The sequence below is a fragment of the Notechis scutatus genome, chromosome Z (genome assembly GCF_049901735.1).
Source record: "Notechis scutatus isolate UNSWTSFEM ecotype Mainland chromosome Z, rNotScu1.2, whole genome shotgun sequence".
NCBI lineage: Eukaryota > Metazoa > Chordata > Lepidosauria > Squamata > Elapidae > Notechis > Notechis scutatus.
Window position 1 is genome coordinate 99,225,965 of NC_142025.1, and position 60,948 is coordinate 99,286,912.

Genomic DNA, 60,948 nt, shown 5'->3' on the forward strand with positions numbered 1-60,948 from the left:
GGCTTAGGCTTATAATTCAGAGCATCAGTTCCATGGAATTTTTTGGATTTCCACAGTTTATGAACCTCTGAAGTTAACAGATCACAACTAATCAGCAAAAAAAGTTTCAGAACTTCTGCATTCAATGCCAAAGAAGAGTTTCCATATTGCCTTCCAAAGTCTCCGCGTGTCTATTTCTGAATCCAAGTTCAAAGATATTTCCAAGTAGAATTGTTGTCCAAAGTTTTATTGGAATATATTTATGACTCAAACACCATTTTTATTATAGAAACACAGCCAAATACATTGCTATGAAGGCAATTATAAACTGCTTAGTAACTTACCCCTGCATTGCTTCAACTAGTTTTTTCTTTGTGAGTGAATTTGTGCTTCTGTCTCTCTCTGTGTGTGTATGAGCTGTAAACACCAGTTCTTCAGACATCTTATTTACAAAAATTTACCTGGAATTGCATTTTTAGAAAAAAAAAAAACGAGTTATAACTGCAGCATTTCATTTAAAAATATGTAATATGCTGAAAAATACAAGACAAGGCGGTGTTCCCAAGGCGGTGGAGCGGCGGTCAGTAATGGCCGCCACAAAGAAGCCTGCAGCTGGACAAGATCGCACAGGAGGAAGAAGGTGAAAGTTTTTTTTTCTGGCTGAACCGGGACAAAGAGGAGCCTTTAAAACCTGGAAATTTGCCTTTTCTATTGCTACATTGTTTCCCAGAAAGACTGTGCAAGCGGCGAGAAAGTTGTGAAAGGAAAAGTTATTTTTTCTCACTCTCCTTCCCTACGGAATAGCAGACGGAAATCTGGAAAACCTGCTTGGGCAAAGAAGGTAAATAAACCTAAAAATTAAAGCCAAGGGGATAAAAAAGATTTTGGAACATTGGAACTAAAAATTAAAAGTTTATTGCTATAAGTGGGAAGGAAGAGGTAAAAAATGTATTCTAAGACTCTATTGAAGAAGACTGCTTGAAGTTTTTAAGATTAGAAATTAATGACAATAAGGCTTCTAAAAAATCGTTTTGAAACTGTCTAATTGAATCTCACCCCAGGAGGAGGGGGAAAAAAAGAAGAAGAAGAAGAAGAAGAAGAAGAAGAAAGTGTTAACGGAACAGTTTGTTCTGATTTGGATTGCTTTGTGACTTTCTGACTTTGGGATTTTTGGGGGACTATTCCTTGAAGGACTAAAAACATTTGGGTTGCTCTTTTAAAAATAAAAAATAATTTTTTTAAAAAAAAAAATGGCATTATCTGTGCAAGAATTACAAATGGAATTTCAAAAGCTACAACAAGAGAAACAAGAAGGTAAGGGCTCTCTTGGATCTATCTTTTGTTTTTTGGAAATGGCGATTTTTACATACCAAGAAATACAAGAAGAAAGAGGACCGGGATGAAGAAGGAGAAGCCATCTTTAATGGACAAAAAATCATAGCTCAAAAGAACAAGGGGGGGAAGAAAATGGAGAATTTAGAACTTAAAAAAGCAACCAAGAAAGGGAAAAATAAGATGAAAAATCGATACAATGCCAGAAAGCAACAGCAAAGAGAAACACAACAGAGAGGGAAGATTCAAAAAGTGGAATTTGAGAGATGGGGGGGCAAAAAGATCAGAATTGATAAGAAAGGAAGGGAAAAAGGAAAGAAAAGCCATAAAGGTTTAAAACAAGATGAAAAAAAAAAGGCTTTTTCAGAGACAAAGGGTAAAATTTAAATTAAAAATATATGATTCTGCAAAATACATAAGATTGTATTGTAGATATTAGTATTTGAAATTGAGTTAGAAAATTGAAATATTATATGAGTTAATAATGTATTAAAGGGAATATATAAAATGTTTAAGAGTAAATAATAGAGTCTAATTTTCTGTGGAATGTTGTTCTGATCATAGTATAAACTCAAGGCCTTTTTTATTTTTGTTTTATTATTTTACTTTGTGTTAAGCAGAATCAGTATGGAAAGTTTGTATTATTTCAAGTATTAAATCTAGGGGAAAGATAAAAGTTTTCATGCTTCAACCAGTGATTACAGGAGAAATATTGTATTGGAAAGAAAAGATAAATAGATAATTGAAGAAAACAGACAAAAGATACAAGTATAATTATTTAAAATGAGATGAAATAAATATAATAGAATTATGAGAGTGAATAGAGGAGAGAAAATATATAGAAAATACAGAATGTTAATTAAGATATGAGGTAATATATTGAGTGAGTATGAACTTGATTTATGTCTGTATAAAAAGAGGTAACCCGGGGTAAGCCGCTTTCCAAAAAGAAGTTTTAGGTATTTATGTTTTGTGTTTTGTATGTCCATGTTTGAATTAATAAAATCTTAGAAGAATGTAAGAAGAATGTTGGAAGAGAATAATGAAATTGTAAATAAGACAGATGGATATAAAGAATGTATACAATCTAAAGTAAAAGAAATATAATTTCAATAATAGAAGGAAAGGGAGAAACAAAGAGAAGCTGGGATAAGATATGAAGCTGAACAGATAAGGTAAATATATATATTAAATTGTGCTTGTATGGAAATGTGATAATTTGGAACTATTCTGTCTTTAAATAAGATGTTTTATTGATCTCTTCAGAAAAGATCTCTTATGTTATTACATTCTATGCTTTGTTTGTTTGTGTATTGTTTTGTAAAAATTAATAAAATTTGTTTAAAAAAAATGCAAGACATAAATAGGGAGCATTGGCTGGAGAACAACCTTACCAGTTTGCCTTCTGGTAAATGTGCACTTACATCCATTCTTGCAAGCCATTTTGTGATAACATCCACATGTTTATTCCAAGCTTGTCCCTACCTGCATCATAAGACTGACTATTCTTGCAGAACATAAACATCACAGATACACTCCATTTCCTCCTTTAGTTCAGAACAATCCAATAGGAGTTATTAGAAACAACTACATAATAGGAATAAAGGCTGGTTTACAGGCAAGCAGAGCCATTGGTCGTATAAAAGTAAATGTTGAAAGCCTTTAGGCCAGAAAACTTTTAAAATTCACAGATCAAAGACAAATGGATGACAGTTGTTTTGGTTATCACAGCATGAAGTCTTAGAAAACGAAAAGATCCAAGACACTAATGTCAGATTTTCCCCGCTACTTAAAAAATTGAAAATGGAGCAACTTTGGCTTTTGATAATTCCTCCATTTTGTGGCGATGTGGCACCAGGGGAAGATCAGAATTTTCTATCCTTTAAAAATGTAACAGCAGCCTTCATTTCTTGAATATTTTATTTCTTTATTTCTTCCTTGGTGTGTTTCCTCCCCAACTGTATTGATTTAAGATTTGATAACGCTTATTTAGATAGGAAGTCCCATTTGATGATTTGATGTTTAAGCATTAAGAAGGAGAGTCAATTCTTTTAGAAAATAATATAATTCTTTATTGACCAAGTGCGATTGGACACACAAGGAATTTGTCTCTGATGCATAAGGTCAGTGTACATACAAGCAACAAGTAAGGAATCATGATCATAATCATAAAATACAATCATCATAAATAATAAGATACAACAGTCAGTGATTGTCATAGGATACTAAATAAGCAATCAACACAAATCATACTAGAATACTAAATAAAAACAATATAAATCATAAGATACAAGCAATATAGTTATAGTAAAAGAAGATAAGGAAATAGGTAATAGGAAAGATGAGAAGGATAATGGTAATATAGCCCTATTGGGTAGTTTGACAGTGCTGTGGGAGTGAGTTGTTTAGCAGAGTGATGGCATGGGGGTGGGTGGGGGGGGTGGAACTGTCTTTGTGTCTAAGTGTTTTGGCATGCAATGCCCTGTAGCATTGTCTTGAGGATAGAAGTTGAAATAGTTTATGTCCAGGATATGAGGGGTCTGTAGATATTTGTACAGCCCACTTTCTGACTCATGCGGTATACAGGTCCTCAATGGAAGGCAAACTGGTTGTAGTTGTTTTTTTCTGCAGTTCTAACTATCTGTTGAAATCTGTGTCTGTCTTGTTTGGTTGCAGTGCCAAACCAGACAGTTATAGAGATGCAAATGACAGACTCAATAATTCCTTTGTAGAATCGTATCAGCAGCTCCTTGGGCAATTTGAGCTTTCTGAGTGGGCACAGGAAGAACATTCTTTGTTGTGCTTTTTAATATAGAAATTTCACCACTTTTATTAATGTATCTAGTGATTTTTTAAAAATAAAATTTTATTTGAGTTTTCACAAAACAAAAAACACATAAATCATCTTTTCTTAGCAAATAGCATGGTTCTAGGTTTTCACATCTCCATACAGATATAATCTCAGTTACATATTCATCTTTTATATTTAATTTCATATATTATCACTACTTTGTATATTTTCTATTAATTTGTCTCAAATACTTTCCCTCATGTTTATTTTATACCTTTCCCATTCATTTCTTAATCTATTTCCTTTTCCTTTCAAGATTTTCATATCTTCGTAATAATTATACTTATACTTTTATCTGTCCTGTTTACAATATCATCACATATTTTTATTTCCTCATTTCCCCCCAAAAAAATATTCCTCATTTCAAATATTACAAAACAAGGTTTCCCCTATAGTTGCCAATTAGAGTGTGCCACTGTCATATCTTATAATTAGTTCCCTTTCAAATCCCATTAAACATTCAATTTTAAATTTTCCCCTTAAGCATTTATAACATTCAAATCCTAATAGCTATATTATAACATATATCACTTTTTTCCCCAAAGTTTTTATTTTTTACAACAAACATACGAACAAAACATAAAAACATAAAGCCCTCTTTCAATTATATACATACAGTGTGTCAGTTGGTTACAATCTTTTGTGCTATCCTTTTTTTACCATTACTCACAAGTTATATAAATTCTCACCTTATCAGTCTAGTTTGTGCTTATATAGTATCAATTATTAAACATTCATTTGACTATTTTTCCATCATTTTATACGAGATATTCTAATTTCCATTAGGATTTAATCTTATACATTCATCCAATGGTTATATATTTTATATTGTATTCTTTATCAGTCTATTAACTTTTATTGTAAGGCTTACTAATCTATTTCTTTACCATGTCTTTTTATCTAACCATTGATAAAATCAATCCCATATCATATAAAATTGTTTATCCTCTTGTTCTCTAATTTCAAATGTCAATTTACTCATTTCGGCACAGTCCATGATTTTCTTAATAATTTCCTCCTGCATAGGTATTTTTTCATTTTTCCAATTCTTAGCAAATACAATTCTAGCCACTGTTAAAACATTTACAATCAAATATTTCAATTCTTTACAATATATTTCTGGTATAATTCCCAATAAAAATATCTCAGGTTTAGTCTATGTGTTGTTTTGTCATTTTTTCCAACCATGTGCGGATTATAGTCCAATATCTTTTTGCATCCGAGCATGTCCACCACATGTGGTAATATGAACCAGGTATCTGATGAGATTTCCAACATTTATCCGATTTATTCTTGAACATCTTCGCAATTCTCGCCGGGGGTAAGTGCCACCTGTAAAACATCTTATACAAATGTTCTTTATATGCAGTTGACATTGTCATTTTATAATAATTTTGAGACCACAATTTTTGCCATTTATCTAAATCAATCCCATATCCAAAATTTTTCCCCCACGCAATCATTGTTTCTTTTACTTGTTCTTCCTCTAATTTAATATCTAGCAAATGTCCATGAATTTTTTTATTACTTTTTCATCAGTACCTGTCAAAATTTTATCTAAATCAGTCAACTTATCATAGATACCGTCTGTTTTAACATCTTTATCAAATCTAGATTGTAAACATATCATTTTTCGGTCAGATTCCACATGGTACTTTCTCCTTAAATTACCTCTGATACACTTTACGTTTCAAAAAATTTTTTAAAAAATAATCTATTCAAATTCATCCTAGAAACTGATATTGATTTCATTACAACCATTCTCATATTTCATTTCAACTATATTTTATAGGTCCTTGAATATATTTTCATGCCTCTCTTTTCCCCTTGTAACCTTTTTATAATAATCTTCATAATTCATTTCAGATCAAATTCCATATATTAACTAATAGGTTTCTCATATTTTTTCTTTCTTTCACCTTTATTCTATTTATCTCTATATTTAACTGTTAACAAATATTCCATTATTAAGCAATACCAGTTTCAGTATTCCACTTTAACAACATATTTTCCTATTTTCTACATAGTTTATTATTTCTACTATATTTATACTATCCCCTGTCACCCTTGCAGAATCCTCTCTCTTAGCTTCCCCCCTTTTTCCCCTTTTAAATAGACAATTTCTTTTATTCTTGTTCGGTTACCATGTTTCTTTATTTTCTGATTCTGTTTCTTGTAATTTCTTTTCCCCTTTCTTTTCCCCTCCTTTTCTCACTCCAATTTTTGTCCCCCTCCCTCTTAAAAGCTTCCTTCTGTACTCCTCTTTTCTGCTTTTTCCTTATATTTTGTTTATTTTTCGAACTGTTTTCTTTTCTAACTACCTCCTCTAATCTCCAATTCTTATTTCCCTTTTTTCCCCCTTTTCACTTCATCCCTTGTTGCCCCATTTGTTTGTTAAAGATAGCCTCTTCTTTATTCAGCTTTTCTTCTTCTGGTACTCTTTGTTGTTCTTCATGTTCTAGAACTGCCATTTCTAAAAATTGTAGAGCAAACGATTTCCCTTTCTCTTGCAGCTTTTCTTTCATATTTTTAAATTCCATTTTCATTTCCTGAAAAAGTTCTGCCATCTTTAAAAACTTCTAGTCAATACTTTAAAGCAACCACAGTCTGAAAATTATTTCCCTCAGTTAATTTAATTAGTTCATCTAGCAAACCGATATCCAAAGTCTCCAAAGTCACCAAATAATCCCAGAACAGTTTCTTCTTACTTTATTTCAAAGTTCAATGCTACACTTTCACTTTCCGGGGGCTCTATCTTATTGTAGCAAGATTTCACTTACTTTGTATCCTTTAAAAATCCTCTAAATGTTCACGATTAAATCCTTTTACCACCGGATGGCACTTTCTACTATGTCCAAGTTTCACCCTTTTTCTTCCACTTTTTTCTCTTTGATGGCTTTAAGTTTTTTATTTTTTGACACATTCAAGTTCAACTTAGGTTTGCATATTTAGTGTCAAATTTAGTGTCTTTTTAAGCAAATATCTTCTTCAGGCTTCTCTTTCAAAGTTCAAAGCCACTTTCAAGTTCTTAATTATTTTAATTTCGGTACCTTGTATTTAGATGTTACTGCTGCTTAGCCCGGTGACTTCTTCTCCACTCCAGCACATTCTTCTCCGATCAGATCTTCCTCTTCAGGATGGCCATTTTTGACCACGCTATAGCTGTCTTTGGAAAGGAGTAAATGCCAAGCCAAGGATGGGAGATGCGGCTCCCTTCAACCCATCTGGCTGTCTCCCCCTTCTTTGCCACCTCTACAGGGTGGCTTCGGCCCCAGATCAAGTAGATCAGGGCCCTCCAATGGAGAGCACAAACCAAAACCGTGACAATCACGGATTTCGGTCCATCACCAAGGAAGTCTAACCGGAAGTTCCTCTTTGTTGTGCTTTTTTGTTGACATTGTTGATGTTAGGTGCAGATTTTGAGTCTTGAGATATTATAGAACCTAGAAACTTGAAGGTCACTAGTGTTGATACTATGTTGTCTAATATTGTAAGAGATGGTAGAATAGGAGGACTTCTCTTAAATCTACTATCATCTCTACAGTTTTGAGTGTATTCAGTTCAAGATTGTTCTGGCCATACCACAAGATTAGTTCAACTTTCCATCTGTATGCAGATTGGTTGTCGTCCAATGAGACCAATCACTGTTGTATCATCTGCAAACCTCAGTAGTTTAACAAAGTGATCCTTTGAGATGCAGTTGTTGGTATATAGAGAGAAGAGAAATGGAGAGAGCACACTGCCCTGTGTGTGTGTGTGCTAACTGTACAGGTATCTGATGGTTCACCTGTTGCTTCCTATCTGTTAGAAAGCTTATGATCCACTTACAAGTGTGGTCTGGCACAACTAGCCAAATCAGTTTAGTGAGAAGAATATCTGGAATGATGGTGTTAAATGCTGAGCTGAAGTCTACAATAAGCACCCTTGCATAGTTCCTTGGAGATCCAAGATGTTGTATGATGTAGTGGAGAGCCACATTAAAGCCTCATCTGCTGATCTATTTGCTTGGTAGGCAAATTGCAAGGGAACTAACAGCAAATCCGTGATGGTTTTCATGTGGGCCAGCACTAACCTTTCAAAGGTTTCTTAACTCTCAGAGTAACCAGTCTAGTCGTTCAGCTCCTTGATGGAGGGTTTCGTCTTTTATCCAACTTTAGTACTGTACTATAAACCTATGATACAATCAGCCCTTCAATGACTATATTGTTACTGCATTAGGTGCTATACTATCAAGTTGGAATCCAGTGATCACATGGCAATATCGTATTATGTTCCTTTGGGTGAGATAATGAGACAGCCCATCAAATCACAGTCGCTAAGTATTTTTATGTTGAGCCTATTTGTGCAATTCATCATGAGTTTCGGTTCAAATCTTTGAACGGAAACTTACATAATATTTTGCCATTGTCATTGCTGGTTGGAGGTCATGAGAATCAATTCAAAACATCTGGAGCATTAGTAATGCTTAGTAATGTGCTGTCAAATCTGGTGATTTATACACAAAGTCTTGCCCTTTTTACTTGTTCTCAGTATTTACTGTAGCTCGTCCAGACACTGCTTTCCTCTTACAATTGATCTCTTAATGTCCAACACACTATATATCCTTACAAAATTATATACCTCTTTCATAGGTTAATCAAATAATAACATTATTGCAGTTGTTCATTCCTGCCCTATTCTAGTTACTCTTGTACATAATTTGATTGAGATGCATTACGAATAATTCAGCATTTTGCTAAGCGAGTCAATATTTTCTTCTTCGTCTTCCTGGGGTTAGTAACATTATCTGTATTAATGGTTACATATTTAATACATAAGTCATAATTCTCTAACATATTATGACTTGTGACTGCACTTAAATGCAGTTATGCAGTCCTTCCCAAATCTGGTATCTTTCCAATAAAAACATGTTACTTGATCAAAGGAAATATGGAAATTAAAACTGAACACATTTAGAAGACACCAGATTGATAGGACCTGAGCTATATGTTGAAGATAATTTTCTTTTCTGGTTCTTTTGTAGCTCCAGGCTGGGAGGCAACAGAAACAAATCTCTTCCAGAATCTACTGTACCATATCAATGTGGCCTGCTTGAATACTTATTTGGAGGTCCTCTTCTAAATTTCACCTTAGTTGAGCCAACTGAGCCATATTCTAAAGTCCTTGTATCATCTTTGTTGCCCACCTCCTTCCAATCTGTCAATATTCAATATCCTTTTAGAAATATTAACAGATAACTATCTACCCTATAATTCCAATTGCATTGAAAATACATTGGCAAATAATTCTAGACTTCTTAGGGATGGAAGGCAATTTTTGTAATCTGAATATTTCAAGTTCTACAACCAGAATATATTTTCTTTCAATGAAGTCAAACTTGCATTTGTTCTGGGGCAGAATTTGTTTTTGGTTTAACAGAATAACAGAGTTGGAAGGAACCTTGGAAGTCATCTGGTTCAATTCTCTACTCAAGCAAGAGACGCTATACCATTCCAGACAAGTGGCTCTCTAGTCTCTTCTTAAAAACTTCTAGTGATGGAGCATCCACAACTTCTTAAGGCAAGCCATTCCACTGGTTAATTGTTCTCACTATTAGGAAATTTCTCTTTAGTTCTAGGTTGCTTGTCTCCTTAATTAGTTTCCATCGTTTCTTGTTTTGCCTTCTGGTGCTTTGGAAAATAGATTGACCTCCTTTTATTTGTGGCATCCCCTCAAGCACTGGAATACTGCTATCATGTTACCCCTAGCTCTTCTTTTCACAAGACTAGACATACCCAAATCCTGCAAGCATTTTTCATATATTTTAAGTTCCAGCACTCTAATCATGTTTCTTGCTCTTTCTACATTCTTTCCAGAGTCTGGAAGTCTTTTTTATAATATGGTGACCAAACTGGATGCAGTATTCCAAGTGTGGTCTTATTAAGGCTTTATGAAGCAGTACTAGTACTTCAGATGATCTTGATTCTATCCCTCTATTAATGCAGCCTAGGATTCCATTAGCTGTTTTGGCTGCTGCCAGAGATAGTTACATATAGCTCATATTTAAGTGATTGTCCACTAGGACTCCAAGATCCCTCAGTGGAAAAAGCAAAATGATCAGATTTCTGGTTGATAGTCATCTCTCCTTGCATCAGAACAGCATTATAGTGAAGTTGGCAACTGAATGCAGAATTCAGCCTGCTAAAATTATCTTCGAATTAAGGAGAGATCTTGGAGATTACCATGTGAACTCTGTATAGCTGCTCCTTATGAGTGGACCACAGAATCTAAATTTTTGTGATCAGCTTATGTCGCGCAGTTGCAAGTTTTTGGAAGAACCATCTTTGTTCACTGTCATTAAAACTTTTTTAAGGACATGAGAATCTCATTTTTTTTAATCATTTGAATTATGTTATTGTTGCTTTGAAAAATTAGGATCATTCAGAATGGCAAGTTATAGTGCATTCTTAAGGCAACATGAATTGCCTTAAGAGAAAAAAATTAAACATGATTTTAAAGTTTTTGAAAAATATTAGCCTTTCAAGTAAACAGCTAAAGTGTGTTTGGAATACTGATTTTAGAAAGTTAACAATGGATTAAGGATTTAGGTGGACTTGGAATTCCAAAATAGTTTACTCCCCTGGGAAACTATCATTATTTAGATTTTCTTCAATCAAAATAAGAAAATGGGATTTTGAAAGTTGAACACTAGAGGAAGCTAGAGGATAACAAGAAGTATAATTAAATAAATGAAATAAAATATTGTAACAGTGAGCTCTCTGGGTGAAATTTATGAAACATGGTCTTTGAAACTTTTAGAAATGATGGGTAGATGGACTGTTATGGAATAAAGAACAAGTTCTCAGAATAAGTTTGAAATCAATCTTAATATGAATATAAATTTGGTGAGAAAGACACAAAAAAGGATGTACTAGACTTGCAAATGAAATAGGATGATGTTTCATTATCTAAAGGGGATATCTAACTACTACATCAGAAAAGAGATATTAATAATTTTCATAGGATATACAAAAGGTATCTATTAAAGTCTTGAAATATAAACTTTGTCCCCTGGGCATACAAAGAATGCCGATTCTAGAAGCTTCTTTAGAAAGGACAAAAAAGATGATAAGAAACCTAGCTCTGGGACTCTATTTGAAGGGATTAAGAATTAAGATAGTTAAATGTATAGAGCAGGAATATAGGGTTGAATTATTTGATCAAGGTTAAGATAATTAATCATAGCTGATATCCTTTATTGGACTTTTGCTGATAAGAAACAAATGATGAGTATTTTAGATTTTGTTTTTAGTTAAAAAGATAAGATTTGGGGTGAAGAGAGTATATGGTGTAATTTAAGAGATAGCAATAAATTACATTATTTAAATTGTCATTGTTGAAATAAAGAGGGAAGGTACTTTTTTTTTCTTTTTTACACTATTTTCTTTTTCCTTTTCTAATTCTTATATTTTTGTAGTTAGTGTAGTTTTTATTCCTTTTAATTGTAAACTTTAATAAAATTGTTTTAAAGGTAAATGTATTATATTTCTATTATATTTAGTATTAATAAATTTGAAAAAAAGACACAAGGACCATAGCAAATGATGCAAAATCATACAGATTTCAAGGTTTATTTCATTGAGAAATACAAAATCCCTTTGCATATGAATCTTTGCCATTTTAAAAACTCTATTTAGATCTATGAATTGTCACATAGTTCTTTCCTCTGATTTTTTTAAAATGAAAAGCAGCTTTGAAAGCTGCAACAGAAAACAGAAGGTGGAATAGCAGCTACTGTTGAGTCCTGTATGTTTTCCACAATAGGTAAAATAATAGAATGGGGAAAATGTTTAAATGAATAGATAACTGGAGGGGAATAATTAAGCAACACTTAAGTTTTCTACCGAAACCTCCAAGACTTATTTTTTTATTTAAAAAACAAAATCAGGAAAAAAAAACCACTATATATTGGGTCATGTTCATTCCTTAGGAGCCAGTCTACAGTACACAGAGCAAGACAGAGGTACAGAAATACACGACTGGGAGTAGTACAAAAGATCACATCTCTATATTTGAAACTCATTTAATGCAGCATTCATTAAAAATGTACAGGAGAGGACTTCTCATTTAGGAAATTATAGATAGTTGCATATTTCTTCAAGAAGTAGAAAAATCAGGACATTCTGCTATCTTAAGATCCACTTAATCTAAAAAATGCCCTATCACTTCATAGCTCAAATTTAATTAGCTGCGTGGAAGCTCCTTTCAATAGGATTATGCTTGAAAAATGTATAGTTCAATTGTTCAAATAGTTCTCGGTTCTCTTTAATAGAAAGCTGTTTCTTCTGGGCTTCAGTGCCGTCCAGTGCTTGCAGATAATTCATTTAGACCCTGGGGGGGGGGAATAAATTATGTATTTAACTATTTTAAAATATCCTATTTATTTACTAAATTTACAGTATACTCTGTTTTGAAATTTGCACCATTAAAGCTGACATCGGCCAGAGCATAGAAAAACTCAAAGAAGTAGTTCAAGAAGGAAGATGTGGAAAGACCTGGCCCATAGAATTGCCAAGAGTTGGAGATGACTGAATGGATAACATCATCATCCTAAAGTTTGACAAACTTACAAAATTAATCTCAGCCTTTGTGATAACTATGGTAATTTGCACTGGTACTCTTGGGAAAGTTTCTGACTATGCAGTGGCTGGTTGGATTTGCTTATGTAGTTCTAATCTGATTTCAGGTCGACTTGCCATAATTATTAAAACCTGAGAACAGCCTCAATTCTAGCATTATAAAAGAATTCTTCCAAAACTCAATCCAGGGCATAGGTACATGCATCGTCCTAATGATCTCAATTTAATACAGACAACCCTTGACGGTTATTATGGTCATAAGTCATTATGATTGTAAAATGGGTTAGTGACATGATTGACCTGATTTTACGACTTTTTTGTGGCGGTTGTTAAGCAACCCACCCTTTCTTAAGGGTGCTGGTTTTTGCAAAACCGTTGTAAAACACAGGTCTGCGATATGCTGCAAATGGAAATGAATGTGACTATTTTGCCAAGTGCCTGAAGTGTACTCACATCACTGGGGTTATGGGGGAAGCCTGCCTGTCTGAACTTTGGATCCACATCATAAGTCTCCTTTCTCAAGTAAGTTTCAATAGATGCTAAATGGATTGTTGTAAGTCAAGGATTATCTGTATTCAAAAAGTTTCAGTTCTTTAGTACCCGAAAATGTTGAAATATATGTTATAGGGTTGTTGAAATTAGTGACAATGAAGTCAGAACTGAACAAAATGTTTACTGTCTAGGACAATAAGCTCTGCTTCTGGACTAGAATTTATTGCTGTGTTAATAATTAAATGCTGGAAGATGTAGCTTAATAATCCCTGGAAGGGCCTTTCGTCTTCCCCATGGGGGAATAGAAGAAACAAATAAACATTACTAAGTAGATGAAGGAATGTTAATTCCAATCTGCTTGCCCTAGTACACACTTTTTAAAATTAATGCATCAGGGACAGAACCTAATGAGATCCTCTTTTCTTAAACCTCCAGTCCCTCCCAATATGTAGAATGTTAAATCTCCACCACAGATTCCCAGGCAGTCACCCTTGTTACGTGCTCTTCCTTTACCTTAAAAATAAGGACTACTTTTCACTCTAGGGTTACGAGCTTTTGTTGACTGGCTGTTCATCTGTGAGATCACCAGCAAATCTTGCAAGCCGTGTTGCTGAACCGTTGGCTTCTGCAGGCTGAAGTGAATATTATAGTATTTTGCTGGCTTCCTGTCAAAAGTGCTTCTGGTCCCTACGACTTCTCTGGAGAGGTAAGCACTTTCTGTGTAACATTATGGAAAAAGGGGAAAAAAGCATAGGTTATGAGAGATTATATCCAGCAGGATACCAACCCCACTTTTCTTGGATTCAAGCAATTGTCAAGAAGAATGAACTGGCAAGGAGGTAAGTGGGGCTACTATTGCAAGGCCTGTAGAAGCACATGAGCTCTCTGTTCTTCACGCTTCATCATTCATCTGCTAGGGCAAGAATCAATACATCATACTGTGTTATTATTAATAGTCTGTCTACTTCTCTTTCCTTCCTACTATCAGCTAAAAGATTGGCACCGGATATTTCGTGTGCGTCCTCATTCTCAGCACTGTTTAAAAGAAAAAGAGAATACATATCACTGCAAACATAAACAAACAAACAAAAAACCACAAGCCTACGAGCCAAGCTCCTCCTTCTCCCGGCAAACACCGCTGTGATTAGAAAGATTTTATCTATCTGTTTATTTATTAAATTTATATGCTGCCTGTCACTGAGCAAGTGAGTGAGTGAGTCCATCCCTCCCTCACCCACCTCTTTTCTTCCCTCCCTCCTGCTACTATCAGAACTATGCAAATTGAAAAGCGATGGAAGCTATCATCCATTTCAGAACATCTGAATTGCCCAGTTAAGAAAGGCTGTTTCAGAAACAATCTTTTCAGGTAGCAAGCATCATCTTGTGATTTTGTGTGTGGTGATGAAAGCCCCAACAATAAAATAAATTACAAATGGCTGAATCTCAAGACTTTGGCAGAATTTCAGGTTTCTCATCCCCAAATCTCAGGAAATGTCATTTTTGCCTGAAAGCTTGCAAGATTTTAGCATGCTCCCCTAAAATCTTTTTTGATATTTTTGTGTGCCCAAAATCTCATGCAATTCACATGGAGTAATCATAAATAGTATAAGCAAAAAATTTGGCTCACACATTCTCCTTCAATCTTCTCCTCCTGTAGACATTCTGTATTAGATTTTCAGAAATCAAATGTACCTTTAAACTTCAAAAATCTTAATTGTCTTTTGATTTTAGCTTATTCAGGCAATTCACTAAATAGTGTGCCAGCAATTGGAAAAACTGTACTTGGCTTTTAAAAATAATGTAACATTTGTTTTTCTGATAAAGAACAGGAAACCTGCAAATCTAGGCCTCAATATGCTTTACATTTTATCTGAGCAATCCTTAATAAGGAATTAATTAATGGTCATATTAAGAGACCAAAACTCTATTGCTCAACTGATAACTATTTCTAGGGCCTTGAAACCAGGGAAAGTAAAGTTTGTTCTCTTGGAAGACTTCTGCAGACAAAAAACTCACAGTATGAATTCATCTTATGCCATATCCTTTCTTGTGGATTAGAAGAGGTAATACTGTTGAACAATTTAACATATCTTGATGGTAGTTACAATTTGATCGGAAGTATTATTCTCAAAGCCCAAGAAAAAGCTTCTATTTCAGGATTAGCATGCATACAAATGGTGAAATCAACCCCTCCCCCCCTTTTTTTTACAGATCCAAAATTGATTAATACAATAGCCAAGAAAATGGCTCTCACTTGCTCGATTGGTGGGGTGTTGAGACTGGACTTGACAGAGATGTTGTAATTGCTTCTCAGATGATGTAAATTGTTTGCTGAAAAATTCTGAAATAAAGAAAGATGTTTTTTCCCTGCCATTCTCAGAAAATTTCTTTCTCATTGCCTTGACTGCTGACTGTGATGAAATTGCTTTTCTTCCAACATATTGGAAAGACAATTCACCAAATGGGTGGAAATTTTTAACAGTTGGAGTTTCACAGGCACCTTTGTTTTTCGCAGTTTTGCTCCTCAGATGATGTTTGATCATTGCTGGAAAATGTTTGTCAGGATGGTATGAGTTTTGTTTACTGCATGCTTTTGTAGATCCATTTGATGGTTGATGCTGGTAAGAAAGAGAAAGATGCTCAGGGATACATTTGCTTCATAATCTCATTCATTACCCAGCTGTTAAAGAGATCCAGAGAATGTGTTAAATAAGTATAGGCAACTTCATTTCAGAATGGAGCTACGCTTTTGGGGAGGTGGATTCTCCAAAATATTTGGACATAACATCACAGTAAAGCAAAGGCACAACATCACAGAATCAGCCCCAAATTTTTGGCACTTCCTTCATCCCTTGGGATGCATGTTGGATTTAAATAAAATATGTCAAATGGAATGAAGCATTGGTACATTATGTTATTATTATTTCTTAGATCTAATCTTATGTCCCTCAACTTTGGTGGCACAATCATGGATGGAGAGATGCAAAACAACTGCATGCCATCCTTTTTTTGAAAGTAACATGTGGTCCATAAGTTGCCCATTTTTATCTTAAACATATAATATATAAACATATATAAAGATATAAGCTTTTATCCCACTGATTAAATCAAATTAACCTTACCATTCTACTAAATATTAGTATTCATTCATTCCAGTAGGTTAGAATTAATGAAAAATGGACAGCCTAGAACCAAAGTGAAATGTGTATAGTCCCCTTATCTTTGATTTGATAAAGCAACTTTTATTGCTTTCACAACATGAAGCCAAAACAAGAAAAAGTGAACAATTTTTGGTTTAAAAGCTTGCTCTGTGTTTGTTGCATGGTGTGGTATTGTGATCTCAGAAACAGTGCAGCAATAATGCTGCAAAGCCTGTGGCTTTGTTACTTACCTTTGTTCTAATGCTCATATTAGTTGCAGAATGGTGAATATTAGTGGTACTCCTCAGTTCTGGCCTGGAATTAGATTGTTCTGGAATGCTGGATGAATTCTGACAGGTCAAATCAGGCACAGAGCTGTAAGGCCTCACTGGATGCTTTGCCGAATAATCTGGGTTATCTGTTTCAGCGCTGTTATGTGGGGAAATATTTGAAGATTCACAGAACACTTCTTTCTTGGGCTCTTGTTCATCCAAAATATGTTCAAGCAGGAGAACAGTCCCCAGTCCTGATTCTGAACAAATCTGAGTCTGTGTAAGAAAGGAAAAAGCAGCTCCAAATAATATTAAACTATGATAACAATGGTTAGATTGAAGTTCATTGACATCAACAATATGCACAATGTATACATTAAAATTACATCAAAAACATTAAAAAATGACTTTAAGTGCTGAATAAATTGCAAAGGTACAATGGTTATACTTTATTCTCATTATTGTAAAAAACAAACAAGCTTGAAGATTAATTTTTTTAAAGCTTGGTATAAAACTTTAATTGGATCTGGAAGCTGGAAAATCTTTTTTTAGATGTTTGTCACATAAATTTAAGCAATTTCTTCATTGCTGAAAAAAATCTATCTTGAATTCCAAGAAAGATATACTCACCAGATCAGTATAAGAATCAAAGGTTAAGGCAAACCCTAATTTTATATGTTGAAACTTCACTCTACCTCAGGGGTGTCAAACTTGATTTCATTGAGGGCCACATCAGGGTTGTGTTTGACTTCGGGAGGCCGGGTGGGCATGGCCAGCTCAACATCATTCATGTTGGGGGTGCCTGTGGCGGCCCGACTGCTCTGCCAGCGGAAACAGGTTTCTGCCACCCTTTGCCAGCAAAAACAGAGCTTGGGAGGGCTGCCCGAGGCCCTCACATGCTCTGTTTTTGGCTGTGACAGCCTCCTGCAACTCTCTGCCAGGGAAAATGGAGCTCAGGAAGGCCACCCATGGCCCTCCTGAGCTCTGTTTTCGCTGGCAGAAGCACTGCAGGCCAGTCCTTTGCTGTTTCCAGGGCAGCCCCATGGGCCAGTTCCAAGCACCCCGTGGACCGGATCCGGACTGGCCCTTGAGTTTGACACCCCTGCTCTCGCAAATCTGGTCAATGGTACAGATAGAGCTCAAGCACATCCAGAGGGCCACTTTTGCTCATTCCTGCAGGATGAAAACCAAGAGATCTTCAGGAGATTTGTCCGTCTGTCTGTCTCCCTCTCTCATCTCCTTTCCAATATCTCAAGCTACTTCCCAAGCAGCTTTCCTACACAGCTTTCCCTTCTTATTAAAATATCTCAGAGAATCACATTGTTTCTGATTATCTTAACCTTTTAGACATATAATGAAGTTCAGCCCTATTATGAATTGGCTAGATTGCATTCAAACGAAAGAGGTCAAGTAGAGAATAGGTTAAAATAGAATAAGCATACTCGAAACCCCTAATATACCACAGATTGAACATTTACCACATCTAACTTTAATGCTATTATTATTTTATTAATGCTATTATAATTTATTATTTATTTTATGTCCAGAAGGCACTATAAAAGTTTAAGGTGTGATAACCATGGAAATCATATACTTTTTGATTACATATTGTATAATTTATGTTCAAAACCAGAAGTCTTCCTCAAAATCTATGTTCTTATGAAACTCTTCTGCAAGCCCATAGGGTGATCTTTTAGTCCTCATACCGTGGCCTCATCTCTTGCCCCTGGGATATAGCTCAGTATTTTTAACAATACCACTTATCTTCTAATATGTGATATCTCATCTGGAATCATTCCCTTAGCATCAGTGTACGCCAAAGAGATTAAGGTTCTCATACCCAGCTACTTTTTGGGGGTAAAAAGATAAAAATAAATTAGAATAACTCAGTAATCCATATTTTCCGGTGCTGATTGCTTGCATTTTACTGGGTAAATTTAAAAGGTGCTTTGCTCTGATTTTCCAATTGAGTTCTTAATCATTAAACCTGTTTATTTTGTTTATTTCCTGCGAGATTGGTTTATCTCCTAAGCTGAACAAAGGCTGATACTACTAATCATACACCTTGATATTCTATCATGAAACAGCTATTTTGAGCATTCTTAACTTGAAATAAATTATAGTGGCTTGTTTAAAAAAAAAAGATGATTTGCATTACAACAGTTGTTGCTGAACCACTTTGTAGCTCGTGATTGTAACATATCTGTCTATCTGATAAAATATTGCTAAAGGAAGGAAGAGTTTATATGGATAAGTTGCATGTATTTTTGCTTTGTTTTATTTTGCAGGCAGGTAGGAAAGCAATAAAATAGTATGTGTATTTAAATGCAATATTGTATTTTACATCTGGGAGTTGGGAGTTATATAACTGAAAAAGTACAAGCACCAAAATTGATTTACTGCTTTGTTGAACTTTGATGTATGTATTGGTATTATATCCTTTTGATGCTAAACATCATTCATTTGAAAATGTAAAAAAGCTATGTTGTATCTTGATGATCTATCAGTGAACTACATATAACTCCTAGCTGGTGTGATAGGGCAATACTTTTACAAAGTAGTCTCTAATTTGAAAATCCTAGTTTCCACAAAGTAGCATATAAACCCAATGGCAAAATGTTCAAAATATTATCTGATAAATGTCCTTTTATATAGAGATGCTGTATGTTGATTGCCATGACTTTTCTCCATTTTGCCAAAATACACAGTACCAGATAAAAACCATAACAATCCAAAGTTATGACTGATGGCAGAGATCCCTATTTCTAGACAATACTGGTGAGAGTCATAATGCATGGCTAATTGTAACTTTGGAGAAGTAAATGTAAAGAACAGAAATGAAATATGAAACAAATATACTACATTTTGCAAAATTAAAAGAAAGGGGAAGGATGTGTTAAAGATGAGAATGAATTAGGTCTGATATTTTGGAGTGAAATAATGCATACATGCATAGAGGAGAAAACAAAAGGTTAATCATCAATGTGTCTGTAGGTATTAGCTAATGTCATTTAGATTCCTGTGGATGCATATGAAAATAAGAACTCATATACTAATGAGAATTGCATGCTATTCCAGTGAATGTTCCTAATTAAGAACCTGCATGCAGTAAGGCAAACCAAGTATGGGGACAGCTACCTCCACTCTTACAACCTAAGGCAATACCGATCAGTAGAAAGAAGCATCTTATACATATTCATCTCCTATGTTACCAGTGCCAAATATGAGCATTTACAATAGAACAAAAATGAATATCAGTTGTCATGGAAATGAGATGTTCGAAGAAAGCTGCTAAAGCAAACAGAAGAGATAAAATCAGAAATGAGATCATAAGAGAAAGAACTGGCATAGAACCAATCTTAAACTACAACAAAAACAGCAAATAAAGTGGTTTGTTCACTTGGAGAGGATTTTCTGGGATTCCATACCATACCCAGGCATATACAAAAAGAGGAGGTCAAAGAACATGAGGCAGACCAGAAGAACTTAAAGAAACATCAAAGACATTATAATAGCATCAAATTACAATGGTTGAGGTCACCAGAACAGCAAGAACGAGAACTTTGTATTTCCCTCACCATCCAAAGTGGTAAAAGAGGAAGTAAAGAATAAGAAATATGATCCTAGCAAAAACCCCAAGTTATGCTTGTCTTCAGCTGAAATTGGGGGAGCAGATACAGATAATCAGAGTTGGAAGGGACCTTGTAGGTCATCTAGTCCAACCCCCCGCCCAAGCAGGAGACACTATACCATTTTTGACAAATGGCAGTCCAATCTCTTCTTGAAAGTCTCAAGTGATGGCGCTCCCACAACTTCCGAGGGCAAACTGTTCCATTGGTTGATTGTTCTCACTGTTAGAAAGTTTCTCCTTATTTCCAGGTTAAATCTCTCCTTGTTCAGTTTCCATCCATTATTCCTTGTCTAGCCTACAGGCGCTTTAGAAAATAGCCTGACCCCTTCCTCTCTGTGGCAGCCCCTTAAATATTGGAAGACTGCTATCATGTCTCCCCTGGTCCTTCTCTTTACTAGACTAGCCAAGCCCAGTTCCTGTAACCGTTCTTCGTATGTTTTAGTCTCCAGTCCCCTAACCATCCTGGTTGCTCTTCTCTGTACTTTTTCTAGAGTCTCAACATCTTTTTTATAATGTGGTGAACAAAACTGGATGCAGTACTCTCGGTGTGGTCTTACTAAGGCTTTATAGAGTGATATTAGTACCTCCCTTGATTTTGATTGTATCCCTCTGTTAATACAATTTAGGATTGCATTAGCTTTTTTGAGTGCTGCTGCACACTGCTGGCTCATATTTAGCTGGTTGTCCACTAAGACTCCAAGAATCCCTCTCATAGTTACTGCTATTGAGCTTAAATGTGCTTTCTATAATATGTACAAAATGTGACGGGGCCATTCAGGGATGCCAAAATGAAGGAGAATAGAGATGTTTTACAAGTATCTGCTATACTTCAAAATGCAGTATGTAGCTTAAAAGTAAGCATTTATCTTAACTATTATTTTATGGAGTACCACAAAAGCTGTGTGGAGAAATGCTAATTGGAAGGAGGGGAAAAACAGATGGAATAACTATCAGCTGAAAGAGATCTTGGATGAGAGGAAAAAAGATAACATTAAAAAGATTGCTGCAAAAAGAGGAAGGTGAAAAAATACATTTTACGAAGTTTATAGATAGAATAAAACTATTTTTAAATCTTTAATATACAATTGTAGATTGTCAACCCTAAATTTGAAAATTACTGTTATCAAACTCCAAGATAGTTATGTTTCCCAGAGAAAAGTGAATGATTGCAAATAATACTGTATATACTCGAGTATAAGCCTAGTTTTTCAGCCCATTTTTTGTGCTGAAAAAATCCCCCTCGGCTTATACTCGAGTCAGATTCCCTCTGAAAAAAAAATGGTGTGGAGTCGCGGCCTCCGGCGGCAGCGACTCCCAACAGCCCCAGCCGGGAAGGGAAAGGCAAAAGCGCTTTGCCTTTCCCTTCCCGAGGCGGCAGGACTGGGGCCGCGCCGACGGTAGTGACTCCTGACTCAGGGGGCCTCCGAGGAAGGGGAAGAGAGTGACTCCTGCCTCCCGCTGTCATCATCATCTTCTTCTTTTGGGTTAGTGAATCAATTAAACCTTTCATGATAGTGAGATCGTTTCCCAAATTAATTATTTTTATTTTTGAAATTTACCAGTAGCTGCTGCATTTCCCACCCTCGGCTTATACTCGAGTCAATAAGTTTTCCCAGTTTTTTTGTGTAAAATTAGGTGCCTCGGCTTATATTCGGGTCGACTTATACTTGAGTATATACGGTAAATAAATTCAAAAAAATTAGAGCAAGCAGATGAATCTGTATATTTTGGTAGAATGTTTGGCAAAATAGATGGAGAATTTCTAAGATGTAAAAATACTTATGGCATGTAGCAAAAATGAGTACTGAAACAGACAAAATATCTTTGTACTGTATAAAATGTAATTATAATAAAGTACTCTGTGTGATAAAACAGGCGGAAATAATTTATATAATGATTAGATTATGAATGTATGTGGATTGAATATAAAAATGAATTACCAGAATGAAAGGAATAACACTGAGGTAGTTTGACCAAATAAGACAAGAAAAATAAGTCACAAAACAAATATATGAAGGAAAAGTGAATGGGTCAAGAGAAAGGGGAATATTGATCAGGCAGAACTGATGAAATCCTGAAAAATATAGGTGAAATGTTTACAGGGTGGTATATAAATCAGTATATAGTGGAAGCGAAGACTGTTGCAATCATAGAAAATTATGGAGAAATACAATGAAAGGTAATGGTATAAACTAGATTGACCTCCTCTTATCTCTGTTTCTTTTAATTAATATTTCTTACCTCTTTTCTGCACTTTGTATAATACTGCTTACTCTGAAATATGATGGATATGTAAGTATGAAAAATATGTTTCTAACTGAGGGCCATTTTACAAAATTTGATAAAGTATAAAAATTAGGGCATGTCAAATTTTTCAACTTTCAATTTCCAAACATTAAGGGTGCTCAAAAGTTGTGACATGTCTTGAGAATGTGAAATTTATATAAACTGTGAGTAATGACTATGAAAAAATAGCACAAAAGATTTGTAACCAACTGACACACTGTATGTATATAAAATAGAAGGTGGTTTTATGTTTTTATGTATTGTTTGTATATGTTTGTCTTAAAAAATAAAAACTTTTTTTTTAAAAAAAGTTGTGACATGTCTTAGGGATTGTAAAGATATTTTGGTTACTTTAATATAATTTAGATGTGCTTGGTAAATAACTGCATCAATAATATAACTTTTTAACATTTTGTTTCTTTCATTTCACAGGTACAGCTGTCTTTCTGTTTTTGTTAAACATTATTTTGTCTGAGAGTGTTAATACCAGAAGTGTATTTTATTTATTTATTTATTTATTTATTTATTTGATTTGCCAATTGTTTACAAGATAGTAAGTATAAATGTATACATAGTTGTGAATACATGAAATGGGTACATATAAGAAAAATAAAAGAAGAATAAGAGAAACAATAGGACAGGGACGGTAGGCACATTGGTGCGCTTATGCACGCCCCCTACATTATTCAGTATTCAGCAGGTTCTGACCAGTTCTGGAAAACCGGTAGCGGAAATTTTGAATAGTTTGGAGAATCGGCAAATACCACCTCTGACTGGAGATTTTATAGTATGCTTCCCCTGCCATGCCCACCAAGCCACACCCACAGAACCCATAGTAAAAAAATTGAATTCTACCACTGGTTAATACTGCTGGTCTTGTTTCCTGTGAGTGTGATAACTGATCTGTAATGTCTTCTAAAAACATTCACTCATATAAGCAACCTAATTGGGACTGGCTGAGACTTGTTGCTGTCTAAACTCCCAACACTGCAAGACATTCTCAGATATGGCCTACTATTAAGAGAACAAAGTCTTGATGATGCTAGAAATTACCCAGCAGCCAATCTTGCAAGAAACATATATCCAAAAGTGCTTAAAAAGTGGGAATGAGTGAACAGTTCTTTTGTGACCTCTCTTGTAAATTAAGGGATGACAATTTTGAACAAGATCCAAGAGAGCTGGGACTTCCGGTTTGAGCCTCTTCGCAGACAGACCAGAACCATGATCATGCACAGTTTCGATCCGTGCTCGCCACTGGAGCGCCCCGAGCCGGCTGGTTTCGGGGCTAAGCCACCCTGTAGAGATGGTGAAGAGGGGGGAGACTGCCAGCAGGGTTGAGGAGAACCGCATCTCTCCTCCTCAGCTGGCTATTACTCCCTTTCCCGAAGGCAGTAGCAGTGGTGGTCAGAAATGGCCACCTCAAAGAAGAACTTGACTGGAAAAGAATGTGCAGGAGGAAGATAAGAAGATAAAGTTTTGGTTGACCGGGTTAAACTGCAAAAGCAACAACTAAGGTACCCTGGAATTTAAACTAAAAAAAAAGTAACATTGTTCCCAAAGAAGATTTTGAAGCAGTGAAGGAGAGAGAAAAGGGAAAGGATTTGGGTTTTTTCTTCTTCTCTCCTTTTCCCTATACTGACAGTTAAGAGATCTAAATAAGAAATTGGAAAAAAAATCCACTTTGACATCAATAGGCATTTAAGCTGAAAATAAAATGTCAAAGGGATAATAAAGATTTCTGGGTACTTAAAACCTTTTAAAAGCAGGAAAGGAGAGAAAAAGAATAAAAGGGCAGGATCTGGAAAAAAGGGAGGAGATTGCCTGGAATTAAAAGGAATTTACAGTAAAACCTCAACAAGACTTCTAAAAGATACATTTTAACTAAAACTTGGCTACAAAATAGTAGAACCCCAGGAAGAGAAAGTGGAAAAAAGAAGCATGAAGAAACAGCTCGGGAGTATTTGGATTATTTGGTGATCTCTGGATTTTTGGTTATTGCATTTGAATGACTAAAATCAATCTGGTGGTTGTTTTAAAGTGTTTTAAAATGGCACTACTTTTAGATGAACTGAAAATGGAACTTAAAAAGTACAAAGAAGATGCACAAGAAGGGAGAGTTTCTTTTGGCTTCGTATTTCAATTCTTAGAAATGGAGATCTCGAACTATGAGAAACAACAAGAAATGCCTGCAGAACAAGAAGACTGGGACAAAGAAGAAGACATCTTTAATGAACAAGTAATTTTATGTGGGGGGGGGGAAAGGAAAGGGGGGGAAAGAGAATTAAAAGTTTAAGATTGGAAAAAACAACCAAGAAAAGGAATAATAACTTGAAAAATAAGTATAATTTTAGAAAGCAACAGAAGAGGGGAATACAGAAGAGAGAATTAGATCTAGGGAGACAAGGGGGTAAAAAGGGGAGGGAGAAGAAGAGAGAGAAGAAAGAAAGGAAAAGAAGTTATAAAGGACAGAAACAAGATATGGAGAAACAGGGCCTATTTAGAGATAATGGGTGAAAATTTAATTGAAAAAGGGATTCTGCAAAGGTACATAAGATAGTATTGTTATATTAGAAATAGAAATAATTTTAGAAAATATGAAACAATGTATGATTAAAATGATGGATAAAATAGTTATTGTAATCTAGTGAAATGTTTGTTAATAAATAAATGAAATAAAATGAATGAGATAATTGAATTAGGAAAGGATGGGAACACTTTAATTACTTAATGTTTTATATAATATAAGGGAAGAGAAATAGGGGGGGAAATTAATTACGGAAAGCTTATAAGTGTTCCCAAGGAAGTATGATATTTAATTGAAAAGTAATGTTAAAGATGTTAAGACTTTAATTAATATTAATGATAGAATTGAATTGGAATGGAATGAGTGTTTTAATTACATATATTTATAATCACTTTTTAAGATTATAGTGTGTATTTTAAGAATGTACCAAGCAGAATTCGATTGGAAGTTATGTATTATATTGAATGTTATAACCTCAAGGTATATATTGAAGCTGAAATAAGAGTTTGAATGGATAAAATTAAAAGATACAAAGGTGTCATACTCCAATTAGTAACTACAGGAGAAAATTTGTTTAATAAGAAAAGAAAATATGAAATTGAAACAGGACAGACAAAAGTATAAATATAATGATTTGAATTGATATGAGATAATTAAAATAAAATTGAGAAAATTAAGAGAGGAGAAAAACTATGTAGAAAATGTAAAACAGTAATAAGATATGGAACAGAACATAAAAGTGAGCATGAAATTGAGTTTGTGTCTGTATGAAGAAGTGTAACCCGGGACCATACTATTTTTTAAAAAAGATGTTTTATTTGTATTATGGTTTTTTTTGTGAAAACCCAAATAAAATTTCAAAAAAAAAAAAAAAGATCCAAGAGAGCTGGGATCAAACCAAAAACATATCTCTTGGTAGAGGAAACCTAGATGTCAAAGAGACTTTCACTGTGAAACTTGACAAACTGTTTGACATCCACAATTGCAAGTGTCAAATTGTTTTATTTTTATTTATTTATTTATTTTTATTTGTCAATTGCTTACAAGATAATAGGTATAAGTAAAAACATAGTTATGAGTACATGGATACATATAAGAAAAATAAAAAATATATAAAAGAAACAATAGGACAGGGACGGTAGGCACGTTGGTGCGCTTATGCATGCCCCCTACAGACCTCTTAGGAAAGGGGTGAGGTCAATAGTAGACAGTCTATGTTTAAAACTTTTGGGGTTTGGGGAAAAAAACCAGAGTCAGGTAGAGTATTCCAGACATTGACCACTCTGTTGCTGAAGTCGTATTTCCTGCAATCAAGTTTGGTGCGATTAACCTTGAGTTTGTATCTATTGTTTGCTCTTGTGTTGTTATGGTTGAAGCTGAAGTATTCATTGACAGGTAGGGCATTGCAATGTATGATTTTATATCCTATACTTAGATCGGACCAAAGGCGGCATAGTTCTAGGTTTTCTAGGTCTAGAATTTCGAGTCTGGTGGCATAAGGTATTCTGCAACGAGTAGAGGAGTGGAGAACTCTTCTTGTGAAATATTTCTGGACTTTCTCAACTGTGTTAATATCAGATATGTAATGTGGGTTCCAGACTGATGAGCTGTATTCAAGTATTGGTCTAGCAAATGTTTTGTATGCTCTAGTTATTAGTGTAATATAACCAGAGAAAAAGCTACGTAAGATTAGGTTAACAACTCTTAATGCCTTTTTGGCTATGTAGTTACACTGGGCTCTAGCACTTAGGTCATTTGAGATGAGTACTCCAAGATCCTTGACAGAGTTTGGATCATCAACAAGGTCTTGACTATTCAGCCTGTATTTTATTTTCTGATTTTTTTTGCCAATATATAGGATAGAGCATTTATTTGTTGAGATTTGAACTTGCCATTTGTTTGACCATTCTGATGCATAGTCAAGGTCTTTTTGAAGGGTAGCAGTATTGTCTGTGGTGTTGAATAGCTTTATATCATCAGCGAAGAGAATACAGTTGCTCTTGATATGATAACAGAGGTCATTTATGTAGAGTATGAAAAGAGTTGGCCCTAGAACACTGCCTTGGGGGACACCACTGTTGACAGGTGCAGAATTTGATAGGACACTCCCAATTTTGACCATTTGTTGTCTGTTTGACAGGAATGCTTCTATCCAGTTATGCAGGTGTCCAGAGATACCGTAAGATTTTAGCTTTAGGAGTAGTTTGTCGTGTACCACTGAATCAATAGACAGAAGTCTACGTAGATTGTGTCTATTGCTTTGCCCTGATCAAGTTATGTAGTCCATATGTTTTTGCAGTGTAAGAGTTGCAGATTACATGATAGTTTTTTCCTAAAACCAAATTGTTTATTAGAGAGTAGGTTGTTTCTTAGTGGAGGATGATGGATTGGTTAATAATTGATTCCATGACTTTACAGTTGATGCAGCATAAAGAGATTGGTCTGTAACTTTCAACTAGGCTGGGGTCTCCCTTTTTGAAGATGGGGATGACCATAGCTTGTGACCATAGTTTTGGCAAGGAGCTGGTCCTGAAAGATTTTTCGAAGATTATGCTTAGAGGTTCAGCTATGGCAGTGGGTAGCTTTTTTAAGAAGTAGGCATATATTTCGTCTGGTCCAATAGATAGAGATGGTTTTAGATTGCGTAGTGCTTTTTCAACATTGTCTTCTGTAAAATCGATATGTATTAGATCATTGTAGTTGTCTGTGGTTTGACTAGGAAATACTGGGCATGATCCCTTGCTGTTTACAAATACTGAGCCAAAGAATGTGTTAAAGAGGTTGGTTTTAATAGTGTCGTTGTTGCAGTCTTTACCATTAGGTCCTTTCAGGGGTGGGATGGACCTTGAGTCTTTTAGTTTGTTGCTTACAACATTGTAGAAAGAGCAGGAGGAATTGGTGCATAGAAGGTTTTCTTCTTGTTTATTGTGATAATTGGTGCATTCAGTTTTTATCTGGTGGCATAAATTTTTGTATCGGCTTTTGAAGTTGGCAACGTGACCAGATTTGTTTTTCCACCAAAGTGATTTCTTTTTGGATTGAAGCTTCCTTATTGTTTTGGGTAATTTGTTTTTTCTGGTTTTGGGAGTTGTTAATGGTACATATAGTTTGATAACTCTTTTGACTTCAAGTAAAAATATGTTGTAATGGTCTTCAACAGTATTGCATCCAGAGAATAGAAATTGCTAATCAAGGGATGAGAGATCATTGTTTATAAGATCACAGTTGCCTTTCTTGAAGTTATAACTGGGGATTCCGTCGTTGTGATGATTTTTGTGTGGACTTATGTTGAGACAAAAGTCAATCATGTTGTGGTCACTGTTGGAAAAGGGTTCTTTAATTTGTATTCCGTAAATTGAATTCAAACTATTGCAGAAGATGAGATCGAGGCAGTTGTTAAGACTACTGTTGTCGGTTACTAGTTGTTCTCATCCCAGATTTGTTATAAGGTTGCATGTGTGGGTTCAGTTGTACATTCGTTAAGGGTCCAGTTAATATGAGGTAGATTGAAGTCACCAAGAAAGATAAAAGCGTGTGGACAGGATGCTGCCCATGTTAGTAGTGTATTTAGCTTGTTTGCGTGTTCGATGTCATAATCAGGGGCTCTGTAACATAGTAAGAACCGAAATGTGATATTTAAGGACAGTTCACAGACGATGGTCTCAGGAATAGTAAGCTCCTGGGTAACTTGGATGTTTTTTAGATGTAGAGACTTTTTATAGAAGATAGCAACACCACCTCCTCTACAGATTTCATGATCTGATCGGTAAACATGATAGTCTCTTACTGTGGTAATGGAGTCAGGGAGAGATGCATTGAGCCATGTTTCACAGATAAATATAATGTTGAATTTAGCTGTATTTAGTAAGAGGAGAAATTCAGGTATTTTATTTACAAGGCTTCTTGCATTGAGTAGCTTGCATTTAAGGCCAGTTGTGGTTGGAATAGAGGTTTAGTTAGGGGCGTGCATGCCTAGTTTTGAGTGATGTTGGATTAGATGGGGTGGGGTTGGATGCGGAGTTGTGGGTTGTGTGACTTTTTTTTGATGCAATCAGTTCTGTAGTCAATGTATAGGTCCTTTTCTCCATTGTCTAGACGGTTTTTGAGTTCTGTGTGGAGTTCATGGGAGCAGATTCTTTGCAGTATGGATAAGTCTGGTCTTGAGTGAAGTTTTTTGTAGTTGGGATTGGTTTTTGCAATGGCATTTATTGTATGAATGAATATGCGTTTGCTGGACTCATTTTTGCATACTTTTTATCATTTTGTTCTGTGTGCCGAGTTTGGCTACAAAAAAGCTCACATTAATTGTACCTGTCCTAAGGAGAGGAAGATACTATTGAAGGAACTTGTTTTTGCTAAAAGTCAGAGAGGTAAAATTGGTTCTTTTGGATTGTACCAGATTGATTTGCCAAATATTCCCAAGCAAAAATAACTAGGCAAAAGGCAAAAGCAGCAAGACGATAAGAGACAAAGGCTCGCTAAACATAAGCAGAGTATTCAAGACATTTCAATACTGACAAATGAAGTAATTATCTCTTATGATGAAAATGAAGAACAGATGGCTCATGGTGAAGATGAAGAGGAATGTCATGGAAGTTATGAAGAGGCCTTAGACCAAACACATGTACCCTCTACTTCCAAAGAAAAGACAGAATACAATAGATAAGAAATAATAAATGTCACTATGCAGAGCATAAGATATAGTATTGGTCTATATGCCACTGCTGCCATTACCATAGCCACCTTCATAGATACTGGCTTGATCACTGAAGAAGAAAATTGGTTTATTAAAAATTAAATCACAGAATTAAAGCCTTTTCACTTTCTCACTTACCAGAGGTTCCTGTGCTAAATAAATAAATAAATAATCAATCAGCTAAAATGTTTCTCTATTATTCATACCTGGACAGAGACTGGCAATATAGTTGATCTATTTACCATCTTTGGCTTAGGAATCTTTGTTTTTTCTCCACTGGACTCTCCTGGGAATTCAGTCTTCTTTTCTTTCAATGTTATTTTTTGTTCTTGTTTCAAACGCAGTTCCTGCAGCTGATGCCTATTTATATCAATGCGCCAAAAAGTTATATAACAATTACAGTAGGAAGAAAGGCTCAATGCCAAATACTGTTGACTGTCGATGTATGATAATTAATTTCTGTATTGGTGGTTTTTCATACATCCAAAAGAGGCCATGGTGTTCAGAATCAGGGTAAGGAAGGACACACCAAGCCTATTATCTGAGATCAGCAGATTTCCTTTATTAATGCAATGTTGGATAAATATTTACAAATATTTTGCAACAAATTAGGTAATGTCAGGGTATTATAAATGATTTCATTGTAAAATAATCAGGCAAAGTTAGAATGATGGGCAAGAAGGCAAATGGATCTGTGACTTTAACTTGAAGTAGCTTTCAAGCTCACTTAGTTTGATTTTTAACATCTCAGGTATAGTGAATAAAGTACATGTACAATATGTTGTCCTTTAATAATCAAGCTTTATACAGCAAGAGAAAACATTTGCAGAGCAGTAACTATATACCTTGCTTTGGAAGACATAATGGTAAAAACTGGAAGGCAACTAAAACAGAATCAGTTTGCAGTTGTGATTTTTGTTTAGTGCATGATATATCTTACAGGCACTAAGAGACCAGTTTGGTATGGAATGATGAAAGTGCTGGCCTAGAATGCAGAAGAATGTGAATTCTAATCCTACCTTAAGCATGAAAACCAGCTGGGTCGGCTTTGGGCTAGTCACTTTTTCTCATGACATCTCACAGGGTTGTTGTTAATGAGATAACAGGAGACAGGAATATTAGGCATCTCAGCCACCTTAATTTATATACTATCTATAAATAATGTGGGGGAAATCTAATTTCAATAATAGGTAAAGTTTCCCTTGTCCAGTCGTATCCAACTCTAGGCGGCAGTGTTCATCTCCGTTTCTTAGCTAAGGCAGGAAATGTCTGAAGATGCTTCCATGGTCATGTGGCCAGAATTAGTATATGCCTTGGTGCATGGAATGCTGTTATGTTCCCACCAAAATGGTACCAATTTATCTACTTGCATTTGCATGCTTTCAAATTGCTAAATTGGCAGGAGCTGGAGTAAGAACCCCATCATCCAATGCTTGGGTCTTGAACACTTTCTTGTTTCTAGCTAACAAGCTCAATATCTTTAACTGCTGAGCCACAGTACCCCCTCAATATCAATAATAAATCAAAACATGATTCAGTTGATAGATATTATTATGTTTGTTGCTTTTATACATAATTCTCATTCTGGTCTAGTATACAAAATATGAGAAGAAAGAAGATAAGCAAATATGATTGTATTAGTTAAAGATGTCCTTTTTCTTTTTTCAGTTCATTACTGCCTACTGCCCAATGGGCACCTCTGAAGAGAGAGGGGAGATGGTCAGTTCAGTTGGACTCTTCCTCCCCTCCTATCTGGTCCATAGCTACCAACAGTCCTGCTATCTGCTATGAATTTTCATTTTCATTTGTTTAAATTGCTTGTAAGACATTTTCCCCATCTAATTATGTCACTTCCTGGAGATTGTATGAATAAGTTCCCTCTGGTGTTCTTGATAAGGTTTTTCAGAAGTCATTGCCTCCTTCCTAGGCCTGAGAGAAAATGACTAGCCCAAGGTCACCTAAGCCTTGGTGCATGTCTATGCTAGGACCAGAACTCATATTCTTCCAGTTTCTAGCCTGATGCTTTAACCATTATACCAAACTGGTTTTCTGTAAAGACATTTTATGATCGTTATCCTGAAAATCAGGATTAAAATAATTTAAAGGGACAGTGAAAAATGTAATGGGGCAATCAACTGTAATGTGATTAGCTAAAAGCAATGGTGGTTTGAAGTTTACAAGTGTTCTTAGAATCGGAGGAGATTTCTCCTTCATTAGCCTGTTTCCTGTCCTCTATAACACTACCCAGCAGGAGAGTATGTGTAAAGAGGAAGAAGATGCTCTATTTCTTCATAGGCTGATTGCCAAGAGTCCAAGAGGAAGGGAGGGAATGAGAGGGGAGGGTGGGTGGGAGGGATAGAGAGACAGAAAGAACAACATACATAGAATCACTTCTACACCAAGAGGCACTCGTGCTAACTTCTTAACTGCAGAGTTCATTTGTTTTTTCCCCCTCCTTCACAAAGTTGTGTAGGAGAAGATAGAACCCAGGAAAACCAAAAACAGCTCTAATACTGCTTTTTACAAGATACTAGATAACATGGTTTAGAATGATATGCAAAAACATGAGACTGGGCATTCAAATGAAACTGGCTAAATACTATAAGGAATATACAAAATACAAACCATGATTTGGATATTTTTCCATACTGAGTTTACAAATAAGATTTGTTAAAATTTGAAGAATTTTGTTAGAAGGAAAAGAAAAGAAAAAATGTAAACAAATCAAGTTCAAAGTCATTATTTGAAGGGACTAAAGATCAAGATTATCCAAAGTAAAATAAAAGAACATAAAGTTGATTTACATGATCGCAGTTAAAATAGGCATGTTGTTCTCTTTCCTAATACTTAACAGAGTTTCACGGATCAGAATTCAACAATGAGATTTTAATGGTTCGTTTATAGATAAGAGATGGGGTATGGGAAGAATCATTTGTTGTATTTTAAGTTATTAATTTTTTTATGTTTGTTGTGATGAAGGAGGAAGTCATTTCAGTATATATATTTTTCTTTACAATATTCTTATTTTTCTTTTTATTTCAAATTGCCTTTCTATTTTATTCTTTTCTGAACTTTCTTTTTATTCTTTTTAGTTTGCATTCATTTCTCTTTTTTTTGTAATTGTAATTTTTAATAAAACTACTACATTAAAAAATGTTCTTTCTTACCTTGCATACTCTTCACGAGCTCTAGAAGCTGCTGTTTCCTGGAAAAGTGAACTATTCTGTTGGAAAAACTTATCATATCTGACAGAATCGGAACTGGGATATATTCGACGATAACCTCCTGGGTTGTTTTCTTCATAAATCTCTGCTTGTTGAAGCCACACAGCCTGGCAGTTCTTGAATTCCTCGGCTCTAACAAAGCCACCCCCCAAAAAACCTGTTAAAACTTCAGAGTGGGAGTTTTTTCCATTTCCATTTCAATTTCAATTTCAATATTCAGTTAGATCTATGCATGCTGGAGTTTCACTTAGCTTTTAAGCACATAAATATAATGCAAAATATCATCTCCTGATCTTTTTGCTTTTCCTTACTAGACAGAAATTTATCCGTTGCAGAGGTGGATAGTTAGCCTCACCCACTCCACCTTTTCTCTTCCAGGGGAAAACAAGGCCAGGAAAGGCATAATTTAGCAAGACACAAAAGGTAGCATGGATGAAAGGAAAATTAAATGCTGTGGGTCTGTGGCAGAAATTTACACAACTGTTTCCATTTTTCTTTTTAAACTTAAAGGAGGCCTTTAAAAAATAAAATTTTTATCTTTTCTTTTTTAGTAAAACAGAAGCCCCAACAGGACTCAAATATATTTTATGTGCATGCCAGATAAATATGTAAGTTTATCACTAAAAAAATAATAATTAAAATGTATATTTGATTGTGCAAAAATAATTAAATATACATGATTGATAAGAAACTACGTCTTAAGAATTAATGGAAAGGAAACTGCCAAATTTTCTTTATGGAATTATGGCTGCCATGTAATGGGGATGTGTGTGTAACTCCTTAGTTTTTTTAGCTTTATCAGTAAAGATTTATCTGCAGTTCAATTTCTGTTAAATTGTTTGCTAATATCATAATTGGCCCAGATGCACTGATAGGATCTGAAATATATTATCACAATTTTTTAAATTCCAAATTTGATAATAATTTGGGAATGTCCTTTGGATGGTTTTAAGTGTATAGTTTAAATAATTAGGGAGCATCATTAAGATGAATATTACTACTTCTAAGCCTAAGGGCTTTGAAATATTCCATATGAAGAAATCAATGGCTAAAATAGTGAATATATTTATTAAAATCTTAAAATAAGATTAGTGCAATAAAAAATCTTTTTTCACATTTACTGAATAACTTAGAACATTTAAACATGTCTACTATTTTAGAAGTGTAAAAAGAGCGGGGATCACTTTCTATTATGATAAAAGCTTGTTACACTACTGCTGTTCTATTTAAAAATTATCTGTAGCTGTGCAATAATCAAAAGTTTAACTGGGTAAATATACTTCTGAATTAAGTCCAAAAAGTTGTAATTTATGATTACATGAAAAATTGTGGCATAAGGTAGCAAAAAATGTTACTTTTCAAAAGTTATTATTTTCAATGCTAAAACCTGGACTACCAATATCCATTTTTCTTTACGAACTGCCTCTTTATCATTATAATGAAAAGACCAATATCATATTGATCAAGGTTTCATTATATATTTAAAAATTACATTGAATGATTTTATATATGTATATATTTGTTCTGTCCTTTTTTATCTGCTTTTTTGTGGGGTTTTTTTTCTCTCTCCTCTTTCTCTTTCTTTTTTTATATATTAAAATAATATATAAATAAGAGGATTTCCAGGATGCACAGTTCTATACAAACTAGTTTTGGGATACTTTGAACCCTGCAGAATTCTGCAAACCTTACAGAAATGATGAGTTTCCTCCAGTTTTGCTCCACTGTTATAAAGTAGAACATTCCACTTCTCAGGTGCACCAGAGCACAGAGTAGCAAACTAAGGGGAAGCATGCCTAGAGAAAGGTGGGGCCAGAATAAAACTAAATACCATGTAATTTTAATTTGATTTAGTATGATTAACATAAGTATTTTCCACATACTTAATCATGTTCTTCTGCCACATTAAAAGGTCAGTTAGGAGGGATGTTTTCCAGGGGATCAAAGGGCCACACTGAAGCTGCTGCTATAGAGACTATACTTCTACTTTTATGGGTACTGCAAAACTCCCTTAAATTCCTCCAAAAAACCAAAAACACGATAGGCACAAAAAAGGGCAATGTTTGTACACTTTTATGTCTCAATGGCTAAATAAAGGATAAATAAATAAATAAATTTCTGCCTACCTATTCATATTCCATTGCAGTAGAAAAAGGCTGGGTTGCTGCTTGATTTTTAATTATTAATATTTTTAATTGCAATGTGTAATTTATTTTTAATAATACCTATACATTTTATAACCTCATATAAAATTGAAGCATAGCAACAACTATGGCCTGCCTGGCTATTCTTCCCAAACATACATGAATAAATTTCTTTTTATATTTATTCTTTAAACAAACTAAAATAACTTGCTTTAGATTCCCCTCCATCTTATCTGATGCTACAACAATCTTGTTAATTCATGCTGACCAGAATATTGTATACACAACTAAAACCAAAAAACTGTCCCCCCTCAAAAAAACCAGAATAACCACTAGCAATACTGAGCTTAGTCAAGAAATCCATAATGTGTTGTCACAAAGTATTATCTAATATGTATGAGACATTACAGATATGACCAGAGGAGCTTGCTTTTTGGCATCAATTATGTAACACCCAATTCTGGTCCTATTTTTTATTTTATTTTTATGTTATTTTATATTTTATTTTAAAAGATATATAGTATCTGTTTAACAGGGGCTATCAATTAAATTGAAAACTGTATGTAAATACAGTAATTTCAAATTCTGAAAGCTACAGTGGCGGAAATTGATACTATTTAGTGATGCTTTGCAAGTGGATTATAAATGTTCATTGACACTGTCCCAGAAAGTGGATAAAAAGTTTCAAACCTGGCTTCACGATTACGACACTGCTTGAGAAGCCTTTCTTTTCCTCGCCGTTTCTCTACTTCCAAGATTTTGCGCTTATCACATGCTCCTAGGTTGATCAATATCAGTGTGTCATATAATAGTTGGTCTTTTACTTCTTTATCCAGCCATGAATCCGTACTGAAGCTTGGAGAATGATTCACCTACAACCACAGAAATTAAATGTATTTGTAACTGCTGCAGTTTTGCAATAAAAAAGGAAGTGTTTTGGGGAGAACAGGAGAAAGAAAAGCTTCCAGAATTGATGACAGCAACTGGGTCATGATACTTTCCAAGAGTTTGCAGTTATCATCTATGATAATCAAATTGTATATCTGGGCATATACAGATTCAAATATTAATAAATATTTTTCTCAAGCATTGAGTTTACTTATTACATGCTCATCTCCCTTTGTCTTCCAAAATGAGAGTTGTAGGATCTTTCTCTATAACCTTTGCTTATTATGAAGAAAATTAAACCAATACTGGAAAATTTTGAGCTGAAAATGTAACAGCTTTTGCTGGGACTTTTATGACGGTTACACCAGTAGATCATTTTTATAATTAAATTTTTATATTAGTATAGGATAATACAATTTTAATATAAAAACCTGGAAGCAGAACCTAAATAAAATATTTACATGTTTGGAAAGGCTATTAGATAATAGTAATTTATATTTGAATTCCTGATGTAAAATATTGATATTGATCTCAGTCTTGGCACAATGTTATTTATTATAAATATTAACAATATAATTATATAAATTTGCATGTGTAACAGATAGTATTATTTTCTTGCCTTTATTTCTTTCTAATACTGATATCATAACAATTCCTACTGTGAAAGGGTTATGGCTAGGGTTAAGCTAAATATATAAAACACAAGAAATATGTATTACATTACTGACATTCATAAGCAATAGGTTCAAACTAAAGAGAAATATTTCAGTGCACAAAGTTTAACCAGTCTCAGAAAATCCCACTGTTGGACTTTTGGACAGATCCAAACAACTAAGAGGATAACTTATATTTTAAGTGATAATTTTCTTCCCAAATTATCTGGTATAGAGCATTAAAATAATTATTAACGATCATCTTCAAGACTGGAATAGAATGTGACTGGTTACACTACGAGGGAAAAAAAGGTAGTTAGCTAGAGAAATTATTTTTCTAATTCTTCTAGCAGATTTTTTTTATACAATCGATTGAGTCTTCCCAACAGGTAATTCCCAAACGTAAGAGTGTTGTTTAATTTTAAAGCAACATTCTCAATTGTCTAATGCCCTCTGCTGGTAATCCGTGTGATTGGAAGTATTGCCACAAGGCACCCATTGTTGAAGCATAGAGGCAGAAAAGGAAGAATTTAGAGTAGAGCTTGAGAAAAACACCGGAGAGTAGAAGTTGTCTTAACTCTAAATGAGAGAAAGAGAGATAGACATTCTGAATTCAAGAATCCTTCCAGTGGATAGTTCTTGGAGCTACAAATTGGAAAAGACAGCAGAGTTCACAATAAGAAATATTAAGTAGAAGTGGTTGGGAAAATAGAGAGCTGCAAAAATGTTTTAATTCCATGAATAAGAAAGGCAATTGTGTAATAAAAGATTTCTGTGGAAGCAGCCAGAGATCTAGTATTTATTTTCAAAGAAAGTACATACCTCAAGCAACCATGGTTTGAGTTTTCGATCCAGCAAGATATCAAATCCCAGGATCTCAAAACAAGCACTCCACATGATGTGGTTGGGAAAGCAAGTGAGATAATTATGCTTGAGGACGGGATGAGCTGAAATCAGTGTTTTAATAACAACATCTTCAATATCCTTCCATATTTTTCCTGTATCATAACCATTTTGCTCCATGTACTTATTAAAGGTAGACAGCTTCCTAAAAAAAAGGAAAAGGGTGAAATAAGAATACAACACAACATATTTGTGCAATTAACTTTTCTCTTCCACTTTTTAATTAGCTTCAAATTAAATGTATTTTCTTAATGCATACACAACCTTTTTATTTCAAATACATGAATCTAGATTAGAATAGGTGGCAATATAAATAAAATAAATAAATAAGCAATCCATAGTGTAGCTCTTATAGTAACTAATATAAATGAACACTTACTGTAGAAATTACTTGATTCACATATTGTGGTATCTGTGATTTCCTGAATAACCCATAATTGGCTGAATCTATATTATACATTACCTTAGAGCAACGTGTAACTTCAGGATTAGTCTGCATATAAAACAACCTCACAGGGGAAATTACAAACTAGATGGATGAGACAGAGCATACAATCATAGAGTCAGAAAGGACCTTGGAGGTTTTTAATCCGATTTCCTTCTCAGGGCAGGAATCTTTAAACCATCTCAAACAGTACCTACAAAATCTTTGTTTTGAAAATTTCTAGCAATGCAACCTCTATGAGGCAGGCTGCTCTATTGTTTAATAATCCTTGTAGTCTTTTTGGAAAGTTCTCTTTGAGTTTGACTTTCTCTCTGTAAAGCTTCTACCCATTAGTTCTTGCCCAACTCTCAAGTACTACAGAGAATGAATACAGATTCTTTCTCTGTGACAGGATGCTGTGGATGGAAGATGCTATCGTCTTTCAAAGTGGCAAGTTTGGGAACTGCTAAATAGACTGTTACAGGTACAGCAAAATCAGTGTCTTGAATAAATGGGGATACTTGGTGGCTTTTGCCCAGTGAGAATACAGAGACCTACAGTATCATACACATGTAAACTTCCCCTCTGTGCACAGCCCAATGTACTCCTGAGGACCTTATGACCATGCAACAAAATGCAATCGATGTTGCATGCTTCTAGGCAAGCATACCAAAATTAGGATTTTATATGTTTTAAATATTATTTTATGTCTGTATTTATACCTATGCATAAAACCTTAAAATGATGCTTCTGACACAAATAAATAAATAAATAATCAAGGCGGCTATGATCAAATTTATCAGAAGTCATTCTGAAGCCTGGGTACACTACATCCAGCACATTCCCATAGCAGTCTAATTTCTTTGCAAAAAGCAGTAAGATTCTCTGGCACAATCTATCTGTAATAAGCCTATACTGGCATCCAGTAATCATCTTTTTCTTTCCTAAGTACTTGCAAACCCACTGCTTGATTATCTTTTCTATGATTTTTCCAAGTATTGATGTCAAGCTGATTGGTCTGTTACCTGGGTCCATTTTTTCTTCTTTAAAAACATATTGGAGTGACATTAGTTCTTCTTTATCCTTATGGAACTTCCCCTATGCTTCAAGAATTCTAAACGATTATATAGCGAGTCAGACATCTGGGGGGAAATGGCAGACCGAAGATGACTGCAAAAAGCTGCTGCCAAGAAAGCTTACAGAAATCTTTAAATGGATTAAGGGCTCAGAAAATGTTGGAATATTTTATTTGGAATATTAAGATTTTGAAATTAATCTTAAAGGATAAATGCATTTTCATGGAAGACTGTTTTGATATTAGAGACATATTAATACTTATAATGATGTTCAGAGATATTTTTGAGGAATGGCATTGTCATCTTGAATCAATGTCAGCTGTGTTCTTATGAACAGTCTGTTCCCAGAAAAAGCTGTTACAGAAAAGGATATGGAACAAAAAAATTATCTGAGATGACTGTTTTGGAAAACAATATGAACAAGAATTTCTTTCTGGGTTTGCTGACATCTGGACTGGTAAGGCATTATATACTGAACTTGCTTACAGTTAAGAACTGAAATTTGGAATGGTGAGTCTAATATTATTTTAGGGCTTTGTTTTGACATTTGTTGACAGCTTGCAAAAGATGTTGCTTATTTGACTTGTCTATAGTTAATAGTTGAGCTATTAATGAAGAGTTTTATATCTGTTAATTAAGAGGTGGTGAAGAGATAGTGAAACTGGTTATATACGATAAAGATACAAAGTTTTCTTGTGTTTTTTCCTTTCTTTTTTCCTCTTCTTTTAGCTTTCTTGCATCTTTTATGTTCTCTATTTTCTTTTTTCTTTTTAGTTGATATTATTTTTTACTATTCTAGTTAAAAGACTATAATGAGTAGTTCTGAGATTTTATCTATCAGTTCCCTTAGTATGCTGGAATGTAATGCATTGATCCTGCAACCTGAATTCAACAAATCAGCTAGATGTTTTCTTATTACTGCCTGCATTTCTCTTCTGCCACTTTTGAGATGTGGCTTTTTTGTTTTGTGAAAAGACAGGTGCAAAATATCAATTAAGATCCATTTTGTGAACTTCTCCAACAACTGGGCCATTTCTTGTACTTTTCTTTCATTCTACAAATACCCAAATAATCCTGATATTGTTATTTTTGGAATTCACTGAAAATCTCAGCTCATTCTGAATTTTGATCTTCCTCATTCCATTCTCACAGATTTATGCTGTTTTCTAATATTTTGCTTTTGATATTTGATATTAGAAATGTGTCCTTTTTCTTTAGTTTATCAGAAAATTCTTCACATAATCACAGTGGTCTCATTTCTCATTTTAATTGCTGTTTAATATTATTGTTTTGGCTTTTCCCAAGCTTCTTGTTTTTCCTTTTAGGATTTCTATTCATGGAATTTTTCCTAATTTTCCCTTAGCTTATTAATGTCAGCTCTTGAAAGGTAGAACAATATAGTGAATTATAGGATCATACAGTTACTCTCTTTCACAATTTGTACAATTGCAGGAAACATTTTGTTTTCTCTTACTATATAAAGTCCAGCATAATTGATCTCCTAATACGCTTCTTCACTATTGCATAATGAAGACTAATCCAATAGGCATTGCTTTAAAAATACATTGCATATTTCTGATCTAAAAGCTTTTATGCTTCACTGTTAACATTCCCTTTTTCCTAAGTCACAATCTTCCTTCTACTCTCTGGCCTGATTATTAATCTAAGTGAGAATCAAATAACTTGTTGAATATCTTGGCATTAGTTACTGGAATATCTGTTCTTCCTTGTTTATTGATCTGGCACACTGCAGATTCTGGTTTTGGACAGCAGCACTGGACAGCAGCAGAAGCAAGCACTGTATTGCTCGTACTTGACCCATTTACTGGAAAAATCATGAGGATGCTATGGAAAACTATGCAAAGGAAGCCAAGTTTTTGCTGCAGTGGATAGAACAGTGCAGAAAAATAGGAGCCAGCAAACTAAATGTTGCAAGCGATCAACTGAAAATCCAAGAACTCTGGTAGTGACCTAAGTGGAGGAGAGAGAAAAACGGAGGTGGCAGTAATGAGATCAAACTGACCATTCTGTATAAGATTTAAAGGGAAAAATAATAAAACAAAGGACAGCAACCCAGCAGTTCCATTTCAATGAATTCATTCGTACTTCCTTTAGGAAGGATAAATCTATGCTCCTCTCACCTCCTCCAGATTCCCATGTTTCTCATCTGAGCTTTTTAAATGATTTACATCACCTAATGACAGAGAATGAGCCATGTGCCAGCTGAATTTGGAGAATTGTTTCTTAAAGAAGTCTGAAATGGCTGTAAAGATTCATGAGAGCAAGCCACCAGCATCCCACATCTATGATTATGTTGGAAAACATTTTGTACCTCTTACTACCAGAATCTTCATCTCGTACAAAATTAGCGCTGTGCTTGTTAATTGAATAATTAGTCAGGTGCATGCAGACATTGTCCTGTAAATAATTAAACAACAAGCAGGTTATTAGGCTAGAGAGATTTTAATCCCCCTTATGTTTTAGTCTCAGGATTGGAGGGTCAGAGAATAGTATGTGAAACACTCATATTTTGTGGGAAGCTTAAACTGTCTGGCCTTTACATCTTCTTTCAGGTGTGCAATAATATTTATCTTACTTAGTTTTCCTTAATTTATTTGGTAATGGAATTTCAGTAACATAAAAATGATTTAAATTTTTTGTTGTTGTATGAGGCAATAAGCCGAAACTTTTTGTGTATGTGTGTGTTCTAAATTCCTTGATAAAAATAAATTATTTAAGAAAGCAACATGAGATTTGTATAACCATAGATCTGAAAGAAACCCATATCTACCTAGACACTTTTGTGAGAAACTAAGAGCACATCTAAAACAAATAAGAAATATATATTAAAGAAAAATATACTGGTTCAAGGGCTGATTACTATTCCATGGTCTGCACTAAAATAAATAAATAAAGATAAAATACTTTATTAATTCTGCATAATTCTCCAAATATTGGTGAACCCACATTCCAGCAACCTGGCCAGTAATAAAAGATTTTGGGAAGATGTAGTACAGGAACATCTGATTTATATATTCCACAGCCTTACCTTGGTTATGGGATGTTAGTCTGTACCTTGTAAAAATATCTATTACAAAAAAAAAAAATCTGGAATCTTGCAGGGATAAAAGTATTTGGAGGCAGTGATTTGAAGTGGAGAAGTACAGGCAGAGAAAGGTTAAGTGCTTTCTCCCTTGCATTGCTTCTTTCTTCCAAATTGAATCTACAAAGTGTTGGTCTTTTACAAAAATCAATTGAGACAGAGCTAGTTATCTAGGCTCAAAAGCAGAAAATGTAAAGTAAATTATAGGCCTTTATGTACACAATGGCTGTGTTAATCCAATACTGGCACCACCATGGCATGTGACCATGACTTTGCAGACTTCTAGCTATTCAACTGCTGTTGTAAAGAAAGACAACAAAAATACACTCCCCATTGATGGGAATTTCTAACTTGTTCCTTTTGTTGGCTCATATGGCTTCTCCTGTGCTCATGAAACAAACACACTAAGGCAGTAATTTTCCCACTGTTCGTTTGCTGTTTTGAAGGGCAGCTTTGCTGTGCTTTTAAATGTTGGCTAATTGTCACAATAATAATCACCTTGACCAGAAAAAGAAATATTTCCAAGTAAGAGAAAGAAAACATAGTAGATGTTTGCAATGCCTTTCCATTGGACAATAAAGAAAGTGCTTGCTATTCCAGGTGGGGAAGACGAGGACACATGGAGGACCACAGAATCAGACGAATTTGCAAAGCAATTCCTTACAAAATGGTGGGAACAGGCCTTGTTCCTTTTTAACATTCATCATATGCACTGCACACATATGAAAGATGCAGTTTCAATCATCCCACATCTGACAATTTAACAAAGGTGACACTTCCATGTTTGGATACGCCTTTACATAGCAGCATGAACAACAAAAAAAGATAGTTTGCAGTATGTTTTTGTGTGTGAAATCAGCAGATTTAATTTTCATTTAAATTAGAGGAATATCTCATTCATATTTAAGGGGACTATTGCCAACACTTGTCAATCCACCGGTGTGATAAATATATCAGTATAATTCAGTAGTAAAGATTCCTCAGTTCTAGTGACATTTAAAAATTATTTTTGGGGAAATATTGAGAAATATTCCTCCCCAAAAAAGTGGTGGGGCTCAAATTGAAATCAATCGATGTTTTAGTATCACTATTTATGTCAACAAAATACAACCTTTTGACTCACCAAATTACTTTGTGATGGATCGGAATACATAGATGTTGCAAAACGTGCAAGTCCCTCCTCATAAACAAATACTCGTAGTGGATCACACGATGTCACCAACACATAAATCCGAAGATCAAACTTGAAACCATCAATAATAAATGGCTTGAGAAAAGAAGATTAATTTTCAAGTAAATATCTACAAATAGAGTTTCATCTAGAAAAATCACACATTGGGCAATATACATATTTCTGAGTTTTTGCTAACTGTTTATAATCTAGTAAAAATCAATTCAGTCATACTTTTTGATAAATGGAGGCCAAAAAGCTCTGTACTATATGAAATAACTAAAAATACATTGTACCAATCTCATTCATGTAATGGGGCTCATATAAGTATGTACTCAAAAGGACAAGATATGGCCATTCCCAATGAGTTCCTAAAGTATAAAATCTCCATCTGCTAATAATGGTTAAAGCTCTTTTAATTTTTTCTAGAGGTATAGCAAAATAAATTGGGGAGGGCTGTCATTGATTCATAGATTCGGATAGGCTTTCTAAGTCATCAAGTCAAATTTCTTGAATGATGCCACACATAATCAGCTTTAAGTGCATACCCAACAGATAGCTACCTAAACCAGTTATTTAAGAACTTGAGTAGGAGTGGTCCTACATTCTTCTGAGTTAGGGAGGGCAATCCACAGCTATAATATTACATGTAGCCATTAATTTCTGCATGATTTCATTCAACTTCTAGTATCATATAATTTCTATCCCAATAGCCTATTGCCTTGGAGAAAAAAAGAAATAACACCAGATAGAAAAAAACAGTGTGCCAGAAACAGAAATGAGTCATCAGCTATTGTTAGCTTGGGTTCCACTCACTTATTTCAATTGACTTCTAGATGCCCACAGAGATTGTTTTAACGTTCAGTTAAAACAGAAAGTTGCCCACCCTTGCCCCAGAGAAGTTGCCATGGTTGATCTGCCTTTGTCAACATGAAATTTCTTACACTATTGTTTCATTAAAATCCATCTGTTGTAACTGAAGACCACTAAATTAAAATTTGCCTTATGGGTAACAGCAACAGATATTTGAATTGCACCTTTATGATCTCTCCAAGTATTCACTCTTCCAGGTCAAATATTCATTGCCATACCACGGTCTATGCTGTGCTCAAATCATCCTCAACAATTCCTTGCCCCATTCTGCAATTTCTTCATAAAACTTCCTCAAGTTCCAAGGGCCGTTAGTGTAACAAAATGCTATCACCCTGGCAGGTCAAACAACCAGGCAGCTAATGAGGGTTAGATGTCAATTACAACAAAGTTGCTCCTGCTTTCTTCATTCTGTGATCAAAGTTGTGGGGGGCAAGAGGGAAATTTTAGCCAATTCCAAATAAGCATATTCCAACCATGACTGACTTGCACCAAAAATATCAAATAATACAAATTCATCTGTGGTTATTCTAGTCTGTAATCTACTACTGTGGTACTTATGCTTGATTATGAATTCAATCTAAAATCAATTTTCTAACAAGCTCTAAATTTACTTCATAATGCAGCATATTTAAATGATCTTCCAGTTAATTTAGATTGGAACTTTGTAATCAATGTCATGGCTGACTTTCTTTAGGATTTGGCTTCTCTCAACCTGTTGCCTGACCCATTCACTTTAGCTATTTTCATTCTTCATTCTAATCCCAGTAAGTTTCCCCACCTCTTCACCCACATTCCCATGATTTCTGGATGCTTTCCCACAAACAGCAGGAGGCTCTTCCCATTTCAACAGTAGATGCTTCTTTAGGAGTTCTCACACTTTAATCCATATAATTCCCGTATGGAGAAGATTTAGTGATCATCAATGGTTTTTGACACACTGATTTTATTTCTCAGAAATAGACTGCTTTTGAATATCTATCAGTTTTGGTTAAAATGGCTAGAAAGACTCACAGCAATACAGGGAGCTGTTGGGCTCTGGGCATGGCAATGTATCTCGGAGACTGCCAATGTGAAGCGCTTCTGGGGGAATCCTGGTCCGTAGCCAGACTCTCCATGCTGCCACTGAGCTGATATGCTGCTGAACAGCTGACGACCGCTCAACAGCTGACAAACCAGCATCCGGCTACCTCGTGAGGCGACAACAGCGGAAGAGAGACTCCCAGGAATAACCTGGACGCTGATGACGTTGCTTAAGGAGCCAGGACATACCTTTCTAATTGTGAAGATGCTTGCTGACAGGGGTGTGTGCAATGGGTGATAGCTGGGCCGGTGATAGACAGGGACGTTAGGTGAGGCAACGATAGGGAAGGCAGGGAATGCTAATCCACAATCAAATGCCAAAGCAGGTAATGATTAGTGGGTGACTAGTGATTAGCATGGAGAAGAACTCAGGAGGTAGATGCATTTAGGTGGGGGAATGGCCACAGCTATAAACAGCGCTGGGAGACAGACGCTCCCAGCGCTAACCTTAATTGGCTTCATTCCATTCTTGTTGGATGGGGAGTTCATTGTTTGTGAATAAATGTTTACTCAGCTTTACCCAGTCTGAAGTCTATGAGTTGATTTGTTTTCCCTGCAAACCTGCAAACTTCCAGGAGACTGGCTGAGAGAAGATTAGCGCTGACATTTATCTTTATTGTTTGCTGTCAAGGGAAGGTGCAGGATGGCGGAGGGAACAGACCCGGAGTTTGTGCCAACTGCGGAGGCAGAAGAGAAAATGGAAGAAATGGAGGGGGTGCTGGGGGATTCTGAAGCTGAAAGACCTGCACTGAATGTACTGCATCCAACAGTGAGAGGAAGTCAGTAAGGCTAAGCGAGCCATTGGAACAGGTGGAGGTTGGAATGGATGACTGGAAGTCACAACAAAGTGCTCATAGCCCTGGCTCAGCTAAGGAATGGAAGGTACAGAGATGGCTGGGTTTGGATGACAGTGGCTGGACAGTTCCTGGCAGTAACACCTTAGATATTTTAAGGGCACAATTTGGTGAGGTGTTGGTACAGGAGCCTTCTGGATGAAATATGAAGGAAGGACCAAGTTGGAGATGTAGCTATGGGTCCTCAAAAGGGCTGTTATGGAGCTCCAGACCAGTGGGACCCATAGGGCCAGATGTGAGCAGGCCCCTGGAACATCAGGACTTACAGTCTAGATGCTTCTATGACACTGTCGCAGCACTGCCCGGCCAAACAGGTTTGCCCGGGAGATGAATATCTGATTCTGAGAGTATGCAAGAGTGGAGCCGTATGGAAGAGTGCAGGATCCCAACAAGCTCTAGAGCAGGGGTAGTCAACCTTTTTATACCTACCACCCACTTTTGTATCTTTGTTAGTAGTAAAATTTTCTCTAACCGCCCACCGGTTCCACAGTAATGGTGATTTATAAAATAGGGGACAAAACCCCTGCCACCTACCATGAAAGCTGGAATGCCCACTAGTGGGTGGTAGGGACCAGGTTGACTACCACTGCTCTAGAGTGTGCCCCAGGAACTCCAGTGCCTGGGCCGGCGTGGAGTCCACCACAAGGTAGATGGACCCCCACCATTACAAGCTATCTTCGATGGGAATTCCAACTGTATGGCAGTCTTTCTCGGACAGGTTATTAACCACCTAGATCTGTATGGGAAATTCTATCTATCCCATTGGGCTATGGTGGTTGCCATAACAGGGGTATTAACAGGTGAGGCCAGAGAATGGGCTGCTGGTCCCACAGGGAATGCTCAGCAGAATTGGCTGATGTGGGCCTCTTTCTGGATGCTCTGCAACATCGCTTCAGAGATAGTCCACAAGCCCAACAGGCGGAAGATGATTTACTAGCGCGACAACAACGCGGACGGCCAGTGAAGGAATATGTGCAAGAGTTCAGAAGGGTAGCTGGCAGGCTCTATGCTTATCCATAAAGTATGTTGGTCCATTTGTTCAGGGAGGGATTAGACCGGGAGTTGGGCCAAGTGTATTTATACCGGGGTCTGCCATCAAAGTTGCAGGAGTGGTACCATGCAGCCATTGAATTGGACTCCAGATTACGTCAATTGAAAGTGTGGAGTGACGTGGGAATCGGAGTTCATAGAGGACTACCCAGTAGGCCAAACCTGCCTAGGCATTCTCTCAGCCAAACCCAACAGGGGAGGGGGTTGTTTAAATGTTACCGGTGTGATCAACCTGGACATAAGGCAGCAGAGTGCCTGATACCTCCTTTGTGTATGTCAAGACAACAACCACAACTGGGTCTTGGGAGTGTGAGGGCCAGTGATTGTTCTTGACAGCCTCCCAAATGCTCCAGAGGGGTGGGTTAATCAGACGCCAATACTGAGTTTGAATGGGCGGCAGATGAGATGGCAACTGCCAAGAAATCACCTCAAATTGGATATGAAATGGATGAGGGTAGTACAGATGACCTAATGGTAAGTAGCCCCATTCACCCTTTTGTTATACCAATCACGATTACAAACATCGCAACGAATCAAAGGTTGGGCCTTGGTGCGTTGATTGACGTGGGGTGTGCATGGTGTTTAATAACCCACACAGTGGTGCAGAAAGTGGGGTTACAGCTATTACACCTACCTACTCCCATAAACTTGACTCAGGTGGATGGGTCCATACTGGGTGGGGCACCAGTGACACACCAAACAGAGCCCATGCGTATGGATATGGGAATCACTGAGAGCGGATTTCTTTTGTGGTTGTGGACCATATGACAGAGGCTATACTTCTTGGACTAACGTGGCTGGATAAATGGGGCCCAACTATTTGATGGGAAGGGGGTTTCAGGAAGATATGGTTGGCAGTAGGACCTGATCCCCCAAAGGAAGATATAGCTGATGCCGTATCAGCCACCGAAGTACACAGCTTATTGGCTGATAGTCCCACTGATTTTAGCCCCGCTTATCCTACGATATACAATAATTTAGCTGACATTTTTAATGAGACTGGTAGCAACCAGTTACTACCTCATAGGCCTACTGACTGCGCAATCGAATTAATCCCAGGGATTAAACTACCTAAACACTGGATGTACTCAATGACTCCACCGTAGATGGAAGAAATGTACAAGTATATAGATTAAAAACTTAGTGAGGGGCTTTATCAAACCAGGACGTGCGCATATAGTGGCTCCGGTCTTGTTTAGAGAAAAAGAGGATGGTGGGTTGAGGCTGTATAAAATATGGATTTTAGGGGTCTCAACACTGTATGTAAGGAGCCACTGTATCCACTACCACTCATCAAGGATTTGTTAGCTACCTTAGCAAAAGGTCGAATCTTCACGAAGCTAGACCTAAATGCAGCATATTATAGGATACAGATAAGGGCCGGTGACAAATGGAAAATGACATTCAACTGTCTGCTAGGGAACTACCAATTTAGAATTATGCTCTTTGGGTTGCAGGGAGCCCCAGCAGTTTTTATGCAGCTCATAAACGAGGTTCTGCATGAACATTTGTATAGGGGTGCATTGGTGTACCTTGATGACATACTGATATATTCAGATACAATGGAGCATCATGTACAATTGGTGAAACAAGTCCTTAAAAAGTTATTAGCAGCTCAGTTATTTGTAAAACTTACAAAATGCGAATTTGATCGCACCCAATTGGACTATTTGGGGTATCAAATCTCAGCTGAGGGCATAGAGATGGATCCTAGTAAAATACAAGCTGTATTGGATTGGCAAGCTCCTACTACTCACAAACAATTGCAGAGCTTCCTGGGTTTTGCCAACTTTTCTAGACAGTTTATACCCTCATTTGCTACTATTGTGCTGTCGTTAACTGACTTGTTAAAAACAAAACAAATACAAGCAACAAAACCCAGGCCCGGACAGTCCATGACATGGTCAGATAGGTGTCAATGTGCATTCCAATCCCTAAAAGAGAAGTTCACTGAAAAGCCAGTATTGAAGCACCCAAATCCGGAATTCCCATTCGTGATTCAGGCGGATGCTAGTGATTTAGCGGTAGGCGCTGAGCTTTTACAGAAAAACCAAAATGGAATATTACAACCATGTGTCTATACCTCGAGGAAACCAAGTCCAACTGAGAGGGATTGGGCTATCTGGGAAAAGGAAGCCTTTGCAGTACTTTGCAGGCTTTGTTAACATGGAGGCATTTTCTGGAGGGAGCCCAACAACTGTTTGAAGTATGTACGGACCATAAAAACCTAGAGGCCCTTCAGACACCAAGGAAATTTTTGCCTAAACAAGTGCGTTGGGCATATTTCCGACAGTTCAATTTCGTCCTAAAATATGTACCAGCAGGAAATAACTCGTTAGCAGGCGCATTATCGTGTCTACCTCAATACAAGAGCCAAAGAGATGTGGTAATACAACCAATTAAACAAAGACAAGAGACCTTACACTCCTTACGAACTAAACTGATTTCAATCGACTTACCGACTGTCATCAAAGATGACCCATGGTTGACAGTGAACATACTCACTATGACATCCAGGATGGCATAGCATGCCGAGGAAGAAAGCTTTATATACCTGCAACTTTGAGGGATATCATATTGCAATGGTGCCAGGATTTTAAATAGGCTGGACATTATGGTTTTTTGAAGGCATTACATCTGGCTAAAAGACAATTCTGGTGACCTTCAATGAGATCAGATATAGAACGTAACATGAAGAGCTGTCCGATCTGCGCTACCACCAAGTCTCACCCTGGAAAACCATTGGGATTGCTACAAACGGTCTCCAGTCCCAACAGACCATGGCAGGATATAGCCATGGACTTCATAGTAGAACTACTAAACAGCCATGGATATACCGTCATTTGGATGGTAATAGATTTATTTTCAAAACAGATGCATTTTATATCCTGTGCTTGTCTGCCATCTGCTTGTAAATTGGCTAATCTCTTTATTAAACATATTTACAGATTACATGGAGTGCCAAGGCAGATAATATCAGACCGAGGAGTGAAATTTACTGCCCAGTTCTGGTGTGAATTTGTGCGTTTGATAGGGTCATCACAGGGACTGAGTTCTGCTTATCATCCAAGCACAAATGGCGCTGCTGAATGAACGAATGCAGCTATAGAACAGTACCTATGCTGCTACATTTCCTATCAGCAAACTGACTGGTCCGAGGTGCTACCGTTTGCTGAGTATAACAATATGGTACATAGCAGCACAGGACATACCCCCTTTTTTATTGTACATGGAGTAGTTTGTGCCCATTCCTGAATGGCCACAGGGAACACAAGAACCCACAACAGCTACTATATGATCTGGAAAAATAAAGGAGACTTGGAGGACAGTACACCAAGCATTACAGGATGCTTTTACTGCATATAAAAAGCAAGACGATACAAAAGGACTGATCATAAAGTCTTCAACATCAGGGAACCTGTATACCTGTCTATTAAGTACTTAAACCTAGGACTGCCCTGTAAGAAATTAGGTCCGAAATACGTCAGACTGTTTCCCATAGTTTGGATAATCAATCCTGTCATTGTACAACTAAAGCTACCATCATGGTTCAGGCGGGTGCACCCCATTTTCCATATTAGTCTTCTCAAACCAGCTAACATAGAGAGAAGTCAGTCTCAACCCGACCCCCCCTGGCCCCTTAAGGGATGACCATTATGAAATAGGAGAAATCCTGGATTGCCATAGGCATAGAGGAACTTTGCAATATCTGATTAGGTGGAAAGGATATCCAATCGCAGATGCTTAATGGGTTGCCCACACAGATGTGAACGCTCCACGGCTATGCTGTCAATTCCACCTGAAACATCCTACAAGGGCATGGGGCAATACAGTTCCTGTTAAGGCTGTGAACTCAAATATTCGTTCTCATTTTGCAGGTAGATCTCTGGTAGAGGGGGCAGCCTGTCGGGCTCTGGGCATGGCGACATACCCCAGAGCCTGCCAATGCAAAGCACTTCTGGGGGAATCCCGGTCTGTAGCCAGATTCTCCATGCTGTCGCTAAGCTGATACGCTGCTGAACAGCTGACGACCACTGAACAGCTGACAAACCAACATCCGGCTAGCTAGCGCAACAACAACAGCGGAGGAGAGACTCCCAAGAATAACCCAGACACTGATGACATCACCAAGGAGCTGGGACATAACCTTTCCAATTGTGAAGATGCTTGCTGACTGGAGTGTGTGTGTAATGGGTGATAGCTGGGCTGGGGATAGACAGGGATGTTAGGCGAGGCAGTGAATGCTAATCCATGATCAAATGCCAGAAGCAGGAAATGATTAGTGGGGGAGTGATTAGCATGGAGTGGAACTCAGGAGGTAGATATGTTTAGGTGGGGGCGTGGCCACAGCTATAAACAGCGCTGGGAGGCAGATGCTCCCAGCGCTAACCTTAATTGGCTTCATTCCATTCTTGTCGGATGGGGAATTCGTTGTTTATGAATAAACCTTTATTTAGCTTTACCCAGTCTGAAGTCTATGAGCTGGTTGTTTTCCCTGCAAATCTGCGGACTTCCAGGAGACCGGCTGAGACCTGTTTCAATACAAGAGGATCACCTTTGAGATATAGAGCTGGCAGATCAAATCCTCCCCAGGTTTGATATCTCTTACAGTTTTTGTGATGAAAATGCCTTTGCCTTGACAACCAGAGTCTGGTTTACAGATGTAAGTTTTATGTTTTTTTGATCTCCCAAAGGCTTGCAATTCACCATAGCTGAGATCAATGAAAAGGAAAAACATGTTATTTAAAAAATATACAGTAGCCCAAGAACATTCCAAACTGCTAGCCCTAAAACTGTTAGACATCTTGATAGGAAATTATGGGAACTGAAATCCAGTATGGGATAATATTCAATTAGGAAGGCTTTTTCTCAAAGTCACACCCATGGGGAGGGGAGAGATGGAATCTTCAGTAATAAGTAGGGCTCATAGTAGAGTGGTTTGAATTCTAAAAGAGACTTCTATACTTTTTAATAAAACATTTAGGCCAAATTTATTTGCATATGTCCATGTTCATGTCCTAAACTTTTATGATTGAAAAGAGAAACTAAATAAGAAAAAAATATGGGAGGTAAATTTTATAAAGACTCACTCAGCAGGGAGACACCAAGTCTTGGGAAAGAAGTTGAATTCCTTGGGGAAAAGCTTTAACATTCTGCTCATATTCCTGGCTAGAAGGTCCTTCCTACAGATTTCTGTCATTCCAGGGAAATGATTTATTTTCTAAAAACGGGATCAAAGGTAAATAATCAGTACAATTCAAACTTTCACATCTTTTTTTACAAATAAAAACACAGATCGTTTAGCTCCATCTCAGGGTGATAATAAATACCTGATAACTTTTCATCTCCATCACCCGCTCCAGAGAGACAGAATAATCTGTCCAATACAAGGTCCAGTCATCCATCTCAATTGCTTCCCGAAGTCCACACATTTTGGCAGCCCGACGTACTGTGTGATAGGAAGAGACAGACTCACATCAGTTTATATAGAAATATTAGGGAAAAGAAATGGAAGAACAAGTTCCATTCAGAGGGTACATCATAACTTAAGTACAATAACTAAACTATGTATTTTAATTTCATGGAAAAATATACTACATTATTATTGGTTTAATATGAACTTGTGCCAAACTCCAGTTGGTGAACTTGTGTGAATTCCTCCACACACTTATCTTTAAATTGCTAGTCTTACATTGGACAATATGAGACAGCTTCAGAAAACACATAAATTTAGGAATTATAAGAAAGAAAAAAATGAGGTGAATGTGTGGAAACTGAAGATGAATGTTAGATTCCAAACAATACTTTCAATTGTTAAGTATAAATATATTTTTAAATTTTTCAAACAAAAGCTAGAACAAACCTCAGAATTTCATTAATTTGGAAGCTGCTTTTTAATAATAATTGTGGGCTTTTTCCTCGCTGAACCAACTGAGAAGTATATTCAGCCTCATAATTATAGATTATACCGTGTTTCTCATATAATAAGGCTGGGTCTTATTTTTTTTTTGAGCCCTGAAAAAATGGCTAGGCCGTCTTTTCGGGGGTGACTTAATTCCCCCCCTTGCATCTTCGGGCGGGCGGCGACGGCTTGGATGTTGACCTCGGTGTTGGTGGGGCACTTCGTATCGGGGTCAACACAGGCAGCACCATATCCGGGTGTGCAACAAAATTACTTCCTAATGGCAAGCCCCCCCCATGATTCCCCCCCATTTTGCATGTTTTAATATAGGGCTTAATTTGGGGGGAGGGGCTTAATTTCATTTCATGCCTATAAAACATGCTGGGACTTCCTATTGGGGGAGGCCATATTGTTGGAGAAACAGGGTACTTACCACTCTCATATTTACAGTTGGTCAGATTTATCACTGGTCATCTGGAAAACATAAAAAGAAGAAGAAAGACAGAGGCAGACAGGCAAAACCAATGCACAACTTACTATAAAGTATTTAAGAACCTTCTGGTTCCTGAATCTCAAATCCCAAAGGTTCTTTTCAAAAGGCAACTGGACTTCCTTGGATTTTTCCTTGAAAACATTTTGCTTCTCATCTAAGAAGCTTCTTCAGTTCTGACTGAATGGTGAAGAATAGACCTGGATGATTGAGAATCTCCATAAACACTGTGGATCAAGTATTATTGTGGAAAACTAAGTGAACTAAGAAAACTAAGCTCAGTGAAATCCCACTTTGGTTAAGGGTTTCCAGAAGAAATGGATTTCAACTTACCGTATTTTTCAGTGTGTAAGATGCACTCCCCAAAAAAAATGGATGGAAATGTCTGTGCGTCTAATACAGTGAATGTTGCCAAAGCCCCTTCACCCTCTGCCTCCCAGAAATTTGCCTCCTTGCAGAAAACAGCCTGATCAGCTTCAGCACAGCCTGATAGCACAAGCAACTGATTGTCGGTTGGATTGGCTTCCCTTGACCAGCTGTTTCAGGCTGCAGGGATTGCCATTACCTACTGCTGCCTCCATGCACCCTCTTTTCGGCCTCCGTATGCGGGGATCGGAATGGGCCGAAAATGGGGAATGCGGAGGCAGCAATAGACAATGGCAATTCCTGCAGCCTGAAACAGCTGATTGTTTTCCTCCCCAAAAGCTAAGTGCGTCTTATACTACGGAGCATCCTATAGTCCGAAAAATACGGTATAATGCAAAATGATTACCAAATCAGTTTTAAGTATCACCTAATTTATGAATAATTAAACTTTTTAAAATTGTACTTAGAAGAGGACTAGGAATATAAAGATGAGGAATATAAAGATTAGATAGAATATTTGTAGGAGGGAACCAACAGGGAGATATGAGAATTACAATAAACTGTAATCTGAATTTGTTCTGATTCTTTAGCAGAAATGTATCATTTAAACCTGAATCAAAATACGTCATAAGTAGACTTTGGAAAAAATAACCAAAATTCCATTTGGCAACACAAATCAAACATTAAATCAGTATCTGAACATGGATCCTGCCATGTTTTATGCAAATATAGATATTTTATTTTCACTTTATGTCGTATGGTACTCCAGGAAAGTCCTCACAAATCTGTGGTATTTTAGTAAGTGTAGCATTTTCAGGAGGTTTAAAACCAAAATAATTAATTAAATGTTTTCAAGACTGAGAACAGTGGTCTTGCTCTTAAAAAACGATTCAGTCTTTTGTCCTATGATTCTGCATTCTTGCACAAATAGAGCATCACTTGGTTCCCTTACCATCCATAGTATTTAACTTTCAAATGAGTGTGCTTGTGAATCCGCAAGAGGAATAATGAGTGTCAGAGTCTCATAGCTTTGAATGAGGGGTCAGACTATAAACAATATGCTTCACTGGACAGAAAGACATAAAAACTTGCCTGGCCTGAAAAGGTATGCAGCAGGATTGCCAACTGTCACTTCCCGGCAGAACAGAAATGCTGTCTTACATACAGAATAGCCTATAGTTGTTATACTTATAAAAATTCTGAAAAAAGCTGAATTGTTATTATGCTATATCAAAGGCTCCAGAATCAAAAGTAGGTATTAGAACATAGTGACAGGAGAAGCTATAGTATTCATATTCTGCTTATAACCTAGCTGAAGGTTTGTCCAGGTAGGCATTTTGTCTGAACCTGCCCAGCTCTACTTAGGTTAAATTCTTAAGTTCAATTGCCAAGAATCTCACAGGGAAGTCCTGTAAAGATAATGATTCAATTCATACATGATACTATGTATGTTCAACTGAGGTTTGTTCAATAAAGGAAAATTCATCATACTAAGTCAAAACCAAACAGGTCACACATTCCGTTAACATATGAACAAGCAGCTTTCTTTCATCCTTTTTATTTTAGAGCAAAAATGAAAAAAGGGGGGGATTTAGAATATATTGAGATATATCATTTGGAAACATTGAGAGACATTGGAGAGTGAAAAGAAGGTTATAAATGATTTATTTATATATCAAATGTAGTAATCGCCTACCTTGCAGAGCAAAATATAATTTATTTAGTTCAACAATATTGTCTCTCAATGCTTACTATTTTTCTTCCCTTTTAGTAAATAAAACCAGACTTTATTAGCTTTCAGTGGTTATTTCTAACCTCTTTTTCCTTCTTTTTTTCTTGACAATAGCATTGGAACAGGAATCTTTTTTGCTGTTGTCTTCACACATCACCGTTTCCTGGTCAGCGGCATCCAGTACAGTTTCCTCCATTTCCAGTTCACCTGGAAAGAAGTCAAGTTCAGACACATCCTTCTCACCCAACTCTTCGAACTCTTGTCTCTCTTTGTGAAATACATATTTTTGCGTCTCATCTGCTATCCTCATTCTGTCAGAAAAAGAAAGCAAATTTCATCTATAATTTATGAATATTAATATACACCAATTTGTGAATCTGATCATTTATTTACTAAATAACTTAGAAAAGGAAATAACCTGCACTGCCTCTTTGCTAGTTATTAATTAGATCAATTTCTCCAAGTATATTATTGTTAGAAGGATTGTCACCTCTACTAAAGGAAAAAACACTATTTGATTTTCAATCTTTTTATTCTATTATTCAACCTCTGTTTATTATGAATTTAACCCATTGTGTACATCCAAGTTTTAAGTATCTATTTCAATACAGCTTCTTTTGCAGCTTACCCCTCTTTAAATGTTGGAATACAATGCTATGCCACAAAATAACATCCTCCTTTATTGAATACCATCTCACTACTAATATCTGATAAGCAGAATAAGAGAACCTTATTTGAAACTAGAATCTAAAAGGCTCAGGCTTTAAGTAAGTACGCAGAATTCAAGGGACAGTAACAAGAAATCTATATATAAGGTGTCTGTATTTCCACAAAGAGGTTAACATCTATTAAAGCCCATCAGATATATTATATCATGCTACATAAGTTAGACCCTTTTGAATAAAAAAAATAGGATGCAAGTTAATTAGTACTAACTTTCTAATAAATATTTGAGTAATAAAATTACTGGAAAAAACCCAGAGAGAAATAAATATAATAAATATATGTACATACAATATCACCTTATCTATTGAGAAACTGTATTATTATGCATACACAGATATCTCAAATGACTTTTATGTAGGAACAAGGGGATTTGCTTTAAATGAGAAATCAATACTTATTTAACTGCATATTAAAACCCTGTGTGTTCCAGGGGAGTTTCCAGATTAGACTATTGTTGTGTAATCCTTCTGCCTCTTTATAGGTTTTCCCACATCTGAAAACATTCCAGAAAATATTCTTAGGTATTCATAGAGAATGACAAAATCACAGTGCACTCTTTTATATTTCCACTCAGAAGAATAACCTCCTGGACTCAGCTAAAATTTACTTCTAAGTAGTCAAAAGCAGAATGGAATCCAAGGCATAATTAACTGAAAGCAAATGTCAATGAAATCAGGACAACTTTGAGAAGGCATTTAGAAAAGTTAGCAAAAAATGTATATATGTCTGCATGTATATCTTATTGTATATAGTAAGTGTATTGTTAAAGAATAACTGAAATGGTTCACTAATTCAGATTTCCAAAACCTAAAAATCCAATTTTAAAAAGTGCTGACATTTTAATACCTAATAATGTACAATTCTATTTATATTTAAAAAGAGAAAAATACTTTGTATTTAGTTCTGGGACTTTAATTGTTAATTGATTGTTATATTTATTAAAACTAACCTGATTCTCTGGCTCCAATCCTTAGAATGATTTTTAGACTCTTCCCAGATCTGTTCATAATGGAAGGAGTATGTTGCGCTTGTCATCTTGATGTCTCTAAGCAGAATAAAAATTAAACGCAGTGCAGGGCAATGCAGTGCAATGAAATCTGATAAGATGGCAAACTATACTTTAAATACTTGATATGTTTAACTGTAGATTATAATCACAGCAGTCTTGAATAAATCAGAAGTTACTTCAGAATAATCATCAGTATGGTCTGTTATGGCAATGAATCAGTTTTTCCGTCGCTAGGTAATGGTTTGTTTGTTTCATTCACAGTTGACTGAGCATGTCTTTCTATATATATATGTACACAATTGCAAATAATATAAGTGTGGAGTTTTTTTAAACCCTAACTCTCAAAGTATATTATTCCTTAGTAGAAATATGTTTTTAATTTAAAAATTAGGTGTATTCATCATTTTTTGTAATGGGGTTTCTACAAAAGCTGCTATATTATAAAAATAAATTCATGAAACAGTTAAAATAACAACAAAAAATTCTACACATTCAATATTCATTAATTCTGCTATACAATATAACTCAAAACATGGCATTCAATAAATTTTCTTTTTTTAAATAGTGATTTTGCTTCTCATTTTCACATCATATATATGGCAATAACAACTTACAAAAAAGCACAATGGGATTTTGGATTATTTAACTTTTTTTCTCTCTCTCTCATATATTGTGCCATTTCCTGGTAGTTTCCATTAAGCTGACTACACACGGGCCAATAAAAATTATTTTGGATAATGGCTGTAACCAAATTTACACCGACACATTAAAGGCATAACATAGCATACTGAAAATTTCAGTAGCAGAGCTCAGCTATGATGGGGTGCATATAAGAAACTCTCATCTACAAAACAAATATAGGTTTTTGAGAAAGCTGTGGGATTTCAGCTGGAGAGCCCTACAATAGATGAATTACCTGGTCTAATGCCAGTTAATTTTTACTTGTGGATGGCTTCTAACAAGATCAGGATCGAGTAAATGTGACTCTCCTAGTATTGCTTGCCCTCTTTGCAGCCATTGATATCATTAGATCTGCTAATGTAAATTATTTTGGTATCTCTTTTCTCAGAATATGTCTCTTCAGAGCTTTCCCAGAAAAAGAGCTCTGTCCTGAGCCGCATATGGGAAGAGGGAAGTGGTTCAGCCTAGAATCTTTCAGGAAGTATCTAATAGCTTAGATTAGAATGTTGTAGCTTAAGTGGGGCAAGATTCTACTAAGTGTAAGCAAATAAAGTATTGGACTCAGATCAAACTTGTCTAGTCCCTGGGCTTGAGTCTAACACCAGTCTTCCCTCTTGCAGCTGCAGGTGCACATTCCATAAACAGAATATCATCAACTGTTTCCTGACCTCTTCTTTATAACAACATTCTCCAAGAAATTTGAAAGGTTCCTCCCTATTTCTAGGTGTTCTAAAAGTCATTTGTTTCTTGAACTTTTGAATATTTGTACAATGTAACTGATGTTCTGTGTGTGTATGTATACACTATGTGTATGAGTGTGATATATGTGTGTCTCTGTTTATGTGATGTTGATTTTCATGTAATATTTTTAAATATAATTATTCAGAAAGGCACGCAGCTGGACAAATAGTATATGAGCCTAGTAGATACATACATTCTATTCCTTTAACAAAATAAGCCAAAGTTGTCCATGCACAAGTTTTAAATTGAAGTATGCCTGTTGTACAAAATCTGATATTTAATGTCACTATTTTAATGAAATAAATTTGTCACATTGATTTGGGGAATAATAAAAGGGTTTAATATCTTTCATGAGGTAGTTGCCAAAAAAACCGGTGAAACCTAAAATGGTTTCCCCAGCTACTTTATATTTATAGATTTCCCAAAATATTTCCAGAACTTAAAGTAATTATTTAAAATATAGTTAACTATAGTTACCGTACAATTAAATAAATTATTTCATGACAGCAAGCAACAATGGTAATAATGTTGCTTCTGGATAAAGCAGTAATCACATCAGCCATCTCTTTTTTTTGTTACTGTGGCTAATGAGTTTTTCTTACGTCCTGCTTTTCAAAAAAAGGAAGAGTCACTGTAATTAACTGAGCTTAAGAAAATTGATGCTGAATGTGATTTAGGAAATTAAAAAGAATATTTTAAAAGGTTATGAATATCTTTGGAAAAGAGAATATGAGCTGGTAATATGAACAGAATAAATAAGGGGAAATTTAATCCAGGTTGCTAAGGAGCTTTGAAGAGCAGTGCTTACACAATAACCTTTGATTAAATGTATATTAATGTAATTCCCAGAATTTGCATAATGTATCAAATCATAAACCAACCATGTGAGGAGGCTCTGTGTAGGATAGGTTAAAATGTGGTTTGCAAAGTTACAAAACTCAGTGTGAGCCTGCTGTTGGGAAAGAATACCATTTCATTTTAAGTAAAAAGAAATATGTGAATTAGGGACAGAAACGGCGGCATGTATGCGGAAAGCCGTTTGAAGGGAATGTGCCTTATTTTAAGAGGCCAAACAAAGACCAAACTCTTTTGGTAGGCAGTACATAGTAACAATGCAGAATCCTTTGCTTTCGGGATTGAAGAGTGGAAATGCATTGCCTCTATTCCCCTGCATTCTGGGATGGGAGAGACCCCGGTTCTTTCATAACTTCCTGTCAGCTTGGCTAAAAATTGCATTGTCTGAAAAGAGTGAGCATTTCTGTTATCCGAGACCAGCCGGGGGGAGTGAGGGAGGGGATTGTTTGCTACCTCTTGGAGAGCGTGAGAAACGAATGAACTCACTGCTGAGTACATATACACACTACGGATTTCTTATTTAGCACTTCGTGAATGCATATTTGACGTTCATTGCAACCTACGCCAGGGTCTATGAGAGTAAACAATGCAGCCAACGTCCATAAACTGCACCCCCCCCTCGCCAATTAAAAGACGCCAAAATCAGGTCTTTCGGTGGGTTGGGGGGGAGGGGTAGAAGGAATGCAAAGGGTCTGGCTCTGTAAAGGGGGCGTGGCCCCCAGATCCACTTTTGTATCACCCTATTTCTATGCGTCCCTCTTTCACCTGCCTTTCCCGCATCTCAACCCAATTTGTACCGATCCCAGCCGTAAGCAATCGAATTTATTACTTGTCGTCTACTGCAAGTCAATCGGAAGATTAACTGAATCCGAGACCCGAAAAACTCCTTCTGCTTAAATTCATCTGAAAGGAACAAAGCATCCCGCTTTCTCATTGGTCCAAATTAAATCCCGGGATGCCTTTCTTTCTTTGTTTTAATTAGGATGACATCAAAGAGGAAATGCGGACATGGAGAGAAAGGCTGGAGCAGAGATGGTTGCCATGGAGAAGATTCGAACAGCAGCCGGGAATACAAATCCCGAGAGCAAACGCGGAGGCTGCGCGCGCATTCTACTTCTTTTCTCTCCCCCCCCCCCTCTTTCCCATCGTTCCCCTAAAGATTCAAACGCCTGATCCCAATTC

At 36.1% G+C, this 60,948-nt stretch overlaps 1 protein-coding gene and 1 long non-coding RNA gene across 3 annotated transcripts; one reads left to right on the top strand and one right to left on the bottom strand.

Annotated features, from left to right (window-relative positions):
* Window positions 1-11,802: 11,802 nt before the first annotated feature.
* On the bottom strand, window positions 11,803-57,675 carry TTLL6 (tubulin tyrosine ligase like 6). 2 transcript variants are annotated; one of them, XM_087948204.1, is made up of 16 exons: window positions 57,430-57,675; window positions 55,838-56,065; window positions 53,600-53,637; window positions 52,595-52,713; window positions 52,355-52,485; window positions 51,820-51,976; window positions 43,360-43,503; window positions 41,466-41,551; window positions 37,553-37,778; window positions 35,880-36,061; window positions 32,989-33,177; window positions 30,028-30,181; window positions 16,664-16,960; window positions 15,527-15,890; window positions 13,786-13,989; window positions 11,803-12,532 (listed from the first exon to the last, which is right to left on the bottom strand). In XM_087948204.1, the coding sequence occupies exons 1-15, from the start codon at window positions 57,513-57,515 to the stop codon at window positions 13,787-13,789; spliced, it is 2,604 nt and encodes an 867-aa protein (XP_087804330.1). In that variant the 5' UTR covers window positions 57,516-57,675; the 3' UTR covers window positions 11,803-12,532; window position 13,786. The 2 variants fall into 2 exon arrangements, with proteins under 2 accessions (XP_087804330.1, XP_026525312.2); XM_026669527.2 differs by lacking the exon at window positions 57,430-57,675 and having other exon boundaries at window positions 53,600-53,640; window positions 55,838-55,966.
* LOC148129024 (uncharacterized) lies at window positions 23,842-34,744 on the top strand. The gene is made up of 3 exons (XR_015746105.1): window positions 23,842-24,115; window positions 33,597-33,653; window positions 34,661-34,744. It is a non-coding gene; the product is annotated as an uncharacterized LOC148129024 (long non-coding RNA).
* Window positions 57,676-60,948: the final 3,273 nt, after the last annotated feature.

What these genes read in the sequence shown, in the direction of transcription:
- TTLL6 (XM_087948204.1), bottom strand. Translation starts at nt 57,515, where the DNA reads ATGACAAGCGCAACATACTCCTTCCATTATGAACAGATCTGGGAAGAG. An exon ending in GCCAGCTCTATATCTCAAAG is followed by an intron (nt 43,504 to 51,819) that starts GTGATCCTCTTG and finishes TCTTTTCTCAAG; the next exon opens with CCATTTATTATTGATGGTTT. An exon ending in GCTCGTGAAGAGTATGCAAG is followed by an intron (nt 30,182 to 32,988) that starts GTAAGAAAGAAC and finishes TGATATAAATAG; the next exon opens with GCATCAGCTGCAGGAACTGC.